This window comes from Chenopodium album, chromosome 24 (assembly GCF_948465745.1).
Source record: "Chenopodium album chromosome 24, dcCheAlbu1.1, whole genome shotgun sequence".
NCBI lineage: Eukaryota > Viridiplantae > Streptophyta > Magnoliopsida > Caryophyllales > Amaranthaceae > Chenopodium > Chenopodium album.
The window spans coordinates 20,466,844-20,538,932 of NC_137857.1; the positions used below are offsets into that span (position 1 = coordinate 20,466,844).

Below are 72,089 nucleotides of genomic sequence, written 5' to 3' on the forward strand. Positions count from 1 at the left end.
AAAGATTCACCTTTAATCAACTAACAATGTGCACTTGCAAGAAGATTAAAGAATATCAAACATACAAAGACTTTAATCACCATTAACAAAACCCCAACATCATAAGCATGAATCAATCAACAACTACACCATCCCCACACCCTTGGCTAGGTGACTACTCACAAATCATATTGAAAACAATATCAATCATCAAATCAATAAGCATCAACATGATCAATAAGCAATGAAGGAAAATATCAAAATAAGCAAATAAAACTAAATACAAAAGTAAAGAAAGAGAGTAAGAGATTGCTCATTAATTGAAGATGAAGATTTACAAAGATTCAATCAAGCTCCTTCTTCAATATCCAAGTTCATCAATGGAAATCCACACTTTCTCTCTCTACTAATGAAGTTTCTCTCACTAGATTAGGGTTAAATTGTTTCTAAGTAATGATAGATGATGCACTAAACTCCCTACGACCTATATATATAGGTCCCTTAAAAGATACAAAAAATACGAAATAAAAAGACTGCAGCTCAGCGGTGCGCGCCCGCGCACAAACACTGCGCGCCCGCGCAGAAGTTGTGTGTGCGCCCTCGCAGATCTGTGGGTACGGAGAATGAAACCCATGGATGCGCGCCTTCTCTCAGCAACACTGCGCGCCCGCGCTTGAGGAGTGCGCGCCCGCGCTTGAGGAGTGTGCACCCGCACACAAGGCGCACACATGGCGCACGCAACACTCTATTTTGATTCTGCTTCTGATGCTGTTCTGTGCGGGTTCTCCCAGAGCTGCGCGCCCGCACACATCAAGGTCGCGCGCCCGCACACTAAGCGCGCACAAGGCGCACAAATCTTCTGTTTGTGTTCTGTTTATGGAGCCATCCTGCGCGGGTTCTCACAGTGCTGCGCGCCCGCACACAGGGGAGTTTGTGGTGAATTGCTCTTCTTCCAATGTCTTGATTCCTACAAAACAAAAAATAAGAAAACAAGGAGAAAGGCAAACAAAGAAAAGAGGAAAAAAAAGGAGAGAAAAGGGGGCAAACAAGCTACAAATGGGTGGGAAAAACCCGTAAAGAGAACACTAAATTGTACTGCGCGCCCGCGCAGATGGCGCACACACGTTGCGCAAAACTTTCTGCCAGAATCTGGAAATTTGTCTTCGATCTGCGCGAGTTCTCCCAGGCCTGCGCGCCCGCACAGCCTTTATTGCGCGCCCGTGCAGATATCGCGCAGATGTTTCTGCCAGAATCTGGAAATTTGAGCTTCCCTGTGCGCGGGTTCTCCCAGGCCTGCACGCCCGCGCACAGGGTCTTCATCAAATCCTCTTGTGCATTGCTCCTCACTCACTTCCAAGTCTCCAAACCTCAACTTAGCTCCAAATATAACACCAAACGGCCTGCAAAAATAGTCCTTTATCATGCTAGATGCACCGTTTATCAAAGACTCAAATATAATCAAAACTCACAAATCCCAATAATCCAAAGTTGTAAATTGAAAAATGAAAGTAACATGAAGAGAAGAAAGCAGAAGAGGGTTAGAAACTCGGGTTGCCTCCCGGAAGCGCTTTCATATGAGCATTGGCTCGCTTTTTATCCTCCTCATTTCTCTTCTTTTCCTCCTCATGCATTTTCATGATGGCATCTAGCTTAGCCATCACGGGATCATTAGGAGGGGCCTCAATTTGAAGAGGTTGTTGAGGTGGAGGAAGTTGGGCTTGATGGAAACCCGGAGGCCTATTGGTTTGGGCATAGTTAGAAACATTTTGGCCCCTATTGCCTCCGGTGCCTTGGTTGGGAGTATTGCTTTGTCGATTGTTTCCCATGTTACCTTGATCACCAAAATTTTAATTTTGATGGTCATGGTATCAGGAGTTGGGTTGTTGGTTTTGGTAGCCATACCCCCTTTGGTTAGAGTAGCCTATTCCATTGAAATTGGAAGGGCCTCCCCCACCATGGTATTGGTTACCAAACCACCACCACTTTGGTTCCAACCACGGTTTCCACCTTGATTCCAATTCCCCATTTGATTGGAGTTTGGCCTCAAGTTCCCTACATTTTCCATTCTAGGAGCAAAATTCATAGCATTGACATCTTCTACATTATCATCATGTTCATAGGGAGGGGGTTGAACTTCACAAACATACACACAATGGGAGGTATCATGATCATAGGTTTCACAATTTGAGCAAAACATGCATCCTTGAGGCATTTTATTATAAGAAGAGGGGGAAGAAGTGGTCATACCATTGCCTCCCTTGGTTGAAGGGGAGGTATTACCATGAGGGTTGTACCTTTCTTTCATCAATTCATCCATTTGCTTTGCCATTTTGGAGATTTGGGTTGAAAGGTTGTTGATTGCGTTGGCTTGCTCCAATGCATAGACACCCTTTCTAGAAGTGGCATCCCTTTCTCCTTCATACCAATCATCGTAATGCTTTGCGGCCTCTTCTATGATGCATTCCACTTCATCCTCTCCTTTGTTCATGATAGGACCGCCGGCGGCGGCATCTAGGCTTGTTCTCCCTTGAGGTGAGAGACCTCCATAAAAAGTGTGGATGAGTTGATACTTGGGTATCCCATGATGTGGGCATTGACGTTGAAGCTCTTTGTACCGGTCCCATGCCGCACTTAGAGTCTCACCACTCTTTTGGCGAAAGCCTTGAATCAAAGACCGAGCCTCGGCGGTCTTCCTATAGTTGTAAAATCTCTTCAAGAAAGCCGTAGTTACTTGGTCCCAAGTTGTGAGAGAGTTAGGGGGCACCTCCTTCTCTAGCCATTCTAAACCTCTCCCAATTAAAGAAAATGAAAACATCTTGAGGCGGATGTACTCTTGAGTCACTCCGTTGGCTTTGATTGTGTCACAATATTTCTCAAATTCTTGTAAATGCTCATGAGGGCTCTCAAATTTCCCACCCGAGAATTGTTTCCTCTCTATCAAAGCAATCAAATTGGGCTTGATTTCGAAATTGTTGGCTTGAGTGGTAGGAGTTAGGATCCCACTTTGGGCTCTAAAGGCTTCGGGAGCCCCAAGACGACTCAAAGGTGTATTCTCTCCCATTTTAGAACCTTCTTCACTTTCGGACTTAAAGATTGAAAAGGGGTTGATTTCCGGACTTGATGGCGAATTAGGGCTATCTAAGTCTTCACTTGAGGGTGAAGATGGTGGAGTATCTTCCAATTCTCTTACTCCTTCTTTCGTTGGGGTGTGAGAATTTCTACTCCTCGCTCTCGCTTCTCTTCGAAGTAAGGACAAAGATCTTTCTAGCTCCGGATCAATGGGAATCAAAGACCTTGAGCGAGTTCGTCCTCTGTTCATACAACAAAGCTAAGGAGAACGTAAGCAATGACAAGTATCAAGTAGTAACAAATACTAATAAACAAGGAATGAGATAGTCTCAAATAAAGTAATGAAAAAGCAATGGAAGCCGTCTCCCCGGTAACGGCGCCAATTTGACAAGGGAATAAACGCGTCGTCAGAAGTCTATCCCTAGGTCAAATATAATTTATACACCTAAACAAACCTAATACAAGTATAAGGCAAGTATAGGGGTCGAACCACAAGGAGACATGCATAAACACCACATTCACTACTTAATGCTTAAGCTACCTCGGAACGAGAAGTGTGAAAAGCTAAGAAATTAAACTAGAGATTAAGAATGATTAAAAGTCAATATAACTAAACACCAAGGGAAGTAGGTAGATGTAGTTGCCAATTGATCATGCAATAACACGGAAGCAAAGCAATGGTAAACTAAGTATGCAAGAATATCGAATTAAAGCTCAATCTAACCGCCTTCCGGGGTTAATCAAATTCTCCTAACATAGCCTCCATGTTTCCACACTAGAACCATATATTAGAAGGTGCAATCAAAGAACTATCGATAACAATGAACCTTAACTAAGTCAACTTCCGTTTCTTGTTAGCAAAGATTCACCTTTAATCAACTAACAATGTGCACTTGCAAGAAGATTAAAGAATATCAAACATACAAAGACTTTAATCACCATTAACAAAACCCCAACATCATAAGCATGAATCAATCAACAACTACACCATCCCCACACCCTTGGCTAGGTGACTACTCACAAATCATATTGAAAACAATATCAATCATCAAATCAATAAGCATCAACATGATCAATAAGCAATGAAGGAAAATATCAAAATAAGCAAATAAAACTAAATACAAAAGTAAAGAAAGAGAGTAAGAGATTGCTCATTAATTGAAGATGAAGATTTACAAAGATTCAATCAAGCTCCTTCTTCAATATCCAAGTTCATCAATGGAAATCCACACTTTCTCTCTCTACTAATGAAGTTTCTCTCACTAGATTAGGGTTAAATTGTTTCTAAGTAATGATAGATGATGCACTAAACTCCCTACGACCTATATATATAGGTCCCTTAAAAGATACAAAAAATACGAAATAAAAAGACTGCAGCTCAGCGGTGCGCGCCCGCGCACAAACACTGCGCGCCCGCGCAGAAGTTGTGTGTGCGCCCTCGCAGATCTGTGGGTACGGAGAATGAAACCCATGGATGCGCGCCTTCTCTCAGCAACACTGCGCGCCCGCGCTTGAGGAGTGCGCGCCCGCGCTTGAGGAGTGTGCACCCGCACACAAGGCGCACACATGGCGCACGCAACACTCTATTTTGATTCTGCTTCTGATGCTGTTCTGTGCGGGTTCTCCCAGAGCTGCGCGCCCGCACACATCAAGGTCGCGCGCCCGCACACTAAGCGCGCACAAGGCGCACAAATCTTCTGTTTGTGTTCTGTTTATGGAGCCATCCTGCGCGGGTTCTCACAGTGCTGCGCGCCCGCACACAGGGGAGTTTGTGGTGAATTGCTCTTCTTCCAATGTCTTGATTCCTACAAAACAAAAAATAAGAAAACAAGGAGAAAGGCAAACAAAGAAAAGAGGAAAAAAAAGGAGAGAAAAGGGGGCAAACAAGCTACAAATGGGTGGGAAAAACCCGTAAAGAGAACACTAAATTGTACTGCGCGCCCGCGCAGATGGCGCACACACGTTGCGCAAAACTTTCTGCCAGAATCTGGAAATTTGTCTTCGATCTGCGCGAGTTCTCCCAGGCCTGCGCGCCCGCACAGCCTTTATTGCGCGCCCGTGCAGATATCGCGCAGATGTTTCTGCCAGAATCTGGAAATTTGAGCTTCCCTGTGCGCGGGTTCTCCCAGGCCTGCACGCCCGCGCACAGGGTCTTCATCAAATCCTCTTGTGCATTGCTCCTCACTCACTTCCAAGTCTCCAAACCTCAACTTAGCTCCAAATATAACACCAAACGGCCTGCAAAAATAGTCCTTTATCATGCTAGATGCACCGTTTATCAAAGACTCAAATATAATCAAAACTCACAAATCCCAATAATCCAAAGTTGTAAATTGAAAAATGAAAGTAACATGAAGAGAAGAAAGCAGAAGAGGGTTAGAAACTCGGGTTGCCTCCCGGAAGCGCTTTCATATGAGCATTGGCTCGCTTTTTATCCTCCTCATTTCTCTTCTTTTCCTCCTCATGCATTTTCATGATGGCATCTAGCTTAGCCATCACGGGATCATTAGGAGGGGCCTCAATTTGAAGAGGTTGTTGAGGTGGAGGAAGTTGGGCTTGATGGAAACCCGGAGGCCTATTGGTTTGGGCATAGTTAGAAACATTTTGGCCCCTATTGCCTCCGGTGCCTTGGTTGGGAGTATTGCTTTGTCGATTGTTTCCCATGTTACCTTGATCACCAAAATTTTAATTTTGATGGTCATGGTATCAGGAGTTGGGTTGTTGGTTTTGGTAGCCATACCCCCTTTGGTTAGAGTAGCCTATTCCATTGAAATTGGAAGGGCCTCCCCCACCATGGTATTGGTTACCAAACCACCACCACTTTGGTTCCAACCACGGTTTCCACCTTGATTCCAATTCCCCATTTGATTGGAGTTTGGCCTCAAGTTCCCTACATTTTCCATTCTAGGAGCAAAATTCATAGCATTGACATCTTCTACATTATCATCATGTTCATAGGGAGGGGGTTGAACTTCACAAACATACACACAATGGGAGGTATCATGATCATAGGTTTCACAATTTGAGCAAAACATGCATCCTTGAGGCATTTTATTATAAGAAGAGGGGGAAGAAGTGGTCATACCATTGCCTCCCTTGGTTGAAGGGGAGGTATTACCATGAGGGTTGTACCTTTCTTTCATCAATTCATCCATTTGCTTTGCCATTTTGGAGATTTGGGTTGAAAGGTTGTTGATTGCGTTGGCTTGCTCCAATGCATAGACACCCTTGCTAGAAGTGGCATCCCTTTCTCCTTCATACCAATCATCGTAATGCTTTGCGGCCTCTTCTATGATGCATTCCACTTCATCCTCTCCTTTGTTCATGATAGGACCGCCGGCGGCGGCATCTAGGCTTGTTCTCCCTTGAGGTGAGAGACCTCCATAAAAAGTGTGGATGAGTTGATACTTGGGTATCCCATGATGTGGGCATTGACGTTGAAGCTCTTTGTACCGGTCCCATGCCGCACTTAGAGTCTCACCACTCTTTTGGCGAAAGCCTTGAATCAAAGACCGAGCCTCGGCGGTCTTCCTATAGTTGTAAAATCTCTTCAAGAAAGCCGTAGTTACTTGGTCCCAAGTTGTGAGAGAGTTAGGGGGCACCTCCTTCTCTAGCCATTCTAAACCTCTCCCAATTAAAGAAAATGAAAACATCTTGAGGCGGATGTACTCTTGAGTCACTCCGTTGGCTTTGATTGTGTCACAATATTTCTCAAATTCTTGTAAATGCTCATGAGGGCTCTCAAATTTCCCACCCGAGAATTGTTTCCTCTCTATCAAAGCAATCAAATTGGGCTTGATTTCGAAATTGTTGGCTTGAGTGGTAGGAGTTAGGATCCCACTTTGGGCTCTAAAGGCTTCGGGAGCCCCAAGACGACTCAAAGGTGTATTCTCTCCCATTTTAGAACCTTCTTCACTTTCAGACTTAAAGATTGAAAAGGGGTTGATTTCCGGACTTGATGGCGAATTAGGGCTATCTAAGTCTTCACTTGAGGGTGAAGATGGTGGAGTATCTTCCAATTCTCTTACTCCTTCTTTCGTTGGGGTGTGAGAATTTCTACTCCTCGCTCTCGCTTCTCTTCGAAGTAAGGACAAAGATCTTTCTAGCTCCGGATCAATGGGAATCAAAGACCTTGAGCGAGTTCGTCCTCTGTTCATACAACAAAGCTAAGGAGAACGTAAGCAATGACAAGTATCAAGTAGTAACAAATACTAATAAACAAGGAATGAGATAGTCTCAAATAAAGTAATGAAAAAGCAATGGAAGCCGTCTCCCCGGTAACGGCGCCAATTTGACAAGGGAATAAACGCGTCGTCAGAAGTCTATCCCTAGGTCAAATATAATTTATACACCTAAACAAACCTAATACAAGTATAAGGCAAGTATAGGGGTCGAACCACAAGGAGACATGCATAAACACCACATTCACTACTTAATGCTTAAGCTACCTCGGAACGAGAAGTGTGAAAAGCTAAGAAATTAAACTAGAGATTAAGAATGATTAAAAGTCAATATAACTAAACACCAAGGGAAGTAGGTAGATGTAGTTGCCAATTGATCATGCAATAACACGGAAGCAAAGCAATGGTAAACTAAGTATGCAAGAATATCGAATTAAAGCTCAATCTAACCGCCTTCCGGGGTTAATCAAATTCTCCTAACATAGCCTCCATGTTTCCACACTAGAACCATATATTAGAAGGTGCAATCAAAGAACTATCGATAACAATGAACCTTAACTAAGTCAACTTCCGTTTCTTGTTAGCAAAGATTCACCTTTAATCAACTAACAATGTGCACTTGCAAGAAGATTAAAGAATATCAAACATACAAAGACTTTAATCACCATTAACAAAACCCCAACATCATAAGCATGAATCAATCAACAACTACACCATCCCCACACCCTTGGCTAGGTGACTACTCACAAATCATATTGAAAACAATATCAATCATCAAATCAATAAGCATCAACATGATCAATAAGCAATGAAGGAAAATATCAAAATAAGCAAATAAAACTAAATACAAAAGTAAAGAAAGAGAGTAAGAGATTGCTCATTAATTGAAGATGAAGATTTACAAATATTCAATCAAGCTCCTTCTTCAATATCCAAGTTCATCAATGGAAATCCACACTTTCTCTCTCTACTAATGAAGTTTCTCTCACTAGATTAGGGTTAAATTGTTTCTAAGTAATGATAGATGATGCACTAAACTCCCTACGACCTATATATATAGGTCCCTTAAAAGATACAAAAAATACGAAATAAAAAGACTGCAGCTCATCGGTGCGCGCCCGCGCACATACACTGCGCGCCCGCGCAGAAGTTGTGTCTGCGCCCTCGCAGATCTTGTGCGCCCGCAGATCTGTGGGTACGGAGAATGAAACCCATGGATGCGCGCCTTCTCTCAGCAACACTGCGCGCCCGCGCTTGAGGAGTGTGCGCCCGCACACAAGGCGCACACATGGCGCACGCAACACTCTGTTTTGATTCTGCTTCTGATGTTGTTCTGTGCGAGTTCTGCCAGAGCTGCGCGCCCGCACACATCAAGGTCGCGCGCCCGCACACTAAGCGCGCACAAGGCGCACAAATCTTCTATTTGTGTTCTGTTCATGGAGCCATCCTGCGCGGGTTCTCACAGTGCTGCGCGCCCGCACACAGGGGAGTTTTGGGTGAATTGCTCTTCTTCCAATGTCTTGATTCCTACAAAACAAAAACAAAGAAAACAAGGAGAAAGGCAAACAAAGAAAAGAGGAACAAAAAGGAGAGAAAAGGGGGCAAACAAGCTACAAATGGGTGGGAAAAACCCGTAAAGAGAACACTAAATTGTACTGCACGCCCGCGCAGATGGCGCACACACGTCGCGCAAAACTTTCTGCCAGAATCTGGAAATTTGTCTACGATCTGCGCGGGTTCTCCCAGGCCTGCGCGCCCGCACAGCCTTTATTTGCGCGCCCGCGCAGATGTCGCGCAGATGTCGCGCAAAAGTTTCTGCCAGAATTTGGAAATTTGAGCTTCCCTGTGCGCGGGTTCTCCCAGGCCTGCGCGCCCGCGCACAGGGTCTTCATCAAATCCTCTTGTGCATTGCTCCTCACTCACTTCCAAGTCTCCAAACCTCAACTTAGCTCCAAATATAACACCAAACGGCCTGCAAAAATAGTCCTTTATCATGCTAGATGCACCGTTTATCAAAGACTCAAATATATTCAAAACTCACAAATCTCAATAATCCAAAGTTGTAAATTGAAAAATGAAAGTAACATGAAGAGAAGAAAGTAGAAGAGGGTTAGAAACAAAGCTTTTTGAATCAAATGAAAGTCAAATGCATTCTGTTTTGGGTGTTTTTGTCCCTCGGGAGAGTTACAGCTCGAAGACTGGTCTGGAGCGGCCTGTACCTGCAAGACAAACGGAGACACCAGTTGGTAACTTGGAAGGATAGAAAAAGGTGCGGAAATTTAGGTGTGGATCTGCTAGGATTTCTAGCTCAGTTGTCACTATCAAAGGGACAATTTGTAATAAATGGAAAAACGTGCCCTCCAAAAGAGGGGAATCTCCCTATTTATAGGGTCCTTGGGAATGGTGCCCCTGATTAGGTCCCAGAACGCTTATCAGTGGTGGGCTGCGCCGCATTGCGGCTTTCTCGGGATTTGGGCCTGAAGGCCGCCATTTTCCCAAATATCTGGGATGACACGTGTTAAGAAGGGATAGGTCCACTTTGGACCATCCTTGGGCTGACACGTGTCGCCCTCTAGTTGGTCCACATGGCGGGGTAAAATTACCCTAAACATTTGCCCCTCACAAATGTGATGTGGCACGCCACGTGGCATCTGTGACACGTGTCACTCTTTGAATGGTGGCAATTTTACCGCCAAAATTTCACTGTTCACCTTTTGGGTAAATTACAGGAATACCCCTTCATTTACCCTCTTTATATAGCCGTTTACCCTCATATATTTGTACGTTTCAAAAAAATTTTCAGAGTTAAAATAGAGAGAATCTTGAAAGAGAGAGCAGAAGTCACCCGTATGAGTCACAGGCGGACCCGTCTACCTTCAGATCTCAAATCTAAAGGTACCATCTCTGACTCTCTCAGCTCATTTTTCATTTTACCGCTTGTATATATTCCTTGCAATAAATGGATTCATCACCAACACACACGGCACAACCTAGGGTAGAATCCAGCCTTTCACCAGGGATGGCTGAGTCTAGGACTGGTAGTGCCGTCTCAGGGTGTTGGGACCACCCTCTTGCTTGGATTCCGACCATTTGCGCATCTGTGCAGGACACAATGGCTCGGACGATGCAGACGGCACAAGACCCTAATTATAGAAGTGAAGGCTCAGGCGGCCAAACGCCTGAGGGAGAGACGTTTGGCTCTGAACACCAGACGGCTCCGGAGAGATCCCCTCTGCGTGGCCCCCCAACTCCTCCTGACTCGTTTTTGGACGAGTGCGACCAAGGCGGTGAGGAGGCCGCCTCAGCTTCTGTCTCCCAATCTGGGGAGGAGACGGGAAGCGGACTCGCCGTCTCTTCCTCAGAGAGTAGTGACGATCTTCCTCCGCTTGAGAATAGTGAGGAAGAAATGGAAGGATAAGGATGATCCTTTCAAGATCCACGTCTCCCTCAAAGATATAGACCTTATGGAAAGAGGTCTTGAAAACTTTTTGAAGATGCACCCAATGGGAGACGGGTGGAAAATAAGGGTGCCTCCCCAGACGGCACCATTTCCTGGGAAGACGATGAACGAAACGCCAACGGCTACTTCGGCTGTTTTGAGGCGACGTTCAAGGCAGGACTTCACTTCCCCCTTCACGAGGCGGTGAAGGCAATTTTGAGAGGCTACGGCCTCGGAGTCTGGCAACTTACCCCCAACTCTTGGGCAAATATTCTGGGGTATGTTGCCGCCTGTGAATTCCAAGGAATTCACCCCGGCTGGGAATCCTTTGCTAAGATGCATTATCTTAGTCTCAACCCAGGAGGGTACAAAGCGTGGTATACTCTAACCACGTTCCCTCAATACATGATGACCTTGGACAAGGTCTCAAAATTTGATGGCTGGAAGCACATATTCTATCTGATGACGGCTCCCACTAGGCGGGAGAACTTCGAGCTCCGCCAGTACAATAAGAAGCCCGACCTTTTGGGTCGGAAATGCTGTCTTCCCCGGATCCCGGATGAGGACTTTGACAAAATAATTGAGGCTGACTTCTTCGGCCTCACAGACGCCACATTGTCAACCGGGGAGACAACAAAAGTCCCCAAGAACTGGATCCCTAAGAGCGCCTGGCTCAGGGATGAATGCTTTCTAGCCGCCTGCGGGCTAGGGCACATGTTCATCAGACGTATGCGCCTGAATACTTTTCCGTCTGTAGTACTTTTGTGTCGAAAATGTTTTTGATGATGTACTAATTTATTCCCCTTTTTGTTTTTGCAGAAGAAGCTTTGAACATGTTGCCAGACGAGAAGACCCCTAAACGGTCCTCTGCACAGATCCGCCGAGACTTGGCGGAGGCCCAAGCGCGAGAGCTTAAGGCCAAGGTAAACGCCTGACCCTTTTTGTGAATTTACTTTCAAAGTTTTCTTTCTTCGACTGCTAACATTAACTTGCTTGTTTTTTCAAGGAGGGAAGGTGGATAAGACGTTTGAGAAGACCCTCAAACGGGCTAGGGAGGAGACCCCCGTCTCTAACCCCAGTAAGTCCTCCAAGAAGGCTGCCTCCACCGCAACTCCCAACGCCCCAGGCGGGAGACAAACGCGGATAGGGGGAAGGAATGAAAGAGTGAGCGGCTCTGTTGGCCTTGACTTGGCCAACCCCCTATCTGCAACCGGGGGGTTCACCACGCCTGCTAGCGGCTCTCGTCTGGCCGGCTCTGTAGGTAAGAACCCTTTTGAATCCCCGCTTGAGCTGGGATGGCCGTTGCGAGTGAAATCACACTCCCAGCAGACGTCATCCTCCGACGGTCGAAACCAGATAGGCGCTGCTTTAGTATCTCAATCTGACGCTGATTATGGTGCAGATCAATCTCCCCGCTAGCCAGACGTCCAGAAGCATGCCAAGGCCATGCTGGAGGCTGTCAGCAAACGGGATAAGGATGCTATCCCGGGGATTGAGACGTTCAATCTTGAACGCATTATGACCCTCCTGGCTGAGGTAAGGCACTTGAACAATTTTCAATAATTTTCTCCAAGTCTTTCTCCGCCTGCACTACTAACCTTGTTTACTTTTGCAGGCTCTTCTGCGGGTAGACGGGCTCAAGCGTCCTTACACCCGCAAGCGGGATGAGGTAAGACGGGCCAAGCAGTCCGCCTCAGACGCCAATAATGTTGCTTTATACTCGTGCATAATTGACCATCTTGAAACTAAAGCAACCCAAATGACACATGCGGCCAAGATTCAAGAGCTAGAGGCGAATCTGCAGGCGGCCAAGAAGAGGGTTGAGGATGCCGAGGCGGCTTAAAAACAGGCGGAGTTGGACCTCCCCAAACTCAGGGAGGACCTCAATAAGGCCCAGGAAGACCTCGAAAAGCTCCAAGGAGTCTCTTCAGAGAATGCTGATCTGAAGAGCAAAAATGCCAAGTTGGAGAAGAAGGCGGCCAAAGCTCAGGAGAGCTTCCGAGCGACTCTCCAGGCGGATCAAAACCGTCTGGTTGCTGAGATGGACGCCGACAACAAGGCCGCCTGGTCTGCCCTCTATCTCGACAAGGATTATGGCGTCTGGGCTCTGGCTCACAAGTATACTGATGATGTTATCTACTTGAGAGAGAAGGGTGAGCCAGAGCCTGAGTCCTTCATCGCCTGGGCTGAAACTGAGCATCCCGAGCCTGAGCCTGAAGCTCCCTAGACTGAAGCTCCTGAAGAAGGGGAGAAGGGCCAGGAGGGACCGTTTGCGGGGCAATGAATTCAGCGGTTGTGTGCCAATTTCTTTTTTTATTTATCTGCGGTAGTATGCCATTAGTTGCTTTTCCGGCCTGTGTGCCGAGTATATTTGTATCTTTACCGGTTGAGGACCTGTGTTCAACAAAAATTTCTCTTTTCCCGGACGGGGTCCGGATAACATTTGCCCCACCACAGCCGTTTGGTTGGGTGGAATATTAATGAATGTACCGACTGAGTCGATTTTGATCATTTTGCGCTTGTGTTTCCACTTTTCAATTTTGTCAATTTTTTCCTAACTTATCGAAAGCATGCGGCGAATTTCGCCTAACTTATCAAAAGTATGCGGCTGTCCTTGCCCCTGGACGGCTGTGTGGTTGGTTTCAAATGGAGTTGTTTTATTGACTTGGGAACGTCAGATGCTGCAAAGAGCATGATACGTTTGTAAGTCAATCAATAACAATAGTGATTGCCCCAAACCAAGTACACAGCCGTACATTAACAAGCGTTTCAGTTTCTAGCTTGACGGTGTTGTCCGTCTAAGTAGAGTTCATATAGCCATTGCACAACTCTTTTGCCCCAAACGAAGATGTGTACAATTTAAAAACGAAAAACGCTAAGTAAGAACTGCAGTCGGTCGCCGACTGATGTCCTTGGACATCCGGGTTCCGAAACTTGGTCGTTCCTTAGACTGTTCAGGTCAGAAGGCTATGGATGGCTGATTCAGCCGTCCAATTGTGGCCGCTTACATTGGTACGTAGAGTAAGCAAGTTGGCTTCTCTCTGTGACGATTGCACCCAAATGGGTGTCGCCGGACGCCTTTGTCCATGTTGGGACAGGCGAATTTATGGGAAAAGCAGCCATCCGGCCATTGGCCTCTAGTCTTGTTTGAGACCGGCTGTGTAGCCACTAAGCGGTTTTGTGCTTAGCTTAATTATCTGGCCATTGGCCTCTCGTCAATCAGACATTAATTCAATTTCCAAGTGTCAAACTCAGAAAAACAAACAAGTGACCCGTCTGAAATTCAGACGGGGCATAAAACAAACAAAACAAAAGTGAAAACAAAAAGCAATTTCTCATTAATGTACTTCTTGTTTACAAAAATTACAAAATATCAGAAGTAGTATTTATTCAAATTATCTACATTCCGAGTTCTAGGCAGGCGCCTGCCGTCTGGAGTTTCTAGGTGGTAGGTGCCGTCTCTTACTTCTTCATAAATCCGGTAGGGGCCTTCCCAATTAGGAGTTAGCTTTCCAAGCTCATTGGCCCTACCGGTTGCCTTCATTTTCCGTAACACTAGGTCGTCCACTTTCAAAGGACGCCTGTGTAATCTCTTTTTGTAGGCTCTTGTCATTCTTAGACGGTAAATCTCATGACGCAAGGCGGCATTGCCCCTGCGTTCTGGAAGTGAGTCCAATGCCAGGCGCATTGCCTCCCAGTTTGCCTCTTCATCATAAAGCATGACCCTGAGAGTCGGCTCATAGTGTTCAATGGGCAAGACGGCTTCAGCACCATAAACCATGAGAAATGGGGTTTCACTGGTTGCCCCCTTTGCTGTTGTCCGGATGGCCCATAGGACATGGATTAATTCCTCAGCCCATAAGCCACCGACTCTTTCAATTTTCTTCTTAATGCCGTCTGAGATCAGTTTGTTGAAGGCTTCAACTTGACCGTTTACCTGGGGACGGCCGACTGATGCAAAATAACTTGAGATCCCTTGATCTCCCAACCAAGTCTTTAGCTGAGGCGTCTCAAACTGAGGACCATTATCAAACACCATGGACAAAGGAACCCCATACCGGGTGATAACATTCTTCCAGATGAAAGAAATGACGTCTGATGTCTTGATATTCTTTACCGCCTCAGCCTCTACCTACTTGGTAAAGTAATCCACAGCCACCAAGATGTAACGCTTTCCGCCTGGTGCAGGAGTGTAAGGACCTAAAATACCCATGCCCCATTTTGCAAACGGGAATGGGCTGTGGATGGCCGTCAGATCAGTAGCCGGACGGTGATTAAGTTTGCCAAATTTCTTGCACTTGTCACATTTTCTCACCAATTCCTTGGCGTTTGCCTCTAGAGTGGGCCAAAAGTAATGTCGTTTGGCTCTGACGGCTAGAGATCTGCCGCCTATATGGGAGGCGCACAATCCCGAGTGCAAGTCTTCGAAAACTTCCTTCCCCTTTTCTGGGGTTACACACTTCAGAAGAGGCTTAAGAAACCCCGCCTTGAAGAGCTCTCCATTTCTCAACTCGAAGCTTGCGGCTCGCTTTTTCAGAACGGCTGCCTCTTGTGGCGAATCCAGGTAGAGCTTCGGTCTAGGACTCCAATGGGATCTTCATAGATGCTTCTTTTTTCAAGTACTTCCCAAAAGACTGATCGAGGCGTATCATGGCAGGCGGAGGATGCAAGCTTTGACAGTGCATCCGCCTGGTTGTTATCAGACCTGGGTACATGATTTAAATGAAACTCCTCAAGTGACCCAGCCTCCTCTTTGACCGCCTGAAGATATTTGATCATAGCCGGGTGAGTTGCCTCAAATATTCCCTCATATTGGCTAACGACCAACTGTGAATCAGAGTAGGCGTCAATTTTTGTTGCCCCTGCCGCCTTACACATGCGGATTCCGGCTAACAGGGCTTCATATTCCGCCTCATTGTTCCAAAATGAAGTCGGCAAACGCCTGACCTTTCACTGTCTATCTTGGTTCGTAAGTGATTTCAAGACTTTGCATTTCAATAGCCCATTTTAACATTCTGCCGGATGACTCCAGGGTGGACATTGGCCGCTTGAGTGGCTGGTCGGTGTAAATCACCACCGGATGAGCTAGGAAGTAGGGCTTCACTTTTTTGAAGGTCATATATAGAGCAAGACCAAATTTTTCCACCATGGGGTACCGGAGTTTAGCATTTTTAAGGACATGGCTAATGAAGTACACCGGGAGCTGAACGCCGTCTCGCTCAGCAAGGAGAACGGCACTAAGAGCATGATCTGAGACGGCTAAATACATGTACAACGTCTTCCTAGGTAGAGGACTAACCGGCCTAGGCAGAGAATCAGGTGCTCCTTTAGCTTCTGGAATGCTGTCTCAGCATCGTCTCCCCATTCAAACCTGGTCTTCTTCCTGATTGCTTGGAAGAAGTAAAGGCATTTTTCACCTAACCGGGTGAGGAACCTCCCCAAGGCCGCCAGGCAACCAGTTAGTCTCTGAACTTCCTTAACAGAATGGGGTGACTTCATGTTTAATTACCGCCTGTATCTTTTCGGGGTTAGCCTCTATCCCCCTTTAATCAATCAGGAATCCGAGAAACTTCCCAGACTCAACACCAAAGACGAATTTCTTGGGGTTTAACATGACCTTATGCCGCCTGAGGGTGGTGAATGTTTCTCGGAGATCAGCAAGGTGATTCGTCTGTTGCTTGGATTTGACTATCATGTCATCGATGTACGCCTCCACATTCCTCCCAATTTGATTAATGAAGACCGTGTTAATCATCCGTTGGAAGGTGGCAGGCGCATTCTTCAAGCCAAACGGCATCACAGTATAACTGAATAACCCCAAATCAATGACGAAGGCCGTCTTCTCTTGGTCTTTCATCCAGAGGGGTATCTGATAGAAGCCGGAGTAGGCACCCATAAAGCTCATCAAGGCGTGACCGGCTGTAGAGTCGACCAGGTTGTCGATCTTTGGAAGCGGGTAACTGTCCTTTGGGCACGCCTTGTTGAGGTCTGTGTAGTCAACACACATGCGCCAGGTCCCATTCGGTTTCTTGACAAGGACCACATTGGCCACCTAGTCGGGGAAATTACAAGGCCGAATGAACCTGGCGTCTCGCAGCTTTTTGACTTCGGCAGTTGCCGCCTGACTTCTTTCCTCGCCATGGTTTCTTTTCTTTTGCCGGATGGGCTTCTTTTTGGGATCCACGGCGAGTTTGTGGACAGCGAGATTCGGGCTGACGCCTGGCATCTCTCCCACTTCCAAGGCAAAGATGCCTTTGAATTCTTTCAGCAGAAGGTCCAAGCTTGCACCCAGAGTAACATAAGCAACCGTCCCAATTCACAGTACGCTGTCGTCCAGAACGAGATCAATATTTTCACTAGCCGGTTGGGGACGGAGCTCGTCCGACCGTTCCCCGGTCAGTGACTGCTATTTTTTCTCTTTCTTCACCTCCACCAGCAGAGGCTTTTTTCTTTTCTTACTAACGGCTGGTGGGGCAGGGTTGGCATCCTTGACATCGTCAAGGTCTATTGGTTCCTTCTCTTGGCCGTCTAAGGCCACAGTGTCTTTAACGGCTTAGAGGTAGCACTCCCGAGCCGTCTTCTGATCCCCGTTCAGGGAACCAACAGAGCCATCATCCTGCTCATACTTGATGAGCATGAGAGACGGGAAAATCACCGCCTTGGCTTCGTAGAGGGTTGGCCTACCAAGGATGATATTGTAGGCGGTCAACTCCTTCACGACCAAGAATCTGACGACAATATGTCGTCCCTGGCCTTTTTCTCCCAACCGGATGGGCAAGTCAATTTTGCCGGCTGGGTAGACCATATCACCCCCATAACCAACCAAGGGGTGGGTGACCATATGCATGCTGCTGACATTGTATTTCAGCTTCTGCAGGCACCGGAGGCTGATAATGTCCGACGAGATGCCGGCGTCTATAAGGATCCGTCCAACAAGTGTGTTGGCCACCTTACATTCAATGACGACCGGCTCATCATGCGGACGGCGGACGCTGCCCCTGTCCTTCTCAGTTGTGAGGACGTCTGGGAAGGTGGAACTGGCAGACGCCTGCTCAACATCATCATCCTTGTCCATCTTTCAAAGATGGCTCTTAGTGCCCCGGATGGTAGGGCCACCATAAGAAAATCCGCCTACTATAGTGTAGACCGGATCCTTGTCGGTATCCGAACTACTAGTAGGCTAGGGGGTAGCCTTGGAGGACTTACCCTTGTTCTTCTTCTTTGCCCCAGCTGGGGACTTGGAAATGTAGGACTTTAGAAGCCCTTTGTCCAGACGGTCCAACGTCCGCTTTAAGCTGAAGCAGTCGTTGGTGTCATGGCCAACCTCCTCATGGAACAGGCAAAATTTATTTTTGTTCCGTGACTGGACGGAACTCTTCATTGGATTCGGCTTCTCAATAGACAGCCGGTCCTTTACCTCCATGAGGATGGAGTTGCAGTCTTTGTTAAACTCGTACTTGGGGACGTACGTTTTAAACTCTCTCTTTTTCTTCTGGGACGGTTGGTCAGAATCACTAACCGCCCAGACTTCTTTTCTCCTTTTGCTCTCTTCTTTTTTGTTACCCGGCTGAGCAGACCGGCTTTCTTTTTGTTTGTCAGACTTTTTGGAGTCTGACTGGCTACCAGGCGTGCAGAGGTCGGTAGCCTGTATTTAGCTCTCCGCCTCCCTCAGGGCCGCCTGTAGCGTAAATGCCGCTTTTCTAACAAGGTCGAACTTAAAAGCCGACCCGTCCTTCAGACCCTTGAAAAAGTCTGTGAAAGCCACCTTGTCAGAAAGTCCCTAGATCTGTATTCTGACCAGGTTAAACCGCCTGACATATGAGCGTAGCCCTTCCCTCTCACCCTGCTTAACGGTGCTCAAATCAAGGCTCGTTTTCTTAGCAGGGATGTTCATTGAGAAGTTGGTGGCAAACAAGAAGGCTAGCTTCTTGAAGCAATCAATTGAGCCGGCTGGCAAGTTGCCAAACCACTGTTAGGCAATGCCCTTCAGTGTAGCCGGGAAACATCAACACTAGGTGGCATCGTACCAACCCTGTAAGCACATGAGGTTGGTGTATGCCATCAGGTGGTCTTCTGGGTTGGTGGTTATATTGGCTGCAAAGGCAGACGACTGTTCGCCTAGCCTCATTAGCCGTAGCTGCCAGTCCAGTGGCTGGACATTGGTATATGCCGCCTGACCTCCGAATGGGGGTGGCTGCATAAACTGGAGGCCATATTGCCCATACTACGCCTGGGGTGCGTATGGCATAGACCCTATCATGAGTTGAGGTTCGGTGTTGACGGATTTACCGCCTGTCCGACTCTCATGCAAGGACATAGAATTCCTTGCAGAAGCTTCCTTGAAGCTGTCTGGAAAGCTTGAGGTAGAAGCTGACTCAGACTTTTGCTATCTCCTCCGATTAATGACATGTCTAGCATCGAAGGTAGACGCATTTTGAGCCTCCGGCTGGGATCGCCGGGGCATCAGAATCTTAGACCAGTCAAGTTTTGCAGCTGCCTTCTCCTTTGGATGAGGAGTTAGCTGCCTGTCCTTGACCGGCTTCTTCTTCTTCCCATCATTGGGAGTCTTTTTAGCCGGCGGACTCTTGCTAGAGCCTGCCTAGTTTTTGTTGATCATGGCCTTGATTTCACCTTTGAAAGAGGTCATGAATTTCATGAGCTCATCTCGGGTGACTGGGGCTTGACCTTTAGCCTTCTGGGTTTCCCCTTCTAGCCTTCTAGGGCGGCGCCTGCTTGGGCCCGCCTGGTCTAGATTTTGCTCCAGTTGATCTCTGTAACGAATGGATTTAGAGATGAGGGAGCCATCCTTGGTTATGTAGGTCTCCACATCATTGTCTTCTTCTTCCTCCTCCTCAGTGAATACCTCTGGCTGAGGCTGAGGCGGAGGCTGAGGGATTTCAAAACCTTCCGGTTGAATAACCGGCTGCAAGTCCTCTTGGTTACCCGCCTGAGTAATCGGACGTAGAGAAGTAGAGTTGAGAATTGGTACAGAACTTTGAACCATCTTGAGGTACTCTCCCCACAGACGGCGCCAAATGTTTTGGGTGTTTTTGTCCCTCGGGAGAGTTACAGCTCGAAGACTGGTCCGGAACGACCTATACCTGCAAGACAATCGGAGACACCAATTGGTAGGTGCTCCGCCTCGGACGATCAAGTTAGTAACTTGGAAGGAGAGAAAAAGGTGCGGAAATTTAGGTGGGGATCTGCTAGGATTTCTAGCTCAGTTGTCTCTATCAAAGGGATAGTTTGTAATAAATGGAAAAAAGTGCCCTCCAAAAGAGGGGAATCTCCCTATTTATAGGGTCCTTGGGAATGGTGCCCCTGATTAGGTCCCAGAACCCTAATCAGTGGTGGGCTGCGCCGCATTGCGGCTTTCTCGGGATTTAGGCCTGAAGGCCGCCATTTTCCCAAATATCTGGGATGACACGTGTCAAGAAGGGATAGGTCCACTTTGGACCATCCTTGGGCTGACACGTGTCGCCCTCTGGTTGGTCCACATGGGGGGTAAAATTACCCTAAACACATTCTACAAAGCTAATTGAGTCAAATGAAAGTCAAACACATTCAAACAAAGCTTTTTAAATTAAACGAAAGTCAAGTGCATTCAACAATTCTTTATGACTCAAATGAAAGTCAAACACATTCAAACAAAGCTTTTTGAATCAAACAAAAGTCAAATGCATTCAACAAAGCTAATTGAGTCAAATGAAAGTCAAATACATTCAAACAATACTTTTTGAATTAAATGAAAGTCAAATGCATTCAACAAAAATAATTGAGTCAAATGAAAGTAGAACACATTTATACAAAGTTTTTTTAATCAAATAAAGTCAAATGCATTCAACAAAGTTAATTGTGTCAAATAAAAGTCAAACACATTCAAACAAAGCTAATAAGTCAAATGAAAGTCAAACACATTCAAACAATGCCTTTTGAATCAAATGAAAGTCAATTGCATTCAACAAAGATAATTGAGTCAATTGAAAGTAGAACGCATTCATACAAAGCTTTTTAAATCAAATAAAGTCAAATGCTTTCAACAAAGTTAATTGAGTCACATGAAAGTCAAACACATTCAAACAAAGCTTTTTGAATCAAATGAAAGTCAAACGCATTTAATAAAGATAATTGAGTCAAATGAAAGTCAAACACATTCATACAAAGCTTTTTGAATCAAATGAAAGTCAATTGCATTCAACAAAGATAATTGAGTCAAATGAAAGTAGAACACATTCATACAAAGCATTTTGAATAAAATAAAGTCAAATGCATTCCACAAAGTTAATTGAGTCAAATGAAAGTCAAACACATTCAAACAAAGCTTTTTGAATCAAATGAAAGTCAAATGCATTAAATAAAGATAATTGAGTCAAATGAGAGTCAAACACATTCATACAAAACTTTTTGAATCAAATGAAAGTCAAATGCTTTCAACAAAGATAATTGACTTGAATGAAAGTCAAATACATTCAAACAAAGCTTTTTCAATCAAATGAAAGTCAAACACATTGAAACAAAGCTTTTTGAATTAAATAAAAGTGAAATGCAATTAACAAAGCTAATTGAGTCAAATGAAAGTCAAACATTAACATACAAAGCTAATTGAGTCAAATGAAAGTAAAATGCATTCTACAAAGCTAATTGAGTCAAATGAAAGTCAAACACATTCAACCAATAGTTTTTGAATCAAATTAAAGTCAAATGCATTCAACAAAGCTAATTGAGTCAAATTAAAGTCAAATGCATTCAACAAAACTTTTTGAGTCAAATGAAAGTCAAAACATTCAAACAAGCTTTTTAAATTTAACGAAAGTTAAGTGCATTCAATAATGCTGTATGACTCAAGTGAAAGTCAAACACATTCAAACAAAGCTATTTGAATCAAATGAAAGTCAAATGCATTCAACAAAGCTAATTGAGTCAAATGAAAGTCAAACACATTCAAAAAATAATTTTTTAATCAAATGAAAGTCAAATGCATTCAACAAGGCTAATTGAGTCAAATGAAAGTTAAACACATTCAAACAGATTTTTGAATCAAATGAAAGTCAAACACATTCAAACAATGCTTTTTGAATTAAATGAAAGTGAAATGAAATTAACAAAGCTAATTGAGTCAAATGAAAGTCAAACACATACATACAAAGCTAATTGAGTCAAATGAAAGTTAAATGCATTCTACAAAGCTAATTGATTCAAATGAAAGTCAAACACATTCAAACAATGCTTTTTGAATTAAATTAAAGTCAAATGCATTGAATAAAGCTAATTGAATTAAATGAAAGTCAAACACATTCAAACAAAGATTTTTGAATTAAATGAATGTCAAATGCATTCAACAAAGCTAATTGAGTCAAACGAAAGCTAAACACGTTCAAACAAAGCTTTTTGAATCAAATGAAAGTCATATGCATTCAACAAAGATTGTTGACTCAAATGAAAGTCAAACACATTCAAACAAAACTTTTTGAATCAAATGAAAGTCAAATGCATTCAATAAAGATAATAGAGTCAAATTAAAGTTAAACACATTCATACAAAGCTTTTTAAATCAAATGAAAGTCAAATGCGTTCAACAAATATAATTGAGTCAAATGAAAGTCAAACACATTCAAACAAAGCTTTTTGAATCTAATGAAAGTCAAATGCATTCAACAAAGCTAATTGAGTCAAATGAAAGTAAAATGAAAGTTGAAAGTTAGAGAGAGAAAGTCTCAAGAACTAGACAGAGAAAGCGAAAATCCGATTGAAACCCACGATTTTGATCTTCGATTTTGAGCTCGATTTTAATGGCGAAGAGGAAGATGGGTAAGGCAAGCAAGAATTCTGGATCAAAATCAAAGAAGAAGTAGAAAGCAAAGTAGAATTAAGGACCCAGAGTAAGGAATTTTACGAAGAGGAAGGAACAGAGTATAGCTACTGAGGATGTTTCGGTTGAAAGTTGGCTCGATGAAGTAATGGAGAACACCATGCAAGTGAAGGAGGTAACGGAGGAGGAACGTGGAGAGCATCAGCAGGAGTTTAACAACTGGCTTCAGGTAATTCATTCTTCTTCATCCGCCATTGATGATGAGCTTGGTAATGTTGCATGCTGTGATAGTGTATTGAATATGAACAATCCAACTCCTATTTTGATGCTTGGCAACTCTAATTGTACTATGAATGCTTTTTCCCCAATTTCCGAGATCCCCGAATTGCGTTCCCCTGTTTTTCCTTCTCCAAATTCTACTGATGCAGCTCGATTGAATTGGAGAGAGAGCTTGTTTAGTGGGACTAGGGATGAGGGAGTGGACCTTTCTGGGGGTGTGTTGAATAGTGATAGGTGTGATAGGGGTCAAGGTAATAAGATTCAGATTACTCTTGAGGATGTGCAACCTGAGATTGATTTTTGGAATTCTGCTATTGTTTGCCATATAATTGGTACTAAACCGCCACTATCTGTTGTTAATGGATTTGCTAGAAGAATGTGGGGAAGATTTGGGGTTGACAAGGTCTCTTTAATGGTGAATGGTGTTTTCTTGGTTCGATTTAAGACTATAGAGGCAAGGGATAGAGTTTTGGGAGCAGGGCCTGTATGGTTTGATAATAAACCTATCATAATGAAACAATGGGTGGCTGGGATGGACCTTGCTGCTGAGCCTGTGGACATGGTGCCTATCTGGATTACATTGCCTGGGTTGAAGTTGAAGTATTGGGGGCAAAAAGCTTTAATGAAATTGGCTTCTTTGATAGGGACTCCTATCAAGACTGATAAGGCAACAGCCACTAAAGAAAGACTAGAGTATGCTAGGATAATGATAGAAGTGAAGTTTAATGCTGAATTGCCAGATTCTATTGAATTTTTAGATGAATTTGGTAACACAATAAAACAAGTTGTGAAGTATGAATGGAGACCTGTGATCTGTAAGATGTGTGGTGGGGTTGGACTTGGGGACCCTCAATGCCCTAATCATAAGGTGCAGGAGAGGAATCAGCTGAGGTTTCAAACTGGGAGAGGTTAGAGGAGACAGAATCCACAGAAAGTCTGGAAACCAGTTCAGAAACCAGTTCAGAAATCTGGTGCTCAGGAAGCTAATACTGGGATTGATAATCTGAATGTTGATCAACAGGGAAGTGATAGTGGTCAGCAGCTTCAGCTTCTCAGGCCAAGGGTGGTGTTGATCAGGAGTAGTGGTAATAGATTCAGTATCTTAGAGGAGGGGGAATGCTCTCATCCTCTCAATGGATAAGCTTGGTTTTTGGAATGTAAGAGGTCTAAATAAGGCTAGCAAGCTCTGTGATGTCTTATGGTTCATTAGACATCATGGAACTAGCTTATTTGGACTTCTTGAAACTAAGGTTAAGTCTGGGAAGTTTGGTGTTGTGTTTAACAGACTGGGGTGTGATTGGTCTGTATGTGCTAATTACTCTCACCATAAGGGTGGTAGGATCTGGAATATCTAGTTGTCTCAGGTGTTTGATGTGACTATTGTAAGATGTGAAGTGCAGTTAATTCATCTACAAGTTGTGCTAATTACTCTCACCATAAGGCTGCTAATAGGCTTCCAGATATGCAGGCTACCTTCTTCCTAGAGGGGTTAATGGATCACTGTCCTTGCGTCATTAACTTGTTTGAGTCTGGAACTCCAGTCAAGAAACCTTTTAGATTTGTGAACATTTGGGTGGATTCTCCTAAGTTTCTGTCAGCTGTGAAAGAAGCTTGGGAAGTGAATATTAATGACACTTTAATGTTTCAATGTGTAAAGAAAATGAAAGAGGTGAAAAAGGTGCTGAAAAAGCTTCAAATGGTGAATTTTTCTTGTATTGAAACTGAGGATGCAGTAGCTGAGAAGACTTTGTTGGATATTCAAGCTAAGCTTCAAAATGATCCTGAGAATGATTGCTTGATTACCTTGGTGAGGGAAGTCAGAATGAGATATGCTAAAAGCCACCTTGATAAATATAATTTTTTAAAGCAAAAAGCTAAAGTTCATTGGCTCAAAGTTGGAGATATGAATTCTGCTTTTTTCCATGCCATCATTAGGAAGAGAAGGCTTCATAATAACATTTATTCTATTGTGAATAATGTGGGGGAGGTAACAGATGATCCTAAGCATGTTTGTGATGCTTTCTTGGAGTACTATCAGGGATTACTTGGAACTGAAGCTCCAATCAAGGGTAATATTCACCCAGCAGTCATGGCTGAGGGTAATTTGATTTCTGATGAACAAGGGTTGGCTTTGTGCAGAGCTTTTTCTGAGAATGATGTTAAGGTTTCTCTTTGGAGCATTGATGATGATAAGGCTCCTGGGCCTGATGGGTTTTCTAGCAAGTTCTTTAAAGTTGCTTGGAATATTATTGGGAGTGACATTACTAAGGCTGTGTTGGATTTCTTTAACTCTAGTCAATTGCTGAAACAGGTTAACTCAACTACTTTGACTTTGATCCCTAAGGTTGAGCATGCTAATAAGGTTTCTTAGTTCAGACCCATTGCTTGCTGCAATGTGTTGTACAAAATCATTTCTAAGTTGATTTGCTTTACATTGAAGGAAGTGTTGCCTGGGTTAATTGATGACTGTCAAGGAGCCTTTATTGCTGGTAGATCTATTCTTGATAATATCTTGATTTGCCAAGATATGCTGAAAGCTTACAATAACAAGAGGAAGCCTCCTAGATGTACAATTAAAGTGGATCTTAGGAAAGCTTATGATTCTGTAAGCTGGGATTTTATTCAGGAAATTGTTTCGGGGTTTTTTGTGATTCCCTCGGATACTGGTCACGCTCTGCTGACAAAGACTCGGACACCTGCAAAATAACGAATATTCCGGTGTTCGGAATATTCGCCTCCGACGCTCAAGTTAGTGAACGGAAACGGAAAAAGGCTAGAGAGAGAAAGTAGAGAGAAGTTGGAGCTCTTTAATGCTCTATATTTATGTTATGTCACAATCCACCCTCCCATCATAAATGATTGGGGTATTTATAGGGGTGGGAACATGTATCCCTCTAGGGTTTATGCCCTAGAATTTCGTGACGTGATTGGCTGCGCAATCAGAGGTCGCCACGTGTCGTGGGGGCGCCGTTTTACGGCCTTCAAGGTTTTCTCGGGATTTGGGCCTGAGGTCATCAGGGCTCTTTTCTCATTCTGATTGCAGCATTGGGGCATTTAGAGATGGCTGACAGGTGTCACCATGACAAGTGGACACGTGTCACATTCTCATAGGGCCACGTGTCGCCTGTTTATTGGGCCACGTGTCACTATGAGATTGGGCCACGTACCTGGGGTATTTTTACCCTAAACATTTGCCCCTCAGAGGGGGTGGCTCGTACACTTACTGGCCGCCTCCTCTGATCTTGCACTCTGGACGTCCTGGTACTCTGGGTTGGGTTTGCTTCCCATCTGCCCTGGACGTCCATATACTTTTGATTCAAGGCTCTTTTTGCTTCGTGGACGTCCATATATTTTGCCCTAGACGTTCTCGTAGTCTGGAATGAGCTTGGCTTTTTGCTTATCCGGACGTCCAAATTTTATACTGGACGCTCTCGTACTCTGAGAGGCTTAACCTCTGAATTCATGTGGTCGTCCACTTGTTTCAAGCTGGACGTCCTCATACCCTGGGAGGAGTTGATCTCCTAACTGCCCAGAATGGCCACATCAATGAGACTGGACGTTCTGATACTCTGGGAGGAGTTGATCTCCTAACCACCCAGAACGACCACAGCAATGAGACTGGACGTTCTGATACTCTGGGAGGAGTTGATCTCCTAACTGCCCAGAACGGCCACATCAACGAGACTGGACGTTCTGATACTCTGGGAGGAGCTTATCTCCTAACCACCCAGAACGGCCACATATCTTCTTTGGGGTAATCTGGGCTTCCATGATTTCAGACGTACTTCCTGGCTTTCTTATCATGCTTCGTACGTCTGAGAACTGGGCGGACGTTTTTCCTCTTAGATTTTCTCAAGTTTTGGAGACTAAGTGTTGAAGGTGTAAAATTCTTGAATTTTCCACTTATTTCAATTCCCTTTAACGTGCCGTTAATTGTTCGTCTGGTCTTTTTCACAAGTTAACAGAACCCTAACGTCGTCCTGGCCCTTTCTTCGAGTAATTTCTCAAGAAATTACCGTTTGAATGTTTAGGCGGGAAAGACGGTTTTACCATTTTGCCCTCATGAATTCACTCTATAAATATGGGAGGTGAATTCTCATTTTCACACTTTATCCAATTGTGAATTCTAGAGAGAAGTCAGAGCGTTCTAGTGAGAGAAAGTTATTTTTTCGTTAACCTTCAAGAGCGCCGCCGTGAGTTTGAGTTTTCCGGGCATTTTTGAGTTTTCCGGTCAATCTTCAAGAACTTCACCACCACCTTCAGAACTTTCAGAACGTACAGAGGTAGGCCGTCTACATTTTCTCTTTTACTTGTTTTCTTTTTCTTTTACTTTAATTCTGGATCCATACTCGGCTTCGTCCGACTCTTCTCATGAGGCCGGCCGTTCGCCTGGGACTGAGGAATCTAGAGTGGACGGAGAAGAGTTGTCTCTTCCTTGGAGTGAGTCTATGTCTGATGCGTACATACTCACCCCCACTTATTCTTCTCTGTCCCAACAGGCAATGGCAAGAACCATGCGTACGCATGAGCTTCACGCGGCCAGGAACCCAGACGGAAGTCTGGTTCATCCTAGGGTCCCTTATGACCCTAGTGACCCAAGTACAATGGTGGAGACTGACTCCACCACCCAAACAACGACTGCCTCCACTGGCTCTCATCACTTGGCCGTGGAGGTCACTTCTTCCTTCGAGGAACGCCTGCGAGCTGAAGGCGCCTCGTCCGCACCTGCTCCGGAACTTAGGTTCCCTCAATTTGCCAGTTCAGTCATGGATGGGGCCGAACTGGTAGCCTGCAAAGACAACCCTTCCAATCCTGGGAAAGACGCTTCTGGTTCGTCCGTCCCCTCTTCTTCTCAACTTCGGCCTCAACTGGGTGGGGCGGACAGACCCTTAACCGGAATCTCAATCCGCGAACCGTCCGCCCTGCCTATTCGCAACGCCCCTCCTTCGGGAAATGGGGCGGACGCTGCCAAGGATAAAGGCAAGCGTCCAATGGTCGAGGAGGACGTTCCTTCTTCAATGGGCGTTCCAAGCTCAAGGGGCCGAAGCTCGGCCGAGGCAGCAGATTTGGACAGAGTGTTGTCTTCGGAGTTTGGGAGTGCCCCTTCTCAGCAAGTGGAAGAAGAAGAAGTTGAGAAAGAGGCCGTGGGTGAGACGGCCGAAGGCGAGGCGGCGGCCGAAGAAACTGTCGCCAACATTGATAACTTCAGGGACCCGTACGCGTGTACAGTTGGGGAGACAACCCTGAAGTTTTTAAAGAAGGATTTTGAGAAGTATAAGGAGTCCCTCCATTTAGGGGAGGGATTCGAAATTCAAGTCCCCAGGAAGGCCATTGCTGTGGCTACCTAGGATGAGGAGAAGCCGCGCAAACGAGCGTTTTGCGTCTATAGGGCAGCCTTGGACGTGGGGCTTCGCTTCCCTCTTCACCCGTTCGTCCGGACTCTCCTGGACGAGTATGACATCGGCCTCATCCAACTGACGCCAAACAGTTGGTTGAACATTTTTGGGTATTTGGTGACGTGCATCGCCAAAAAATTCACGCCAGACTTTGCGGTCTTCTGTGAGATGCACTGACTGACTCGGCTGGAGAAAGACGTGGATGGCTGGCTCATCTTGAGTTCAACCAGGGATTATATGGTCGTGGTCGACCGTGTCAGCAAATGGAGGGACTGGAAGCACCGTTTTTACCGCATCAAAACTCAAGATGCGGAGTTCAACCTTCGCATGAACAGGTGCCGTCCAGAGCCTATTCAACTCGGACGCGGAGACCACAAGCCTGACAAGCCGCCCATCCACCCAAACCACGAACACCAGCTTGAGTACTTCAAGGTCAACCGAGTCAAGCGGGGCAACAAAACTGAACGGGTCCCTAGCCATTGGGTTCCTCTTGCCAATTGGCTTAGGGACCCTGTCTTTATGTCTGCGTACGGCCTGTACCAGAACATGCCCCAAGGTGGACATTTAGAAATATAGACCCTTTTTCATACACATGTAGAGTTTTTTAGAAAAATTTTCTAACACTTTGCTTTTTGTCTTTGCAGCGGAGGCGTACGCTATGCTTGACTCGGCCCAGAAAGCTGAAGTGGAGATGTCCGAGGTGGACTTGGCCAGGTACAAAGCTCGTTTCAAGATGTACGAGCAGATCAAAGAGGTAAACACTTAGATTATTTTTCGAATTTTTCATTCCTTGATGTGGTCGTTCTGCTATATTGGGAGGAACCCACTTCCTGAGTTTGCACGGACACCTTACGTCCGTTCATGCATGCTGGAAGGGAGCTTCTTTCCCAAATCGCACGGACGCCATCTTTGGTTTTGACTTCAAAAATTTTCCTAACTTTGTATTTTTGCAGACCTCCTCCTCTACCCCGAAGGGCAGGCGGAAGCAGCCGGCCACGTCCACTCCTGATGCGAACGCATCCAAGAGGAGAAAGACGGTTGCTTCCAAGCCGTCTTCTCAAGCAGCGGCAACGGCAAAGTCGCAGACTGCTACAACGCAGTCTAATGGAGAACAACCCCGGCTGACACAAAGCGGGGCCTCCAAGCCCATGGAACCTGTTGCTGATTAGGTCTATGAAGAGTCCGTCCCTTCGGACGGTGGGGATAGGTTAACCCCAGAACAAATGACCGGTCGCTGGATCGGGACGATGCTGGTCAACCCGCCGTCCAGCGACGCTGTAGGGAGCCGTCCGGAGGAGGGGGAAGCTCCTTTACCGCCTCCTCCCACCAATCTTTCTCCTCCAACCTTCTCCACTGGTTAGCCATCTTTTTTCTCACTTTTTATAAGTCTTTGTTTACTTGTAAAATTTAGCTAACTTTTCTTACACGGTCGTTCGCAGATATATCAGAGGAGATGCAGTTGAAGGTACCTGGCCAGTCACTGACTGGCGCGGACAGGAAGGCCATGCGCGAGGCCATGGTTCGCGCGGTCCCCCAAGCGCAACGTGATAAGCTGCGGGCGATCAACGAAGGCTTCCTCGGCCCCATGCTAAACTGCAGCGCCGAGGTATACTTCTATCTCCTTATGTTTTTGCTTTCCAACACTTAGCCAATTTTTTCATATTTTTGACTAATTTTCTTCCTTCTGTCCGCAGCTTTTCCTCCGTTTGAACGCCTTCCTAGATTGGAAGGACAAGGAGAACGAACGGTTGAAGAATGCTTGGGTTGAAGTCAGGAAAGCCGAGGATGCTGTAACTGGGACGGCCGCCGTCCAAAGGGTACACTTTGAGACCCAAATAACCGCGCTGTCCGACAAAGCGGCGCGGCAAACAGAGGACCTGGTCAAACTGGGCAAGGCACTCGAACAGGAGTCCTTGGCCAGGGAGGCCATGAGGGTTGAAAGGGACGAGGCCGTCCTGGAAAAGGAGAAGTGGAAGCTGGGCTTCGAAGCGTCCGAAGCCTTGAAAAGTGAGCTGAAGTTGGCCCAAGCCAACCTTAAGTCTGCTCTAGATGAAGCGGACGCGCTGAAGGTCGAGGTGGAGACCTTAAAGAAGTCCATAACGGACTATGAGGAGCAACTTAAAACTCCTCGGCCGATCAGCGTTGAAGAAGTCATCCGCATCGAGCAAAATGCTGAAGACAGGCTTAAGGCATACTTCTTTGATGCCTTCAACTTGATGGTGGACGAAGGTGAAGCCGCCTATTACGAGGAACGCTTCAAGAAGCGGCTTCAGTACGTCTGCCTTAAAGAAGAGGCAAGGAAGGCCGGCATGCCTCCTCCTGAACTAGTAGTTACTTCCCCCGAGTCCGGAGGGGAAGGGGATGAGGAGGAGGAGGAGGCGGACGAAAAGGATGCCCCGGCCAAGGACGCGAAGACAGCGGAGGAGCCTGCCACAGATAATACGGCTAAGTAGAGCTCAGGTCCTCCAGCAGCCGTCTGCTCAGCTTTCCTTTACTTTTCAGCTTACTGTGTACTTGGTTTATTTTGTACTTCTCTTTTTTTTTCTTCTTCTGAGGCCGCCTGTTCGAGCGGTTATGTAAACATTTCGGCCGCCTTTGTGCGGTCTTATTAATGAAAATTTTGTCCGCCTTTTTGGCGGCTTTTACTTCTGTTTCATACTTAGCAGTTTTTTGCAAATTTTCTGCTTTTTGCAAGTTTTCCGTACGTCTCAGTATTATGCCTTCTCGTACGTTCCTAGGGGTATGCCCCTTTATTCGGTGTTCGTCTAGTCTATTTTCTAAGTGGTTTGATTAACTTGGTAGTTTTTATGCCTTAAAAGGGTATGACGGCTAGCAAGTTAATCAAATCATAGTAATGATTGCCCTTGGGCTAGGTGAAGCACCGAATTAATTTAATTGGCCGTTCGGCTATCATTGTACGAGTAGTCCGTTGAATCTATCGCTCGGACGTACCCTAGAAATCCTAAGTATTATCTCAACTCAGAGATTCCTTGATTGGTCGGGCTAAATGCCTAGGTATGCCCTTGCCCTATTTGTAAAGGACACTTGTTTTCTACACAAGTTCGGGATACCTTGCCTCAATCGTCCGCCTAGAATTGGGCGGACGCATTGATCTCTGAATTAAATCAGTTTTTTTTTTTTTTTTTTTTTTTTTTTTTTTTTTTTTTTTGTGTGGCCGAGTTGCTATATTGGGAGCAACCTTGCTTCCTTTTTAACTCGGCCATTCAAAAAGAATGATAAGCCGTGTTACTATATTGGAAGCAACCTTGCTTCCTTATTAACTCGGCCATTCAAAAAGAATGGTAGGCCGTGTTACTATATTGGAAGCAACTCAGTAAATCATTTCATTCGGCCTTTAATCATAAAAACAACAAATAATTCAACAATGCCTGACTTCATTAATTTTTGTCAAAAGTACATTGTTGTGGCCGTACGGCTTTAATTACAAGGCTCGGTCAGTAGACCTAGCTGTATAAACAGCTTTTTGGCTAAGTACTTAAAGAAACAAAACTCAAACATGATACTTCTTCAGGTTATCAGTGTTCCATGTCCGTGGGATCTGACGGCCATCAATTGCCTCAAGGCGATATGTGCCGTCTCGGACTTCTTCCCTGATTCTGTACGGTCCCTCCCAGTTTGGAGTCAACTTGCCGTCCTCATTGGCACGGCCAACAGCTTCCATTTTTCTCAACACTAGATCCCCCATTTTGAGCGGCCGCTTAGACACTCGGTGGTTATATGCCCTTGTCATCCTTAAGCGATAAATTTCATGCCTAAGCGCCGCATTGCCCCTAGCTTCTGGAAGGAAATCTAGGGCGGTCTTCATGGCCTCCCAATTGGCCGATTCATCATAAAGCATTACCCGCAAAGTGGGCTCGTACATTTCAATTGGGAGTACAGCCTCAGCTCCATAGACCAAAAAGAATGGAGTCTCCCCTGTAGAACTCTTTGTTGTTGTCCGTATGGACCATAGCACATTGACCAGCTCGTCTGCCCATAGGCCGCCTGCCTTTTCAAGCTTGCGCTTGATCCCATTTGAAATCAACTTGTTATAGGCCTCAACTTGACCATTGGCTTGTGGTCGGCCGACTGAGGCAAAGCAATGGGTAATGCCTTGGTCTCCCAACCATTCTTTGAGTTGACGCGTCTCAAACTGGGGTCCATTGTCGAACACCATTGACTGAGGCACCCCATACCGAGTGATTATGCTTTTCCAAATGAAGGCTGACACGTCCATCCATTTAATGCCCCGGACGGCCTCAGCTTCAACCCATTTAGTGAAGTAGTCTACTGCCACTAATACGTACCGTCTCTGGCCGGATGCAGGAATATACGGTCCCAAAATGTCCATGCCCCATTTGGCAAAGGGAAGCGGACTACTGATGGCTGATAGACTATTTGCTGGACGATGAATAAGGGTTGAAAATCTCTAGCACTTGTCACATTTTTTCACCATTTTCATGGCATCCGACTTCAGGCTCGGCCAGTAATATCCCAACTGTGTCGCCTTTTCAGCTAAGGCTCGGCCTCCAATATGCGAACCACAATGCCCCTGATGAAGGTCATCCAACACATCATACCCTCTTTCAGGAGTTGTACATTTAAGGTAAGGCTTCACAAAGGCTCTTTTGAATAGCTCCCCATCTTTCATCTCAAACCAGGCCGCCTTCCTCTTCACTAGCCAACTCTCTTTCGGATCGTCCGGAAGTATTCCATCCCTTAAGTAGGAAGTAATTCCGTCCATCCAGGTTGAACTTCTATCTATTATCTGAACGGGCTCGGCATCAATGCTCCTTTTTTCCTTTACTTCCCAAAACACTGATCTTGGAGTATCACATGACGCCGAGGAAGCCAATTTGGAGAGGGCGTCCGCTTGATGATTCTCTGAACGGGGAACTTGCTTGAGAGAAAAAAGCTCTAGGCCTTTGGCCTCATTTTTAACTAGCTGCATGTACTTCATCATGGCCGGCTCCCTAGCCTCAAAGCCACCATTGACCTGATGGACTATTAGCCGGGAGTCCGAGCATACTTCAATTTTGGTTGCCCCGGCCGCTTTACACATCCTTAGGCCGGCCAACAATGCTTCGTACTCAGCTTCATTGTTTGAAGCTTGGAACTGAAACCTCAAGGCGTACTCATACTTGTCTCCCTCAGGAGATTCACATATAATACCAGCGCCACACCCGGTCGCTGTTGCACTACCATCCACAAACACTTTCCAAATTTGGTCCCCGGCCGGCTGAAGATCAGGCCGTGTCATTTCAGCCAAAAAATCTGCAAAGGCTTGCCCCTTGATTGCCTTCCTTGGTTCAAACACAAGGTCAAAACCTCTGAGCTCTAAGGCCCACTTGAGCATGCGGCCACTTGCCTCCAAAGTTGAGAACGGCTTCTTCAAGGGTTGGTCTGTATAGACCACAATTGAATGTGCTAAAAAGTATGGCCGCAGCTTCTTTGATGCCATGTACAAGGCCAGGCCAAATTTTTCAATTGGGGGGTACTTCAGCTCAGCATTGTGAAGTACATGACTGATAAAATACACCGGGACCTGATGGCCGTCCCTTTCAGCAAGAAGGACGGCACTTAGAGAGTGTTCGGAGATGGCAAGATAGATATATAGCTTCTCATTCTTGAGCGGACTGACGAGGCGAGGCAATGTATGCAAGTGATTTTTCAACTGTACGAATGCTTCCTTGGCCTCCTCTGTCCACTCGAACAGGGCCTTCTTCTTAATGGTTTGAAAAAAGTAACGGCACTTATCCCCTGATCTTGACAAAAATCTTCCAAGGGCTGCTAAACAGCCGGTCAGTCTTTGTACTTCCTTGATTGTTCTTGGAGACTTCATGTCAAGGACAGCTTGAATTTTTTCAGGGTTGGCCTCGATTCCACGTTGATCAATCAAAAATCCGAGAAACTTGCCGGACTCAACACCAAATACACACTTCTTTGGATTTAACATCATCTTATGCCGCCTGAGTTCGGCGAACGTTTCTCGTAGATCCTTGGGATGGTCGGCCGGCTCTTTTGACTTGACAATCATGTCATCAATATATGCCTCCATGTTCCGGCCGAGCTGGTCTCTAAAGACTGTATTAACAAGCCTCTGAAATGTAGCAGGAGCATTCTTGAGGCCGAATGGCATAACCTTGTAACAGTACAACCCCTGCTCGGTCACAAACGCTGTTTTCTCTTGATCTTCTTCCCACAATGGAATTTGATGGAATCCGGAGTATGCGTCCATGAAGCTCATAAGGGCGTGTCCGTCCGTAGAGTCAACCAAACGGTCGATCTTAGGCAAGGGGAAGCTATCCTTAGGACACGCCTTGTTCAAGTCCGTGTAATCCACGCACATCCTCCAAGTCCCATTCGGCTTTTTCACAAGAACTACATTGGCCACCCAATCTGGGTAAAAGCATTGCCGAATGAAACCGGCGTCCAGCAACTTTTTTACCTCTGCTGCGGCCGCCTGATTCCTCTCTTCTCCGTGATTTCTCTTCTTCTGGCGGACAGGTTTTATCAAAGGATTCACGGCCAACTTGTGCACGGCCAGGTCAGGACTTATTCCTGGCATTTCACCAACTTCAAATGCAAACACATCTTTGAATTCTCTTAACAGCTGTACTAACTCATCCCCAAGCAATTCCAAGGCTATAGTGCCGACACTAACTGTCCGTTCTGGGTGGTTGGAGTCAAGCACTATATCCTGGTGGCTGCTGGCCGGCTGGGGCCTCAACTCATCTGGCCGGCCGACAGTTATTAGTTGCTAGGCTTCCTCTGCCCTGGTCGCCTTACGCTTGTGGCCGACCTGGTATGCTGGGAGTGAGGTTCCTTCTTCCTTAATCTCGAACAACTTTGGGCCGCGTGCTGTTGGCTTCACGGCCAGCTGATTACATTCCTTGGCCATTTTCTGACTTCCTTGAATTGTTCCAATTTTTCCGTCCGACCTTTCAAACTTCAACAACATCAAATGGGGCACTATGACCGCCTTGGCTGCATTGAGAGTAGGGCGGCCAAGGATTACATTGTACCTAGTCAACTCTTTTACCACAAGGAAACGGACGACCATGTCTCTTCCTTCCCCCTTCTGCCCGAAACGGATGGGAAGGTCAATCCGTCCGACTGGATGAATGATATTCCCCCCAAATCCTACTAAGGGATGAGTTATATCTTGGAGAGCATCTTCTGGGAAGCTTAAATTCCTCAAGGCAGAGAGACTTATGATATCGGCCGAACTGCCCGTATCAATCAATATCCGTCTCACCTTCAAATTTGCTATTTTCATTACAAAGACCATGGGATCATTGTGCAAAGCTCTGACCTCACCACGGTCAGCCTCACTTATGATCACTTCAGGAAATGGCTCGGCTTTAACAACGTCCGTTTGCATCACATTTGACAGGTTTCGAGCGTCCTGCTTGATTCCTCTCATGGTAGGGCCGCCTGAAGCAAAGCCTCCTAATATGACGGCCACAAAACCTGAATCAGTGCTATTCCCATCATCTTCCTTGTCATTCTTCTTTTCACTTTGTTGCTTTTTCTCGGACGTGTTGTCTGTCCGCTTGAAGGTGAATTTGGACTTGGTCACATAGGGTTTCAGCAGACCCTTGTCGGCCAACTTATCCAACAGTCTCTTCAAGTTGATACACTCGTTCGTGTCATGACCCACATCCTTGTGGTAATGACAATACTTGTTTTTGTTTCTGTACTGGGCCGAGCCTCTCAAAGGCCGAGGCTTCTCAAACTCAAACTTGTCTTTTATCTCCATCAAAATAGAGTAACCATCCTTGTTGAACTCATACTGAGGCTCGTATGTCTTGCTTTTTACCCAGATTTCTTTTCTTTTGTTCCCTTCTTTCTTTCGACCGGCCGAGTTTTGCTGAGAAGATTGTTTCTTCTCAGCCCCCTTGGCCGGCTGTTCTGATTTGGTGAGCGAACAAAAATCCGCGGCCTCAATATAGGCTTCGGCTTCCCGCAATACACCTGCGTATGACCGAATCTTTTTTCTTACCAAATCAAACTTAAAACCATTATGCCTTAATCCCCGGAGAAATTCAGAGTAAGCCATTTCGTCCGGAAGATTATGAATTTGGGCTTTTTCTTGGTTAAACCTTTGGACGTACGAACGTAGTCCTTCATTCTTTCCTTGGACAATTGTAGCCAAGTTGAGACTTGTCTTTCTTGGTGGGATGTTGTATGAGAAGTTTCCCACAAACAACAAACTGAGGGTGGTAAAGCAATTGATGCATCCGGCTGGGAGGCTGTTAAACCAGTCCTGGGCCACCCCTTTGAGAGTGGCCGGGAAGCATCTACACCATGTAGCATCATCTACACTTTGCAAGTACATCAAGTTCCTGTACGAGGTAACATGCTCTTCAGGGTTGCCCGTACCATCATAGGCACCCACTAGTACACTCTTCACTTTTGCTGGTTGAGGGGATGCTAGTATATCTTGCGAAAACGGAGGCGGCTTATCTCCCAAATTCAACAAACGCATCTGCCAATTGATAGGCTGAGGCTGAGCGGACGTTCCAGCCAGGTAAGGAGTCTGGCCGAACATCTGACCATACGGCCCATATTGCCCAAAAACTTGGGGAGTTGGTTGTATCAACTCATTGAGTACTTGAGGGGGCTGATACTGCAATGGCTGAATTGGACGGGGAGTAATAGTATGACTCTTGCTGGAAGCAGCCGTGTTGGTATATTGGGAGAAAGATTGGTTGGAGACTTCCTCCGGCATGGTTGGGGTAGAGGCCGTGTCAGAGTATGCGGCCCTCTCCCTTTGCCTGTGCCGAATGTAATCCCTTGCGTCTTTGAAACGCTGTGACGGCTCAGTCTCACCTCTTTTTGGCTGTCTGCCCCTCCCCCCAGCCGACTGTGTTTTTGCCAGCAGGCTAGAGAAGTTGGTCCGTGGGACTCGGGGAGACCTTCTGTGCGGACGACGGAATGGGGTGTTACCAGCATCAGTTGCATTGGTCTTGTTGTTGGCTTTCTTGGAAGTGCCTCCTCTCCCCTTTTGCTGGGTAGCCGCCAACTCCTTGCGGAGCTTAGTCAGCTTGGCCATTAGGGTAGCTGGGGTGACAGGAAGTTGTTCGGCCTCTTCAAATGAGGCAGTTAAAGGATTGCTTGAGTGTATGGTAGTATGTATGTCCTCTACATATCCATCCTCGCCTGGACGAGGTCCAGAATTAGGTGTCTGACCATCTATTGCCATAACGGACGAGTATCCCCACAGACGGCGCCAAATGTTTCGGGGTTTTTTGTGATTCCCTCGGATACTGGTCACGCTCTACTGACAAAGACTCGGACACCTGCAAAATAACGAATATTCCGGTGTTCGGAATATTCGCCTCCGACGCTCAAGTTAGTGAACGGAAACGGAAAAAGGCTAGAGAGAGAAAGTAGAGAGAAGTTGGAGCTCTTTAATGCTTTATATTTATGTTATGTCACAATCCACCCTCCCATCATAAATGATTCGGGTATTTATAAGGGTGGGAACATGTACCCCTCTAGGGTTTATGCCCTAGAATTTCGTGACGTGATTGGCTGCGCAATCAGAGGTCGCCACGTGTCGTGGGGGCGCCGTTTTACGGCCTTCAAGGTTTTCTCGGGATTTGGGCCTGAGGTCATCAGGGCTCTTTTCTCATTCTGATTGCAGCATTGGGGCATTTAGAGATGGCTGACAGGTGTCACCATGACAAGTGGACACGTGTCACATTCTCATAGGGCCACGTGTCGCCTGTTTATTGGGCCACGTGTCACTATGAGATTGGGCCACGTACCTGGGGTATTTTTACCCTAAACAGAAATGATGAGTGCTTTAAAGTTCCCTAATCAGTTCATTGCTTGGGTTATGCAGTGTGTTACTACTCCTACCTTTACCTTGCTTCTTAATGGTGGTTCCTATTGCTTTTTCAAGGGCAGGAAAGCAATTAGGCAAGGTGATCCTATGTCCCCTCTTTTGTTTGTTATTGTGATGGAATACCTGTCAAGGCTTTTGAAGAAAGAAGGGAAGAAAAAGAGTTTTAAATTTCACCAGAGATGCAAGGATCTTTCCTTGACTCATTTAATCTTTGCTGATGATTTAATGGTGTTTTCTTATGGGAACATTAATTCTGTCCAGCTCTTGATCAAGGCTCTTAGGACTTTTGAAGCTAGATCTGGTTTACAGGCTAATCTTGAGAAAACTGCAATTTATTTTGGCAATGTTCAGCAAGCTGATCAAGCATGTATTCTGAATCAGTCTGGGTTTGTTAAGGGTGTGATGCCTTTTAGATACTTAGGTATCTCTTTGAATGCTAAGTATTTAAAGATTGTGGATTATGACAGTCTGATTGACAAGATGCTGACTAGGTTGCATTGCTGGAGTAGCAGGAACTTATCCTATGCAGCTAGGGTCACCCTCATTAATGTAGTTCTTATGTGTCTGCATACTTATTGGGCTCAGTGTGTTTTACTTCCCAAAACTGTCATTAATAGAATTAATTAACTCTACAAAGCTTTTTTATGGTGTGGGAATGCTGTTCTGTCTAAGGCTCCTCTAATTTCCTGGGATTGGATTTGTAGACCTAAGAAAGCTGGTGGGCTGGGGATTAGAGATTGCAGGAAATGGAATAAGGCTGCTCTGGGTGCTTATGTTTGGAAAATTGCCAATAAAACTGATTCATTTTGGGTCAAATGGGTGCATTCAGTGTACATTAAAGGTGATGATTGGTGGGATTATGCTCCTAGGAAAGATGCAGGATGGGCTTGGAAACTGTTATGTAAAGTAAAAAAAAAGATGAAACAAGGTTTCTCTGCTAAGGGGTGGTTGAGTTACAAGTACAAGATTAGTGATGGTTATTCTTGGCTTCAAGGTGAAATGGACAAGGTTCAATGGTACAAATGAGTTTGGAACCCTTTCAATATCCCAAAGCATACATTTATAGTCTGGCTGGCTGTTATGGGAAGGCTCAAAACAAGAGATAAACTTTTTCAATATGGATTTAGTGATAGTAGTGATTGTCTGTTGTGTGGTGAGAATGTGGAGTCTTGTTCCCATCTCTTCTTTTCCTGCAGTTTTAGCAGGAAAGTGTTGACTGCTGTTTCTAACTGGATTGGATTTGATACAAATCATGTGGATATTGCTCAATGTTGGAAAGTTTGGAAAGCTAAGGGTAGAAATCGTGTGCAGAAGAATCTGATTATGGCTAGCTTAACTGCTGTTATTTACAGTATCTGGCTTGCTAGGAATCACACTTTTTGGCATAAGGCTGTGCTCAGACCTGAGTTTGTTTCTAAGATAATCAGAAGGGAGGTGGTGACTAGGTGTCAACAGCTGATTAACCATACTTGAACTGCTACTGACTGCAAATGGCTGCATCATCTTAAGATTAGTGCTTAGAAGTCTGTTTCTTTTTGTTTTCTTCTGATGTGGTTTTTTTAGCTGCTTGTTTTTTGGTAGGGTGTTTTCTTTTGTTGCAGGTCTTGGTTTCCCTGAGCCCTTCCTAGAAGGTACCGGGGTTTCCTTGTATCTGTCTTGGATTCTGGTTTTTCCTGGTACCCTTCATAGAAGGTGATCAGGATTTTCATGAATCCTGGTGGGTGGGTGCCTTTTTTTAAGGCTTGTGTAGTTTGGAGGTTCCCTGTTTTGACGGGTTGTACTCTTGTACATTTGTACATTTGTTTATAATACTATACTTACTTTCCAAAAAAAAAAAAAAAAAAAAAAAAAAAAAAAAAAAGGAAAGTCAAACACATTCAAACAAAGCTTTTAAAATTAAATGAAAGTAAAGTGCATTCAACAATGCTTTTTGACTCAAATGAAAGTCAAAGACATTGAAACAAAGCGTTTTGAATCAAATAAATGTCAAGTGCATTCAACAAAGCTAATTGAGACAAATGAAACTCAAACACATTCAAACAAAGCTTTTTGAATCAAATGAAAGTCAAATGCATTCAACAAAGCTAATTCAGTAAAATGAAAGTCAAACACATTCAAACAAAGCTTTTTGAATAAAATGAAAGTCAAACACATTCAAACAAACCTTTTTGAATTAAATGAAAGTGAAATGCAATTAACAAAGCTAATTGAGTCAAATGAAAGGCAAACACATTCATACAAAGCTAGTTGAGTCAAATAAAGTCAATTGCATTCTATAAAGCTAATTTAGTCAAATGAAAGTCAAACACATCAAACAATGCTTTTTGAATCAAATGAAAGTCAAATGCATTCAACAAAGCTAATTGAGTCAAATGAAAGTAAAACACATTCAAACAAAGCGTTTTGAATCAAATGAAAGTAAAATGCATTCAACAAAGCTAATTGAGTCAAATGAAAGTCAAACACATTCAAACAATGCTTTTTAAATCAAATGAAAGTCAAATGCATTCACCAAAAGATATTTGCGACACATGAAAGTCAAACACATTCATACAAACTTTTTGAATCAAATGAATGTCAAACACATTCAACAAAGCTTTTTAAATTAAATGAAAGTGAAATACAACTCACAATGCTAATTGAGTCAAATGAAAGTTAAACACATTCATAAAAAGATTATTGAGTCAAATGAAAGTCAAATGCAATCTATAAAGCTAATTGAGTCAAATGAAAGTCAAACACATTCAAACAAAGATTTTTGAGTCAAATGAAAGTATAATGCATTCACCAATACTAATTGAGTCAAATGAAAATCAAACACATTCAAACAAAGCATTTTGAATTAATTGAAAGTCAAATGACTTCAACTAAGATAATTGAGTCAAATGAAAGTCAAACACATTCAAACAAAGGTTTTTGAATCAATTGAAAGTTAAATGCATTCAACAAAGCTTTTTGACTCAAATGAAAGTCAAACACATTCAAACAAAGCTTTTTGAATCAAATAAAGTGAAATGCATTCAACAAAGTTAATTGAGTCAAATGAAAGTCAAACACATTCAAACAAAGATTTTTGAATCAAATGAAAGTCAAATGCATTAACTAAGGATAATTGAGTCAAATGAAAGTCAAATACATTCAAACAAAGCTTTTTGAATCAAATGAAAGTCAAACGCATTCAAACAAACCTTTTTGAATCAAATGAAAGTTAAATGCATTCAACAAAGATTTTTGACTCAAATGAAAGTTAAACACATTCAAACAAAGCTTTTTAAATCAACTGAAACTGAAATGCATTCAATAAAGCTAATTGAATTAAATGAAAGTCAAACACATACATACAAAGCTATTTGAATCAATTGAAAAGCAAATGCGTTCAAAAAAGATAATTGAGTCAAATGAAATTCAAACACATTCAAACAAAGCTTTTTGAATCAAATGAAAGTCAAATGCATTCTACAAAGCTAATTGAGTTAAATGAAAGTCAAATATATTCAAACAAAGCTTTTTAAATTAAACGAAAGTCAAGTGCATTCAGCTATTATTTATGACTCAAATGAAAGTCAAACACATTCAAACAAAGCTTTTTAAATAAAATGAAAGTAAATAAATTCAATAAAGCTAAATGAGTCAAATGAAAGTCAAATACATTCAAACAATACTTTTTAAATCAAATGAAAGTCAAATGCATTCAACAAAGATAATTGAGTCAAATGAAAGTAAAACACATTAATACAAAGTTTTTTGAATCAAATACAGTTAAATGCATTCAACAAAGTTAATTGAGTCAAATGAAAGTCAAACACATTCAAACAAGCTAATTGAGTCAAATGAAAGTCAAACACATTCATACAAAGCTTTTTGAATCAAATAAAGTCAAATGCATTCAACAACGTTAATTGACTCAATTGAAAGTCAAACACATTCAAACAAAGCTTTTTGAATCAAATGAAAGTCAAATGCATTAAATTAAGATAATTGAGTCAAATGAAAGTCAAACACATTCATACAAAGCTTTTTGAATCAAATGAAAGTAAAATGCATTCAAAAAAGCTAATTGAGTAAAATGAAAGTCAAACGCATTCAAACAAAACTTTTTGAATCAAATGAAAGTCAAACGCATTCAAACAAAGCTTTTTGAATCAAATGAAATTCAAATGCGTTCAACAAAGATTTTTGACTCAAATGAAAGTCAAACACATTCAAACAAAGCTTTTTAAATGTAATGAAAGGGAAATACATTCAATAAAGTTAATTGAATTAAATGAAAGTCAAACACATACATACAAAGCTATTTGAATCAATTGAAAGTGAAATGCGTTCAACAAATATAATTGAGACAAATGAAATTCAAACACATTCAAACAAAGCTTTTTGAATCAAATGAAACCCAAATGCATTCTACAAAGCTAATTGAGTCAAATGAAAGTCAAACACATTCAAACAAAGCTTTTTAAATTAAACGAAAGTCAAGTGTATTCAACAATTCTTAATGACTCAGATGAAAATCAAACACATTCAAACAAAGCTTTTTGAATCAAATGAAAGTCAAATGCATTCAACAAAGCTAATTGAGTCAAATGAAAGTTAAATACATTAAAACAATACTTTTTGAATCAAATGAAAGTCAAATGCATTCAACAAAGATAATTGAGTGAAACGAAACTAGAACACATTCATACGAAGTTTTTTTAATCAAATAATTTCAAATTCAACAAAGTTAAATGAGTCAAATGAAAGTCAAACACATTCAAACAAAGCTAATTAAGTCAAATGAAACTAAAACACATTCAAACAATTCTTTTTGAATCAAATGAAAGTCAAATGCATTCAGCAAAGATAATTGAGTCAAACAAAAGTGGAACACATTCATACAAAGCTTTTTGAATCAAATGAAAGTCAAATGCATTTAACAAAGCTTTTAACTCAAATGAAAGTCAAACACATTCAAACAAAGCATTTTGAATCAAATGAAAGTCAAATACATTCAACAAAGCTTTTAAATCAAATGAAAGTCAAACACATTCAAACAAAGCTTTTTGAATCAAATGAAAGTTAAATGCATTAAACAAAAATAATTGAGTCAAATGAAAGTCAAACACATTCAAACAAAGCTTTTTGAATCAAATGAAAGTCAAATGCATTTAACAAAGCTTTTTCACTCAGATGAAAGTCAAACACATTCAAACAAAGCTTTTTGAATCAAATGAAATACAAATGCATTCAACATAGATAATTGAGTCAAATGAAAGTCAAACACATTCAAACAAAGCTTTTTGAATCCAATGAAAGTCAAACGCATTTAAAAAAAATAATTGAGTAAAATGAAAATTAAACACATTCAAACAAAGCTTTTTGAATAAAATGAAAGTCAAATGCATTTAACAAAGCTTTTTGAATCAAATGAAAGTTTAACACATTCAAACAAAGCTTTTTGAATCAAATGAGAGTCAAATGCATTCAATAAAGATAATTGAGTCTAAAGAAAGTCAAATACATTCATACAAAGCTTTTTGAATCAAATTAAAGTCAAATGCATTCAACAAAGATAATTAAGTCAAATGAAAGTCAAACACATTCAAACAATGCTTTTTGAATCAAATAAAAGGCAAATGCATTCAACAAAGCTATTTGAGTTAAATGAAAGTCAAACACATTCAAACAAATCTTTTTGAATCAAATGAAAGTAAGATGCATTTAACAAAGCTAATTGAGTCAAATAAAAGTGAAACACATTCAAACAAAGCTTTTTGAATTAAATGAAAGTGAAATGCAATGAACAAAGCTAATTCAGTCTAATGAAAGTCAAACACATTAAAACAAAGATTTTAGAGTCAAATGAAAGTCAAATGCATTCAACAAAGTTTTTTGACTCAAATGAAAGTTAAACACATTTAAACAAAGATTTTCATATCAAATGAAAGTTATATGCAATCAATAAAGATAATTAAGTCAAATGAAAGTGACAAACATTCATACAAAAATTTTGAATCAAATGAAAATCAAATGCATTCAACAAAGCTAATTGTATCAAATGAAAGTCAAACACATTTATACAAAGCATTTTGAATCAAATGAAATTCAAATGCATTCAACAAAGTTAATTGAGTTAAATGAAAGTCAAACACATTCAAACAAAGCTTTTTGAATCAAATGAAAGTCAAAAGAATTCAAGAAAGCTTTTTAACTCAAATGAAAGTCAAACACATTAAAACAAAGCTTTTTGAATCAAGTGAAAGTCAAGTGCTTTGAAGAAAAATAATTTAGTTAAATGAAATTCAAACACATTCATACAAATCTTTTTTAATCAAATGAAAGTCAAATGCATAAATGCATTCAACAAAGATAATTGAGTCAATTGAAAGTCAAACACATTCAAACTAAGCTTTTTTTTAATCAAATGAAAGTCAAATGCATTCAACAAAGCTAATTGAGTCAAATGAAAGTCAAACACATTCAAACAAAGCTTTTTGAATCAAATGAAAGTAAAATGCATTCAACCATGCTAAATGAGTCAAATGAAAGTTAAACACATTCAAACTATGCTTTTGAAATAAAATTAAAGTCAAATGCAATTCACATAGCTAATTGAGTCAAATGAAAGTCAAACACATTCATAAAAAGCTAATTGAGTAAAATAATAGTCAAATGCATTTTACAAAGGTAATTGAGTCAAATGAAAGGCACACATTCAAACAAAGCTTTTTGAGTTAAATGAAATTCAAATGCATTTAACAAAGCTAATTGAGTGAAATGAAAGTCAAACACATTCAAACACAGCATTTTGAATCAATTAAAAGTCAAATGCTTTCAACAAAGATAATTGAGTCAAATGAAAAACAAACACATTTAACAAAGGTTTTTGAATCTATTGAAAGTCAAATGCATTTAACAAAGCTTTTTGACTCAAATGAAAGTCAAACACATTCAAACAAAGCTTTTTGAATCAAATGAAAGTCAAATGCATTCAACAAAGTTAATTGAGTCAAATGAAAGTCAAACACATTCAAACAAAGCTTTTTGAATCATGTAAAAGTTAAATGCATTCAATAAAGATAATTGAGTCAAATGAAAATCAAACACATTCATACAAAGCTTTTTGAATCAAATGAAAGTCAAACGCATTTGATGAGCGTCATTTATGGCGCTAAAAAGAATAAGATTTAGGTTCTTTTTCTATATTTTATTTCTTTATTTTCCTATATTTTTCTTAGTTTTATTTGGTTTTCCATTTTAATAACTCATTTTGAGTCTGGTTTAGTTTTTATGTGTTTTTTCATTATTTTAGTCCTTAATTCGTAGTTTTAGTTTTATTTCCTTTATATTCTATTTTACTTTATTTATTTTTATTTTATTTATTTTTATTTTATTATGTCCCGATCCTTTCCTCGTGTTTTTTTTTTGGTTGTAGGTGTTTTCGGGTCCTTGGTCGATCGAGTTCAACGTCCGAGAATTAAGTCAAGTTGCTGCCTTTGAGCCAACCCCTGCTGCCAGCCTAACCTACACCACAACTGCAACAACAATCTCACCATTTCCCCTACTCCAACTCTCCTTCTTCCCCTACTCCCAACCATGCACAACTCACGCAGCAACAAACAATTGCAGCAACATCAAACCAGCCACCTTCAACCACTCAACCACCAACAACCTCTGCAGCCCACCTACATCACCAAATCCGCCACTCCCAACCTACCACCTTCGCACCACCAATAACCGCAACCGCCACATGTCAGAACCGCCAGCACAGCCCAGCCACGCCTCTTTATTTCTCCAATTCCCCCTTCTCTTCCGCAGCCAACAGTTCAGCCCATCAGTGCCGCAACAACCACCCACAACAAATTGCAGCAGCTCCACCACCTCCGCAAAACGCAGCCACAAATCAGCCCCGATTTAATTAAGCACCACCCTTCATCAACTCCCAAACTAAGCAACCCCAATCGAACTCAATCAAATCCCAATTCAATTGGATTTCCCCGAGGACGTGGGTGTGAGAGGAGCGGACGCGGGCTCGATGTCACAAATCAGGCAGTATGTAGCCGCGGTTGTCCCAAGGTCTTCCCGCGTGCGCAGTGGCTTTGGAGAGGGCGCGGTTTAGACCACCGCGGTCGCGGACATCTGGGTGTCTAAAAATTTATCACGATTTTCTCACGTGATAATTAACAAAGATCGAACGGTGAAGCTTGATGAAGACGATGATGATTGACGGTAGTGATTGATTGATGCCTTGATGGAGCTTGATGAAGGTTGTGATGGTGCGTGACTGGGGTGGAGCAAAACAGGGGATTAATTCCCTTCATAAGAGCAGCCAAAAAAATCGAAGCTGATTCTTTTTATTTCATTTTTGTTTTCTTTTTCTTTTATGTTTTATTTTTTTACTTTTCCTTTTCCTTTTATTTTTATTTCTCTTTTCTTGTTTCTCTTTTTATTTTATTTTCCTTTATTATTTTTATTTTCCTTTTCTTAATGTATTTTTATTTTATTTCCCTTCTTTTATTATTTTTCTTAGCTTAGTTTAAATACCCATTTTTGGGGATAATTAGGGGCCAACCTATTATTCTATTTTTCTGATTTTAGCTTAGCTTAGTTTTCTCTCTGTTAGGTTAAGAGCTTCTCTCTCTGGATAAGGCAATTTTAGGAGTAGTTTTAGAGAGAGAAAGTGAGAGATTTCAATGGTGATTGAGAGATTAAAGATGCAAGTGTGACAATTGTGTTTGAGATTTTCTCTATTATCAATGAGCATTTCTAAACTCTATCTCATTTAATTGCTTTGTTTAATTTGATGTTTGTTTGGTTTGATTTTGTTATTTGATGTTTGATTAGAGTAATTGTTCTTGATATTTCTGTTGATTCTTGTTCTCTATAGTTGATAGTAGATTTGATCATGTTTCTTGAGTAATTTACTTGCTAGGGTTTGGGTAAACATGTGTGATTGATGGATTGAGATTGATTTGGGAATTTGAGTAGTTCTTGTGTTGTGATTAATAGAGGTTTACATGTTGCATAAGTTTGATTGGAGTAGCTAACCATGATTGCTAGCATTGATTGCATGATTGAATTGATTGACATGACCACTTGATATCGATTTGATCATAATTAGTTGAGTATTTGATTATGTTTCTTCATATTGTTTAGCACTAGAGAAATCTATGTTAGAGAGTGTGAGGATGATTAGTTGAATGCCCCTATTGCTCCTACTATTTGTCTTTGCTTTGCTTGGATTGCTTGACTCCCTAATTTGCTTGGTTATCATGAATGCATGTTGATCCCTATTCCCTAGTGTTTCATTTGTTTGGCTCTTGATTTAGAAAGTAGAATAGCGTTAACTTTCACCTTGGACTTCGACCTAGCTTAGGCGTTAATTAGAAATACTTGAACATAACCGTTCCTAGTGGTTCGACCCTTGACTTGCCTCTATACTTGTATTTAGGTAGTTGAGTGATTATAAATTTGTTTGACCGTAGGGAGGATTAGTTCAACGACATAGTTTTCCCCACGTCAAAATGGCGCCGTTGTCGGGGAACGGTGTCTATGTTGAGTGTTTTTAATTGCTTGAGTCTAGGTCTTTGTGTATACTTTTCTTTTATTTCTTTTTGTTTGCTTTATAAAAATGGCATGTCTCTCATTTCCTCAATTTGACAATGAGCGCTTTTGTGAATATTTTAATAGACTAGAGGGATTTCTTGATTGTAATTGTTGTAGCCTTTGGGAAGCTTGTGAGATTTGTTATTTTGGTTTGAATGAGCAAACTAGGGAAGAAGTTTATAATATGGGTAATCATGATCCTAATAATGATGCTTGGGATTTCTATGTTTGGTTTGCTAAAGATGTTTATAATAGGGGTAATCATGATCCTAATAATGATATGCAATGTGTTGATTCTTCTAATATTAGCATGATTTCCCATGATTTGTCACATGATCCCATTAGTGAACCTAGAACACATGATTTCAACTCTATTTCCCCTTTTGTTCATAATGATGAAGTACATGCTCAAGTTGATGCTAATGGTGTGTTTCAATATTCTTCATTATTTACTATGCCTTCTTGTGATGTGCTTCATTCCCTTAATGATGAATCTCATGTTCTTGATTTTGCCCCCACTCCCCAATGTGATGTATGTGCTCATGATCTTAATGTTGATTCTTCCAATCTTGGTTGTATTTCTGATCGAGGTAAGATAGTGTCGTTAGTCTACTAACCCTAATCAAATTAGAAATTTATAAAACCTAAACTACCCTAATACAAGTATGGGGTAAGTAAAGGGTCGAACCCAAAAGGACTAAGTGTATCAATTTGTGCTAATTAGAATACTAGGAAAGCTTGTGAGGTAAAGAGAGGTTCAACTAAAACTAGGGAAAGGGGAATCCAATTACATCAATGCATTCAACAATATCATACAATTAGATGAAAATGACCTCGATTAGGAGCAATCAACACATTTAACTCACTCTCGCACAATTAAGCATGTTAATTATCCTACTAAACTAATTCACTCTCGTGCAACTAGCCTAGCAAAGGTATGGAAGAATTTAGGGCTCTCAACCATCTCACTCTCGCGCAATTGATTGAAAATACAATTAAGAACATAGAATCAATTAGCTAGAAAGATTCTAATCCATAAAAGAATCATCCATACACAATAATCAAGAAACAATTTCATACTAATCACAATCAAGTATTAAATTAATTAACATAACCTTCATCCATTTCCCTAGAACAAAACCTAGGCTAACATGATGAACAAAACACATAGAATACAAGGTAAAGTAATAATAAAAACAAGATTAAACAAATAAACTAATTAATCTACTCAAAATAACAAATAAATAAGCAAATACAATAATAAATGAAAGCAATAAAGGTGAGAGAAAGGTAGAAAGACTCATTGAATTAATGAGAAGAAAAATCCACAAAATGCTTCTTCAAAATCCCAAAAACTCCATGAAAACTCAATTTAATTAACTATGTTGCTTCTGTATTGTTATTTTTCCTTTTTTTTTTAACTTCCATATAATTAACACAAGCTGTTATCTAGCAGGGAGGAGTACCTAATTCTTCTTCAAGATCTGATTCACATAATGTGCAGCCTGCTCCTTTTGTGCAACAGACAGGACAAAAGGGCTTACTACTCAGATTTTGAAGGTGATCAAACAATATACTCATTTCAGGGAGAAGATTACCCACCATCAAGCCAACAAAGCCAAGAACCTCCAACAATAACATCACAGCAACTTCAGGTAGCATATTTAAAATATTTGATATATAATATTTCATTTAACTTAGCATAATCTAACTACTAACTTAAACTAGCAGAACCTTGCAAACCAGAAGAGAAGGCAATCATGTTAGAGGAAATAAGGTAACCCCTATCCCTATTTGTTATTTTGTTACATTCATTGCCTTACATATAAAATAAGGAAAATAACAACAATTACAACAACATTATACCACACTTGAAATCTGCATCCTAACTTCGCCGCCCGTTTTAACTTCAGTAGAGTGTAGTCAGCAACAACCTTCCTTGAGTACTTGTTTGCTTCATACAATTCTTTCCTCATTGATAACAACTCTTGTTTGAGATGCTGCTTCTCCTCCATTAATCCTAAAATTACATCAGTCTGCCAGGTTGTAGGAGGGTCTGTGTCTACCCACCTAAAATATTTGCATCCCCTTCTATCTGTCTCTGCATCATAGTTTGGACAGGCAAAAAACCGCCATCCCGGGTTGTCTTTAGTCCATGCCCTAGTGCTTGACACCATCATCCCACAGTGACACCTTCTTGGAGTTGCACTCATCCTCGACATTTTTCTGCAAAACAAATAAATCAAACCACCAGAAATTAAATTACTACTAAGCTATACAATTATAAATTAAACCATTCTATTCACATACTGATACAAAACTATCTTGCAGGGTGCTAGCTTAAAAGCTATGGAATTCTCGCAGCAATGAAGGGATTACCTTTGTTTTTGTTGTTTTTTTTGGAAAAACTTAAAAGAATTTTGTTGGATTAATTAAACTGGCTTTTTTTGTTGCAAAGACAACCATTTAAATAGCTCACAAACTGCTTGTAACGGCTATTTTCAATTACTCAACTGCTATGAAGTTTCCCAATGCACTGCAATCATGTCAGTGAAATTTTTTTTTAAAAAAAAACTCCAAATTTACCTTTTAGGAAGGAAACGGGTTGCTGTAGGTAAGCTTGGCCGGAAAAGTAGCCTTAGTCCCCTCTTTCAAACATTTGAAAGGTGAGTCCCCTATACTTACATTTATGCAAAGTTCAGTCCCTTGTATTATGCTTTACTCAGTTAGAAAGACTCATTGAATTAATGAGAAGAAAAATCCACAAAATGCTTCTTCAAAATCCCAAAAACTCCATGAAAAATCCAAGCTTTCTCCCTCTAAACTACTCCTAAACTAGAGAGAGAAAATCTTAATCTAAACTAGGGTAGAATTAAAATGTTGATTAAAAGTTAAGAGAAAATAAACCCAAGGGGTATTTATAATACAAGGCTAAAAATAAAAAAAAAGAAATTAAAAAGAAAATAAAACTAAACTAAAACAAATAAAATAACTAAACTAAAAACCAAAAAAAAAAAAACTAAAGATAAAATAAATAAAAGGAAAAAGAAAATAAAAAGGGGAAAAAAACAAAGATAAAACCACGAAAAAAAAAATAATCATACTCACAAACTTCACCCTCTTCATTTCGTGGCTATCTGCTCACTGATCTTCACCATCACCACGCATCATCATCATCATCAATGGCTATGATCGACCAGCATCTTTGAACTCCAATCACCACCGTTCGATCTCACTAAATGTCATGCGCGAGGCTCGTGAGGTGGTTCGATCGAACCGAGGGTGGGTTTGACCGAACTATGGGTTGGTTCGGTCGAACCATGGGTGTGTTCGACCACTCCTCTAAAAATCAGAAAAACTAGAATGATTCTGATTGTTTTTGCATAATTAATTCGACCGAACTCTTAATGGTTTGCCCGTGCAGGTTGTTGCTGGTTGATGATAGTGGGATGCAGAGGTTAATGAGTTGCGGGTTGGCTGGGATTGGTGGCGAAATGATATCGGTGGCTATTGGAGGTGGTGCGAGTTGGTGTTGGTGAGTTTAGGGGCTGCTAATTGCGGCTGCTGCGGTGGTTGTCTGGTGGTGGTTCAGTGGCGGTGATTTGAGGTGTTGGGTGGTGTCGATTTGCTGCTATTGTTGTTGGTGTTGTGGGTGAATCAGAGGAGCAGGGGAGGTTGGTGGCTGGTGGTTTGCGTGAGCAGGGAGTTGCGTGGGCTGGTGCTGTTGTGGTGTGCGTGAAGGGCAGGGGAGGTTGGTGGTGTTGGGCTGGTTGTGTGAGGTGGAGATGGAGGTAGTTGTTTGATGGAGTTGTTGGTGTTGCGGGGTGGTGTAGGCTGGAGGTACGTGGCTGGGCAGCAGGGGAAGTGAGGGATGGTGTGGTTACGTTGTTGGGGTTTGCAGGTTGTGGGAGTGTGTGGTGGAGGATAGGCAATGCTGTGGTGAAGGATAAGGCTGACAGCAGGGGCTTGACTCAAATTTGTGCCTCGAATCCCGGACTTTGAACTCGAACACGACTTTAAAACCCGAAACACCAAACTCGTCCTACAACGAAAACACGAGGGTATTATCAAAAGACAAAATAAAATAAAATAAAATAAACTTAAAAATAAAATCAAAAGAAATTAAATAAAATAAAGTAAAACAAATATGAAAATAAAATAAAATAAAATAAGAAAATAAAAGAAACTAGGAACTTATTAAATAACAAGAACTAAAAACATAAAATAAAAACAAAGAAAATAAGATAAATTAAATAAATTAAGAAAATAAACTAAAAACTATTAAAAACTACTAAAATACTCGAAATAAAGATAAAAGACGAGAATAAGTAAATAAAGGAAATAAAGGACAAAAAGGGTTAAATTATTGGAAAAATAAGCCGAGAAACGACTCGATAAACACCCTAAAAGTGACATAAAAGTCACTTATCAAACTCTCCCAAGCTAAACTTTTGCTCGTCCTCGAGCAAATTAACATTAAACACGGGAGAAGGAGAATGATTTATTCAAGCAAAGCTAGAACACTAAAGGAGACAAGAATGTACACTAACTCACTTTCATTGGAATCACGGTCACTTTTAGCAACTAATGACAAGCCCTTTAAACCCCTAGATCGCCCTAGAGGACGAATGTGCTCTCGTGAGGGTGTCCTAAGAGTTTAACCCACAACTCTAAAAAAAAAACCAAGGCACGGCAATAAAAAAAAAAAAAAAAAAAAAAAACATAAAAAGAGAAATAAAAACACAAGTTCATATTTGGGCAAGAGATAGGAACAAGCACCAATGAATGCAAACCTTTCTAAATAGACAAATGTATGCACGTTCCAAGATGTCAATGGTTTATTGAAACATAACATATGCTAAGCATAGAGAACTAATGAGGACTCAATCCACCCTAGCCCCAACCAATCGGGCCGCGTTCTCTCCACTAGCTTCAAATCAACCCTTAAGCCAGCTTCTCATGATTCCACGAAGGAATCGGAAAAAGATAAAGAAATGAAAAACTTTGAGAAGGTAATCCCGACATTTCAACTATGCATACTCTTTCCATAGGTTTGAAATCTATCTCCCTCCACCTTTCTTTGACCTAACCCCACTAAAGTCTAAGGGTCTTTTATTGGGTTGTAACGTAAGGCTAAGGGTTAAGGCGGGGTAAAAATTTGAAAATTTTTGGTGATATTTCCTAAGTGAAGCAAAAGAGTGGCCTACTCTCAAAAACAAACTCAAGAATTCACAAAATATCAAACAAAAATACCAATAATGCCATCTCCCCCAAGGTTACTCAACACTAACACACAATATATACAAAAAAATGAAGGAACGCTCCCCCCCAAGCTTGAACGAAGCATTGTCCTCAATGCTTAAACAAGGGTAGAAAACGAAACCAAACTAAAATATATTTGTGTTTTTTGTTTTTTTTTTGTTTTTTTTTTTTTGGTATCCTTGCCTTTTTTAAATCATGGACGGCTTTTTCTTGAAACTTCATTTGATTTTCTTGAATTGCATTTTTCTTTTCAAACTTTTTTTGCATTCTTTCAAGCTCAATTTTCAAGACCTTACTTAAACCAATTCTCTTCATGATTAACACTCTCAAAACTCAAACCTCACATGCCAATGCTTCACCAACTAAAAGGGTTGGTAATCATAGGCCATTAGGTTTCTAACGCGGTTTAAACAAGAGCGGGAAATATTAGGCTCAAATTGGTTAATAAGTAGGTTGATGCAAAATAGAAAACCAAATTTGTAACAAAATAAAAAGAAGATAAATAAAAATGAGAAAATGTGTCCTTTTCCTCCCCTAGAGTGGCTCGGTCACGATCTTGGGAGCTAGAGGACAACACAAGGATTAAGTTATGCATAGTTAAGGATCCTAAATGCCACTCGCAAAGGTGATGGAGGCTTGAACAATTGACGCTCACACGGGATATGAAAATAAGCAAATACCAACCAAGGGTTTCAAATCCACTATAGAGAGCAACTCCATCTTACCACATTCCCGTGAACTAAAGCTTCATGGACCCCTAAAAGTTCTTAACCCGACTACCTTAGCATATAGTATCCTAGAGTCAACCAATGACACTCTCAAACCGTGCATACATTTACCACTTAGGAAGAAAAACATTCAAGAATACAAGTCCAAAACAAAATGTCCAAAAAAAGAACAAACAAAACACATTTTTCAAAAATTACCTTGTAAGTAAACCAAAATCTTTTTGAACTTTTCAAAATATAAGAAAAGACATGGAAATGCATATACAAAGGTGCATGGCATATATGAATCAATATTCTACCCAAACATGATATGATACCCTCCCCCAAGCTTGAATGAGACAATGTACTCAAACATAAACCAAAAAATCCATGGGAGGGGAAAAGAAAGAAATCAACCCAACAAACCAACACATGTCCAACAAGTCACCAACCATTAGAGAAAGAGGTAGGAAAGATATTACCGGATATTGGTGGGTGTAAATACCCGCAAATGAACCAATTTAACCTTTCAAAGCCGATTTCCTTTTGAATTGAACCTCGAATTCCATATGCTAGCAAAAATAGGCATTAAACTTCCTTGATTCTTGATCCAAACCAATGCATAAGAGTATATCAAGTCATGTACCTATCAAAAGGCACACAAACATTTCCATGAGAGAAAATCTAATCTAAAAAGAAAGGAAAATGAAAGCAATAAAAACCTCGGGTTACTTCCCGAGAAAGGCTTGTTTAACGTCCAAGCGAGACCGCTCTAGTAAATAATATTGCAACGAACGCAAGAGCTTATCAAATGCACTATTACACATTTCATAGGATAATAAGTAGGCAAATGACAGACGGAGGACGTGCAAAAAGATTATTGCACGTAAGTGAGGAGGGAGATGCCAAAAGAAAGAAGAAAAATCAAAAGAAAAATCAAGAAAATAAGAAGAAAAAGAAGAAGAAAAATAAGGCAAACTCTCCTCAAAATATTTTTGGGTGGCATAATCACCCATTTCCTCAATAACGGGGGGATGAAAAGGAAGAGTCTCATCAAACAAGAGAGGGTCCTCAATAGGCTTAAAGACAAAGGAGGGGAGGAACAAAGGATAGTAGGGGATGTGGTCAAATTTCCTTGAGAAAGGGACATGAGGAAGGGGAGGAGAAACAATGGTCTCACAAAGCCTCACATCACCAATGAGGGCATGAAAATCAATCATAGAATCCTCAAAAGAACACTCATGACTCACATCTCCCTCAAACAAAAACTCTCCAAGAGAAACAACCTCATCGTCCTCTCTATCACAACGATGAACAACAACTCCCTCAAGATCCTTAAAGCCTAAAGTCTCTAAACCATGCAAGAAAGGATATAGGTTTCTCTCAAACTCATCCCTTTCCCATGAAGCATTGCCAGTGAACTCTCTTAAAAGGCTATAATGCTTTGTTACTCCTTCAATGAACATACTAGCCATAACCTCAAAAGAATCCAAAAACTCATGGATAGAAGGGTCACAAACCTGCAAGCTAGACTCATCAAGATGGGGAAGGGGGTTGGAATCCTCAAAATCGACATTTTCTTCATTCACAACTCTTCCACCACCACTCAAGGGACTCTCCATCTCTCTTGGTAGCTCAAACTCATCATCATCATCCTCATGAACTCCCTCATTCAAAATGGAAGATGGCTCACTCACATCCTCACCAAGGGAAGCTTTCAAAGGGGGTGAATAAGGGGAAGGATGGCACTCAAGCTCAAAAGGGGAATGAAAAGGATCAAAATCCTCAAAAATCCTCTCATCACAAGAAAATCTCTCCTCACCTTCGCACCCATGGCCCACATCATCCTCAAAAACACTCTCACACTCCAAATGAGGTGCCTCACATCTATTTACATTAACCATAGCACTCATCACTTGGGCAAGCCTCGCTTCTCTCAATTTTTGTTCCTCTTGAAGCTCTTGGTGTTGTTGGGTGAGATATTGCATTTGAGAAAATTTGGGGAGTAATATTATCGGGTTGAGGTTCATGATCAATATCAAATTGCATATTATCAAAATTAGCACAAACCTCATCACAATGAGCATAAGAGGGGAAGGGGTCAACATGCATATTTGGTTCATCACAAGGCACATTAGAAGTATCAAGAGAATTCATGCAAAAATTAGAAGAATCTTGATATTGAGAATCAAAACAAGAAACATTACATTCTCTATCATAAGAATCTCTAGTAAGCCAAGTGAAGAAATTCCAAGCATCATGCATAGACAAATGACGGAATATACCATTGTGCATTTTCTCAACCATACCCCAAGTATACTTATTCATGCCCCAATAAGCTATACCACAAGCATCATTAAGAGAACATCCATGGAAACTAAGAAAACCATCTAATCTATCAAAGTAAGCATAAAAGGGTTCATCATCAAATTGAGGAAAGGATAAACATGCCATTTTTATACAAAGAAAAAAAAGAAAACCAAACAAAAATCAAATAATATACAAGAACCTAGATAATCTAATCAACACAAACTAATGAAAGCCTTAGTCCCCAGCAACGGCGCCAAAATTTGATTGAGGTAAGATAGTGTCGTTAGTCTACTAACCCTAATCAAATTAGAAATTTATAAAACCTAAACTACCCTAATACAAGTATAGGGGTAAGTAAATGGTCGAACCCAAAAGGACTAAGTGTATCAATTTGTGCTAATTAGAATACTAGGAAAGCTTGTGAGGTAAAGAGAGGTTCAACTAAACACTACTAAGAGCAAATAACTAAAACTAGGGAAAGGGGAATCCAATTACATCAATGCATTCAACAATATCATACAATTAGATGGAAATGACCTCGATTAGGAGCAATCAACACATTTAACTCACTCTCGCACAATTAAGCATGTTAATTATCCTACTAAACTAATTCACTCTCGTGCAACTAGCCTAGCAAAGGTATGGAAGAATTTAGGGCTCTCAACCATCTCACTCTCGCGCAATTGATTGAAAATACAATTAAGAACATAGAATCAATTAGCTAGAAAGATTCTAATCCATAAAAGCATCATCCATACACAATAATCAAGAAACAATTTCATACTAATCACAATCAACCATTAAATTAATTAACATAACCTTCATCCATTTCCCTAGAACAAAACCTAAGCTAACATGATGAATAAAAACATAGAAAACATGGTAAAGTAATAATAAAAACAAGATTAAACAAATAAACTAATTAATCTACTCAAAATAACAAATAAATAAGCAAATACAATAATAAATGAAAGCAATAAAGGTGAGAGAAAGTTAGAAAGACTCATTGAATTAATGAGAAGAAAAATCCACAAAATGCTTCTTCAAAATCCCAAAAACTCCATGAAAAATCCAAGATTTCTCCCTCTAAACTACTCCTAAACTAGAGAGAGAGAATCCTAATCTAACCCTAAGAGAGAGAAAATAAAGGAACTAAAACTACTCTAATCTAAACTAGGGTAGAATTAAAATGTTGATTGAAAGTTAAGAGAAAATAACCCCAAGGGGGTATTTATAATACAAGGCTAAAAATAAAAAAAAGAAATTAAAAAGAAAATAAAACTAAACTAAAACAAATAAAATAACTAAACTAAAAACCAAAAAAAAACAAAACTAAAGATAAAATAAATAAAAGGAAAAAGAAAATAAAAGGGGAAACAAAGATAAAACCACGATAAAAAAAATAATCAGACTCCCAAACTTCACCCTCTTCATTTCGTGGCTATCTGCTCACTGATCTACACCATCACCACGCATCATCATCATCATCATCAATGGCTATGATCGACCAGCATCTTTGAACTCCAATCACCACCGTTCGATCTCACTAAATGTCATGCGCGAGGCTCGTGAGGTGGTTCGATCGAACCGAGGGTGGGTTTGACTGAACTATGGGTTGGTTCGGTCGAACCATGGGTGTGTTCAACCACTCCTCTTAAAATCAGAAAAACTAGAATGATTCTGATTGTTTTTGCATAATTAATTCGACCGAACTCTTAATGGTTTGCCCGAACCCAATTGGAATTGCATTTTGCTCGTGCAAATTGGTGATTGGATTAATATTTGCCAGTTGTTTCTGGTTGTTGATGGTGGGATACAGAGGTTAATGGAGTTGCGGGTTGGCTGGGATTGGTGGCGAAATGATATCAGTGGCTATTGGAGGTGGTGCGAGTTGGTGTTGGTGAGTTTGGGGGCTGCTAATTGCGGCTGCTGCGGTGGTTGTTTGGTGGTGGTTCAGTGGCGGTGATTGGAGGTGTTGGGTGGTGTCGATTTGCTGCTATTGTTGTTGGTGTTGTGGGTGAATCAGAGGAGCAGGGGAGGTTGGTGGCTGGTGGTTTGCGTGGGTAGGGAGTTGCGTGGGCTGGTGCTCTTATGGAGTGCGTGAAGGGCAGGGGAGGTTGGTGGTGTTAGGCTGGTTGTGTGAGGTGGAGATGGAGGTTGTTGTTTGATGGAGTTGTTGGTGTTGCGGGGTGGTGTAGGCTGAAGGTACGTGGCTGGGCAGCAGGGGAAGTGAGGGATGGTGTGGTTGCGTTGTTGGGGTTTGCAGGTTGTGGGAGTATGTGGTGGAGGATAGGCAATGCTGTGGTGAAGGATAAGGCTGACAGCAGGGGCTTGACTCAAATTTGTGCCTCGAATCCCGGACTTTGAACTTGAACACGACTTTAAAACCCGACACACCAAACTCATCCTACAACGAAAACACGAGAGTATTATCAAAAGACAAAATAAAATAAAATAAAATAAAATAAAATAAACTTAAAATAAAATCAAAAGAAATGAAATAAAATAAAGTAAAACAAATATGAAAATAAAATAAAATATGAAAAGAAAAGAAACTAGGAACTTATTAAATAACAAGAACTAAAAACTTAAAATAAAAACAAAGAAAATAAGATAAATTAAATAAATTAAGAAAATAAACTAAAAACTATTAAAAACTACTAAAATACTCGAAATAAAGATAAAAGACGAGAATAAGTAAATAAAAGAAATAAAGGAGAAATAGGGTTAAATTATTGGAAAAATAAGCCGAGAAACGACTCGATAACACCCTAAAAGTGACGTAAAAGTCACTTATCAATTTCTTCTCCTCTTGTTGAGCCTCAACCTTCTACATCTTTTGAATCTCTTGTTGATACATTTGAGTCTCAAATTAGGCACATTGAGCTTGATGATGATCTTAGGACTAGTAAGGAGATGATTCTTCAATCTATGAGAGGTCAATTAGAGATAATGAAAAAGAATGAGGAGCGTCTTGAGGAGGGAAAGAGAAGAAAAGATGAGTTAGAAAGCCAATTGTCATCCTTGATGCTTGTTTATGAAAAATCTCAATTTGATGTGTGTGTTGAGGATGATGATGATGATCATTTTGAACAACCAAGAGTGTGTGAGGATCCTATTGTTGAGCATAGGAGTGAAGGAAAGGGAGTTGAGAGTGATGATGATTATGATGATTTTGTGAGTCTAAACTCCTCTTCCTTGGTTGATTATGATGAGTCTCAAGTGTATGAATGTGACTCTTCTATACATTAGTGTTTGGACTTGTTTGAGGTTATGTCCAATGTGTTTATTGAGAGTCAAATGAAAACCCATAGCCTTCTAAGTGAGTTCATTGATGATGCTTCATGGGAGAGAGATGATTTTGAGTTATATTTGCATCCATTCATGCATGGTTTTGAGGACTTAGGTTTTGAGTTTGTGGAAGGAAAGGTTGTTTATTGTGGTGCAAAGAAGGATGAGGTTGAGTCCTTTGGAGTTTTTGAGCTTGAGGGAGATGTCGATTGTGAGAGGACTTCATTTGAGGACTCTATGATTGATTTTCATGCACTCATTGGCGATGTGAGACCTTGTGTTGAGGGAGTCGTGAACCCTTTGCCTAATTCTCATACCCCTTTTTCTCAAAGGTTTGACCACATCCCCTATTGCCCTTTTTTTCTCCCTTCCTTTGTTGATAAGCCTATTGGGGACTCCCTTGTCTATGATGATCTTAATTTCCCTCATTCGTTTATTGTTGAGGAAAAGGGTGATGTTGCCACCCAAAAATATTTTAGTGAGGAGGTTTTGCCTTTTTCTTTTTCTTTCCATTCTTTTATTCCCCCTTCTTCTTCTTCTTCTTCTTATTTTCTTGTTTTCCCTTTTGATCCTTCTTCTTCTTTCTTTTGGCACCTCCCTTCTCACTTGCGTGCAATGATCTTGTTGCACGTTTTTCTTCCGTCATTTGCCTACCTTCTATCATACGAAATGTGTAGTAGTGCATTTGACAAGCTCTTGCGATCGTTGCAATATTATTTTACTACAGCGGTCAAGCTTGGACCTTAAGCAAGCCTTTCTCGGGAAGTAACCCGTGTTTTACAATAGAAATTCTCTCATGGAAATTTTTGTGTGCCTTTTGCTAGGTACATGACTTGATATACTTCGGTGCTTCGATTTGGATCAAGAATCAAGGAAGAATGACTCTTATTTTTGCGAGCATATGGAGACAAGGTTCAATTCTTGAGAAATTAGCTTTGAAAGGTTATATTTGGTCATTTGCGGGTATTTACTCCCACCTAATATCCAGTAATATCCTTCTTTGCTCTTTCTCTAGTTGATGATGACTTGTTGGACATATGTTGGTTTGTTGGATTGATCTCCTTGTTTTCCCCTCCCATCGATTATATGATATATGTTTGAGTGTAATGTCTCATTCAAGCTTGGGGGAGGGTATCCTATCATGTTTGGTGGGATGTTGATTCATGTATGCTATGCACCTTTGTATATGCTTTTCCATGTTCTTTTATTTTGAAGAACTCCTAAAAGATTTTTGTTTCTATAAAGGCAAATTTGCAATGTGTTTTGTTTTGTTCTTGCTTGGGACATAATAAAATTTGGACTTGTATAATTGAATGCTTTTCTTCCTAATTGGTAGTGGTGTGCACGGTTTGAGATTACGTTTGGTTGATTCTAGGATAAAGCATGCTAAGGTAGTTGTCTAGAACTAGGGGGATCATGAAGCCGGAATCTACTTGTTTGTGGCATGTTTGGTAGTTGCTCCCTATCTTCGATTTGACAACCTTACTGAGTTTTTGCTACAACCATGTGAGATTTATATTTGTTCAAGGTTTCATCATATTCTTGCATGAGTGGCATGGGTCCTTGACTTAGCAAGCCTAATCTATAAAGCTTGATGTATGATTCTTAAACCCGAGACCGAGCTATCTAGGGAGGACAAAGGCACCTTTTTCGGGGTGGGTTTTTTTTTTTTTATTTTTTTTAGTTTTTTATTTTTTTTTATTTTTAGATTAATTTGATTCATTTTTGTTTTTGGGTTCCATTTGCCTTCTTGCAACCATTTGAGCCTATTTCCTTCTTTTCAAGCCACAACTTTAGATCTTTGGCCTTTTGTTTCATTTTCTTTCTTTTCTTGTTTTTGTGAAGCAAATTGATCATATTTGATGGAGTTTGTGGTGGTGAAGTTGGATGTTTGGTTTTTATGAGTGCAAGATTGTGTTAAGTTTTCTTTGTGAATAATGGCAAGTGTTTGAGTAAAAGCCGTCCTTAATCATAAAAGGCATGGACTAATGAATTGCATTATAGAAAAAGCCGTCCAAATTTAGCGAAAGGCGAGGACATTGCAAGTTTAAGTAAAAAAAAAAGAAAAAAAAAATTCAAAAAAGTGAAAATTCAAAAATATTTTGATGTATTCTTTTCTCCTTCTAAGCATTGAGGACAATGCTTCATTTAAGCTTTGGGGAGAAGAGTTTACGCTTTTTTTATATATTTCTTGTGAGTATAGCTTCAAATAAGCTTGGGGGTGTTGCTTTTAATTTGTTTGGTGATTTCTTGATCGTGTTGTTAAGGATTGATCACCCTTTTGCTTCACTTTTTAGGAAAACCGCCAAATTTTAAATTTTAGCCTACCTTTACCCCTTTATGCCTTACGTTACAACCATGGGGAAAGACCTTTCGACCTAGAAAGTTGAGTCACTATTCAAGGGAGGGAATCTTGGGTCATTGCCTAAGGAAAGGGGATGCGAAGTCAAGATGTCGAATAGCCCAAAAATTTGATCTTTTTCCTGTTCCTTCGCGGAATCTATGAGATGCTCGCTAAGGGGAGATATGAGATTAGTAGGGGGAACGCGGTAAGACCGTTTGGGATGAAAGTGGAGTGTGATAACTAGTTCCTATGCTTAGCATATTTATGTTTCAATCAACCTTAGGTATCTTATAGCGTGCACTCCCTTACTTGTTTAGAAAGATTTGCATTCACTTGTTCTTGTACATTTGCAAAAGTCCTTTCATGAACATTGGTTTGCTTTTCTTGTATTTGTCTTCTTTTTCATGCTTTGCCTTGTTTGCATTATTATGAGAGTTATGGATAAACTCTAAGGATTACCCTTACGAAAGCATCACTCGTCCTCTAGGGCGATCTAGGGGTTTAAATGGCTTGTCTTTCTTTATTTTCCTATATTTTTCTTAGTTTTATTTGGTTTTCTATTTTAATAACTCATTTTGAGTCTTGTTTAGTTTTTATGTGATTTTTCATTATTTTAGTCCTTAATTCGTAGTTTTAGTTTTATTTCCTTTATATTCTTGACGTGGGAAAATTAGGTCGTTTGACTAATCCTCCTAAGCCAAACAAAATTTATATACACTCAACAAACCTAAATACAAGTATAGAGGTAAGTCAAGGGTCGAACCCAAGGGAACGGTAATGTCTAAGTGCTTCCAATTATGTGGCTAAGCTAGGTCGAAGACAAAGGGTACAAGAGGACACTAACAACTACTAAGACAAAGAAACCAAACAAGTAAAATGCTAGGGATTAGGATTCACTTATAATAGCAATGAACAATGCAAATTGGTTTAGGAAGTTGACTAAGTCAAGCAATGCGAGGGAAGATCAATTATGCAACCAAAAGAGCATATCAAGCTATTCTCCCAGAGGTCTAACTAACGTCAACTACGATAAACTCTAGCTAGAAAACATCACAAGACACCTCAATCGTGTAAATGCAAGCCACAAATCAATGGTCCGTATCAATGTGAACTTACAATGCAATCTAGTGTGAATAACTAGGGTGATCAAGCCTAAATCAAACACAGACATGCACATAATCAATTAACCAATTTAATCACATCATCAACTCCATCAAAATCCCCAATCTACATCAATCCATTACATAATACAAGCTTCACCAAATCCCTAACCAAACAACTACTCTAGCAGCATTATCAATTTAACAAACAACTAAGAAATCAACAATCTACAATCAAAGAATCAACAATCAAAGAAGAACAATAACTCTAATCAAACATCAACCATCAAATCATTAAAATCTAATCAAAATCAAACAATCAAAACATGAATACTAAACAAAACAATAAATGAGATAGAGTTTAGAAATGCTCATTGATAATAGAGTAGATCTCCAATACAATTGTCACCATTGGATCTTCAATCTCTCAATCACCATTGAAATTCTTCACTTTCTCTCTCTAAAATCTACTCCTAAAACTAACCCCTAAATCTAGAGAGAAAAGCTCTCAACTAAGCTAAGAATATGATCTAATTCTATTATTAAACTTCTTACCTACAAAAATAGAAGGAAATAACTATATATACAAAGGAGAAGGTCGCTTTTGACGCCCAAGAATAGACCCACGCAGGTGCGGGCGCTCGGAGGAGAGAGAGAGAAGTGCGCACGGGACACACCCAAAAAGGTGCGCCCGCACACACCCCATGTGCAGCCGAACACGACATATGTGCGGCCGCACACTCCCCGTGTGCGCCCACACAAAACTGCAGCCTCCTTTCTTCTTCTTCGTCCTAGCTCATGTGGTGCACACATCCTAGATGATGGTGATGGAGGACAAGGTAGGCAGAAAGTTTCTTGAATTTCTTGAAAGATATAAGCCATGAGAAAGGCATATACAAGGCCTTGAAGCATGCTCCATGGATCCCCCTTTGACTTGAAACTTCTTGCACAAGCTTTAGGCATGAAAATCAATGAAAGACCATGGAGAGGAAGCTCGGGAATCCTTGGACAATCAATCACAACCTACAAATAAAGGATAAAAAGCAAGTAAAAGGGAAAAATAACAAGTAAACTAGAAAATGCACAAAATAGAGAAACTAACCATGAAAAGCATAAAAAGAAGAAATTAAGAATAAAACTAAGGAAAACTACAGAAAAGAGTAGTAAAATGAAATGAAATTCATCCAAAAAGAGATCAAATGAGTGCCATAAATGTCACTCATCAATTCTATTTTACTTTATTTATTTTTATTTTATTTATTTTTATTTTATTATGTCCCGATCTTTTCCTCGTGTTTTTTTTGGTTGTAGGTGTTTTCGGGTCCTTGGTCGATCGAGTTCAACGTCCGAGAATTAAGTCAAGTTGCTGCCTTTGAGCCAACCCCTGCTGCCAGCCTAACCTACACCACCCATTTTCTTAACCTACACCACAACTGCAATAACAACCTCACCATCTCCCCTACTCCAACTCTCCTTCTTCCCCTACTCCCAACCATGCACAACTCACGCAGCAACAAACAATTGCAGCAACATCAAACCAACCACCTTCATACACTCAACCACCAACAACCTCTGCAGCCCACCTACATCACCAAATCCGCCACTCCCAACCTACCACCTTCGCACCACCAATAACCGCAACCGCCACCTGTCAGAACCGCCAGCACAGCCCAGCCACGAACCTCTTTATTTCTCCAATTCCCCCTTCTCTGCCGCAACCAACAGTTCAGCCCATCAGTGCCGTAACAACCACCCACAACCAATTGCAGCAGCTCCACCACCTCCGCAAAACACAGCCACAAATCAGCCCCGATTTAATTAAGCACCACCCTTCATCAACTCCCAAACTAAGCAACCCCAATCGAACTCAATCAAATCCCAATTCAATTGGATTTCCCCGAGGACGCGGGTGTGAGAGGAGCGGACGCGGGCTCGATGTCACAAATAAGGCAGTATGTAGCCGCGGTTGTCCCGAGGTCTTCCCGCGGACGCGGTGGCTCTGGAGAGGGCGCGGTATAGACCACCGCGGTCGCGGACATCTAGGTGTCTAAAAATCTATCACGATTTTCTCCGGTGATAATTAACAAAGATCGAACGGTGAAGCTTGATGAAGACGATGATGATGGATGGTAGTGATTGATTGATGCCTTGATGGAGCTTGATGAAGGTTGTGATGGTGCGTGACTGGGGTGGAGCAAAACAGGGGATTAATTCCCTTCATAAGAGCAGCCAAAAAAAATCGAAGCTGATTCTTTTTATTTCATTTTTGTTTTCTTTTTCTTTTATCTTTAATTTTTTTATTTTTCCTTTTCCTTTTATTTTTATTTCTCTTTTCTTGTTTCTCTTTTTATTTTATTTTCCTTTATTATTTTTATTTTCCTTTTCTTTATGTATTTTTATTTTATTCCCCTTCTTTTATTATTTTTCTTAGCTTAATTTAAATACCCATTTTTGGGGATAATTAGGGGCCAACCTATTATTCTATTTTTCTGATTTTAGCTTAGCTTAGTTTTCTCTCTCTTAGGTTGAGAGCTTCTCTCTCTAGATTAGGCTATTTTAGGAGTAGTTTTAGAGAGAGAAAGTGAGAGATTTCAATGGTGATTAAGAGATTGAAGATGCAAGTGTGACAATTGTGTTTGAGATTTTCTCTATTATCAATGAGCATTTCTAAACTCTATCTCATTTAATTGCTTTACTTAATTTGATGTTTGTTTGGTTTGATTTTGTTATTTGATGTTTGATTAGAGTAATTGTTCTTGATATTTTTGTTGATTCTTGTTTTCTATAGTTGATAGTAGAGTTGATCATGTTTCTTGAGTAGTTTACTTGCTAGGGTTTGGGTAAACATGTGTGATTGATGGATTGAGATTGATTTGGGAATTTGACTAGTTCTTGTGTTGTGATTAAATTGATTCATAGAGGTTTGCATGTTGCATAAGTTTGATTGGAGTAGCTAACCATGATTTCTAGCATTGATTGCATGATTGAATTGATTGACATGACCACTTGATATCGATTTGATCATAGTTAGTTGAGTTTTTGATTATGTTTCTTCATATTGTTTAGCACTAGAGAAATCTATGTTAGAGAGTGTGAGGATGATTAGTTGAATGCCCCTATTGCTCCTACTATTTGGCTTTGCATTGCTTGGATTGCTTGACTCCCTAATTAGCTTTGTTATCATGAATGCATGTTGATCCCCATTCCCTAGTGTTTTATTTGTTTGGCTCTTGATTTAGAAAGTAGAATAGCGTTAACTTTCACCTTGGACTTCGACCTAGCTTAGGCGTTAATTAGAAATACTTGAACATAACCGTTCCTAGTGGTTCTACCCTTGACTAACCTCTATACTTGTATTTAGGTAGTTGAGTGATTATAAATTTGTTTGACCGTAGGGAGGATTAGTTCAACGACATAGTTTTCCCCACGTTCATACAAAGCTTTTTGAATCAAATGAAAGTCAAACGCATTCAACAAAGATAATTGAGTCAAATGAAAGTTAAACACATTTAAACAAAGCTTTTTGAATCAAATGAAAGTAAAATGCATTCAACAAAGCTAAATGAGTCAAATGAAAGTCAAACACATTCTAATAATCCAATAAAGTAACATGCATTCAACAAAGCTAATTGAGTCAAATGAAAGTCAAACACATTCAAACAAAGATTTTTGAATTAAATGAAAATGAAATGCAATTAACAAAGCTAATTGAGTCAAATGAAAGTCAAACACATTCATACAAAGATTTTTGAATCAAATGAAAGTCAAATGCATTCAACAAAGATAATTGAGTCAAATGAAAGTCAAACACATTCAAACAAAGCTTTTTGAATCAAATGAACGTCAAATGCATTCAACAAAACTTTTTTACTCAAATGAAAGTCAAACACATTCAAACAAAGCTTTTTGAATCAAATGAAAGTCAAATGCATTCAAACAAAGCTAATTGAGTCGAATGAAAGTCAAACACATTCAAACAAAGCTTTTTGAATCAAATGAAACTCAAACACATTCAAACAAAGCTTTTTGAATTAAATGAAAGTGAAATGCAATTACCAAAGCTAATTGAGTCAAATGAAAGTCAAACACATTCATACAAAGCTAATTGAGTCAAATGAAAGTAAAATGCATTCTACAAAGCTAATTGAGTCAAATGAAAGTAAAACACAGTCAAACAAAGCTTTTTAAGTTAAATGAAAGTCAAATGCATTCAACAAAGCTTTTTGAATCAAATGAAAGTCAAACACATTGAAACAAAGCTTTTTAAATCAAATGAAAGTCAAATGCATTCAATAAAGATAATTGAGTGAAATGAAAGTCAAACACATTCATACAAAGCTTTTTGAATCAAATTAAAGTAAAATGCATTCAACAAAGCTAATTGAGTCTAATGAAAGTCAAACCCATTTAAACAAATCTTTTTGAATCATGTGAAAGTCAAATGCATTCATTAAAGATAATTGAGTCAAATAAAAATCAAATACATTCATACAAAGCTTTTTGAATCAAATGAAGTTTAAACGCATTCAACAAAGATAAATGAGTCAAATGAAAGTCAAAAACATTCAAACAAAGCTTTTTGAATCATATGAAAGTCAAATGCATTCAACAAAGCTAATTGAGTAAAATGAAAGTGAAACACATTCAAACAAAGGTTTTTGAATCAAATGAAAGTCAAACACATTTAATCTATGCTTTTGAAATTAAATGAAAGTCAAATGCATTCAACAAAGATAATTGAGTCAAATGAAAGTCAAGCACGTTCATTCAAAGCTTTTTGAATCAAATGAATGTCAAACACATTCAACAAAGCTTTTTTAATTAAATGAAAGTGAAAAGCAATTCACAAAGCTAATTGAGTCAAATGCATTCTACAAAGGTAATTGAGTCAAATGAAAGGCACACATTCAAACAAAGCTTTTTGAGTCAAATAAAATTCAAATGCATTCAACAAAGCTAATTGAGTGAAATGAAAGTCAAACACATTCAAACAAAGCATTTTGAATCAATTAAAAGTCAAATGCATTCAACAAAGATAATTGAGTCAAATGAAAAACAAACACATTTAAACAAAGGTTTTTGATTCAATTGAAAGTCAAATACATTCAACAAAGCTTTTTGACTCAAATAAAAGTCAAACACATTCAAACAAAGCTTTTTGAATCAAATGAAAGTCAAATGCATTCAACAAAGTTATATTAGTCAAATGAAACTCAAGCACATTCAAACAAAGCTTTTTGAATCAAATGAAAGTCAAATGCATTCAATAAAGATAATTGAGTCAATTGAAAATCAAACACATTCATACAAAGCTTTTTGAATCAAATGAAAGTAAATGCATTCAACAAAGATAATTGAGTCAAATGAAAGTCAAAAACATTCAAACAAAGCTTTTTGAATCATATGAAAGTCAAATGCATTCAACAAAGCTAATTGAGTAAAATGAAAGTAAAACACATTCAAACAAAGGTTTTTGAATGAAATGAAAATCAAACACATTTAATCTATGCTTTTGAAATTAAATGAAAGTCAAATGCATTCAACAAAGATAATTGAGTCAAATGAAAGTCAAGCACGTTCATTCAAAGCTTTTTGAATCAAATGAATGTCAAACACATTCAACAAAGCTTTTTTAATTAAATGAAAGTGAAAAGCAATTCACAAAGCTAATTGAGTCAAATGCATTCTACAAAGGTAATTGAGTCAAATGAAAGGCACACATTCAAGCAAAGCTTTTTGAGTTAAATGAAATTCAAATGCATTCAACAAAGCTAATTGAGTGAAATGAAAGTCAAACACATTCAAACAAAGCATTTTGAATCAATTAAAAGTCAAATGCATTCAACAAAGATAATTGAGTCAAATGAAAAACAAACACATTTAAACAAAGGTTTTTGGTTCAATTGAAAGTCAAATACATTCAACAAAGCTTTTTGACGCAAATAAAAGTCAAACACATTCAAACAAAGCTTTTTGAATCAAATAAAAGTCAAATGAATTCAACAAAGTTAATTTAGTCAAATGAAACTCAAGCACATTCAAACAAAGCTTTTTGAATCAAATAAAAGTCAAATGCATTCAATAAAGATAATTGAGTCAATTGAAAATCAAACACCTTCATACAAAGCTTTTTGAATCAAATGAAAGTAAATGCATTCAACAAAACTAATTGAGTAAAATGCACATTCAAACAAAGCTTTTTGAATTAAATGAAAGTGAAATGCTATTCACAAAGCTAATTGAGTCAAATGAAAGTCAAACACATTCATACAAAGCTAGTTGAGTCAAATGAAAGTCAATTGCATTCTATAAATCTAATTGAGTCAAATGAAAGTCAAACACATTCAAACAATGCTTTTTGAATGAAATGAAAGTCAAATGCATTTAACAAAGCTAATTGAGTCAAATGAAAGTCAAACACATTTAAACAAAGCGTTTTGAATCAAATGAAAGTAAAATGCATTCAACAAAGCTAATTGAGTCAAACAAAAGTCAAACACATTCAAACAATGCTTTTTGAATCAAATGAAAGTCAAATGCATTCACCAAAAGATATTTGAGTCAAATGAAAGTCAAACACATTCATACAAACTTTTTGAATCTAATGAACGTCAAACAGATTCAACAAAGCTTTTTAAATTAAATGAAAGTGAAATGCAATTCACAATGCTAATTGAGTCAAATGAACGTCAAAGACATTCATAAAAAGCTAATTGAGTCAAATGTAAGTCATATGCATTCTACAAAGCTAATTGAGTCTAATGAAAGTCAAACACATTCAAACAAAGCTTTTTGAATCAAATGAAATTCAAACGCATTCAACAAAGATAATTGAGTCAAATGAAAGTCAAACACATTCAAACAAAGCTTTTTGAATCATATGAAAGTCAAATGCATTCAACAAAGCTAATTGAGTAAAATGAAAGTCAAACACATTCAAACAAAGGTTTTTGAATCAAATGAAAGTCAAACACATTCAATTTATGCTTTTAAAATTAAATGAAAGTCAAATGCATTCAACAAGGCTTTTTGACTCAAATGAAAGTAAAAAACATTCAAACAAAGCTTTTTGAATCAAATAAAGTCAATTGCATTCAACAAAGTTAATTGAGTCAAATGAAAGTCAAACACATTCAAACAAAGCTGTTTGAATCAAATGAAAGTCAAATTCATTAAAGAAAGATAATTGAGTCAAATGAAAGTCAAACACATTCAAACAAAGCTTTTTAAATCAAATGAAACTCAAACACATTCAAACAAAGCTTTTTGAATCAATTGAAAGTCAAATGCATTCAACAAAGATTTTTGACTCAAATGAAAGTCAAACACATTCAAAAAAAGCTTTTTGAATCAAATGACAGTGAAATGCATTCAATAAAGCTAATTGAATTAAATGAAAGTCAAACATATATATACAAAGCTATTTGAATCAATTGACAGTCAAATGCGTTCAACAAAGATTATTGAGTCAAATGAAATTCAAACACATTCAAACAAAGCTTTTTGAATCAAATGAAAGTCAAATGCATTCTACAAAGCTAAATGAGTTAAATTAAAGTCAAACACATTCAAACAAAGCTTTTTAAATTAAACGAAAGTCAAGTGCATTCAACAATTCTTTATGACTCAAATGAAAGTCAAACACGTTCAAACAACGCTTTTTGAATCAAATGAAATTCAAATGCATTCAACAAAGCTAAATGAGTCAAATGAAAGTCAAATACATTCAAACAATACTTTTTGAATCAAATGAAAGTCAAATGCATTCAATAAAGATAATTGAGTCAAACGAAAGTAAAACACATTCATACAAAGTTTTTTGAATCTAATAAATTTAAATGCATTTAACAAAGTTAATTGAGTCAAATGAAAGTCAAACACATTTAAACAAATCTAATTGAGTCAAATGAAAGTCAAACACATTCAAACAATGCTTTTTGAATCAAATGAAAGTCAATTGCATTCAACATAGATAATTGAGTCAAATGAAAGTAGAACACATTCATACAAAGCTTTTTGAATCAAATAAAGTCAAATGCATTCAACAAAGTTAATTGAGTCAAATGAAAGTCAAACATATTCATACAAAGCTTTTTGAATAAAATGAAATTAAAATGCATTCAACAAAGCTAATTGAGTAAAATGAAAGTCAAACACATTTAAACAAAACTTTTTGAATCAAATGAAAGTTAAACGCATTCAAACAAAGCTTTTTAAATCTAATGAAAGTCAAATGCATTCAACAAAGATTTTTGACTCAAATGAAAGTCAAACACATTCAAACAAAGCTTTTTAAATCAAATGAAAGTGAAATGCATTCAATAAAGTTAATTGAATTAAATGAAAGTCAAACACATACATACAAAGCTATTTGAATGAATTGAAAGTCAAATGCGTTCAACAAAGATAATTGATTCAAATGAAATTCAAACACTTTCAAACAAAGCTTTTTGAATCAAATGAAAGCCAAATGCATTCTACAAAGTTGATTGAGTCAAATGAAAGTCAAACACATTCAAACAAAGCTTTGTAAATCAACCGTGATTCCTACGACTTTGGGGTTTAAAGGGCTTGTTGTAGCTAAAAGCAACCGTATTTCCTACGACAGTGAGTCTTAGTGTAAATTCTTAGCTTGAGTCTTTCTTTTTCATTTTCAATAAATTTTTCATCCTTGATCTTTCTTGCTTTGTTTTGCTCGAGGACGAGCAAAAGTTAGCTTGGGGGAATTGGATGAGTGACATTTATGGCACTCATTTGATCTCTTTTTGGATGAATTTCATTTCATTTTATTACTCTTTTCTTTAGTTTTCCTTAGTTTTATTCTTATTTTCTTCATTTTATGCATTTCTTAGTTAGTTTCTCTATTTTATGCATTTTCTAGTTTACTTGCTATTTTTCCCTTTTACTTGCCTTTTATCCTTTGTTTGTAGGTTGTGATTGATTGTTCGAGAATTCCCGATCTTCCTCTCCATGATCTTTCATTGTTTTTCATGCATAATGCTTGTGCAAAGAGTTTCATGTCAAAGGGGGATCCAAGGAGCATGCTTCAAGGCCTTGTATATGCTCTTTTCATGGCTTATATCCTTCAAGAATTTCAAGAAAGTTGCTGCCTACCTTGTCCTCCATCACCGTCATCTAGGATGTGTGCACCACATGAGCTAGGACGAAGAAGAAGAATGGGGGCTGCCAGGTTTGTGCGGGCGCACTCGGGGAGTGTGCGGACGCACATATATCGAGTGCGGCCGCACACCTGGTGCGTGCGGGCGCACCTTTCTTGGTGTGTTCCTGTGCGCGCCACTCTCTCTCCTCCGAGCGCCCGCACCGGCGTGGGTCTATTTTTGGACGTCAATCCTAACTTCCCCTTTGTATTTTTAGTTATTTCTTTCCATTTTTAGAGAGAGAATTGGATCTTCATTAGTAAGAATTAGATTAGATTAGATCTTAGAGAGAGAAAAAACACTAGTTCTTAGCTTTTTAGAGAGAGA

At 40.2% G+C, this 72,089-nt stretch overlaps 2 protein-coding genes and 2 non-coding genes across 4 annotated transcripts; all 4 read left to right on the forward strand.

The window, feature by feature from the left end:
• Window positions 1-2,555: 2,555 nt before the first annotated feature.
• LOC145612831 (small nucleolar RNA R71) lies at window positions 2,556-2,661 on the forward strand. The gene has a single exon (XR_014106747.1). It is a non-coding gene; the product is annotated as a small nucleolar RNA R71 (small nucleolar RNA).
• Window positions 2,662-6,462: 3,801 nt separating this feature from the next.
• LOC145612832 (small nucleolar RNA R71) lies at window positions 6,463-6,568 on the forward strand. Its single transcript, XR_014106748.1, has one exon. It is a non-coding gene; the product is annotated as a small nucleolar RNA R71 (small nucleolar RNA).
• A 16,057-nt stretch (window positions 6,569-22,625) lies between these two features.
• On the forward strand, window positions 22,626-23,785 carry LOC145610634 (uncharacterized). Its single transcript, XM_081665941.1, has 2 exons — window positions 22,626-23,664; window positions 23,778-23,785. Exons 1-2 carry the CDS (start codon window positions 22,626-22,628, stop codon window positions 23,783-23,785), a joined length of 1,047 nt encoding a protein of 348 aa, XP_081522067.1.
• A 104-nt stretch (window positions 23,786-23,889) lies between these two features.
• On the forward strand, window positions 23,890-39,704 carry LOC145610635 (uncharacterized). Its single transcript, XM_081665942.1, has 7 exons — window positions 23,890-24,056; window positions 24,152-25,118; window positions 25,197-25,361; window positions 38,006-38,592; window positions 38,713-39,024; window positions 39,205-39,453; window positions 39,572-39,704. Exons 1-7 carry the CDS (start codon window positions 23,890-23,892, stop codon window positions 39,702-39,704), a joined length of 2,580 nt encoding a protein of 859 aa, XP_081522068.1.
• The last annotated feature ends 32,385 nt before the right edge of the window (window positions 39,705-72,089 follow it).

Bases quoted from the DNA above. Each gene is read 5' to 3' on its own strand.
- LOC145610635 (XM_081665942.1), top strand. From the start codon at position 23,890: ATGGATAAGCTTGGTTTTTGGAATGTAAGAGGTCTAAATAAGGCTAGC. The intron at 25,119-25,196 runs GTTTCTTAGTTC...TTTACATTGAAG, and splicing joins AGGTTGAGCATGCTAATAAG to GAAGTGTTGCCTGGGTTAAT. The intron at 39,025-39,204 runs GTACAAATGAGT...CTTTTCCTGCAG, and splicing joins GAAATGGACAAGGTTCAATG to TTTTAGCAGGAAAGTGTTGA.
- LOC145610634 (XM_081665941.1), top strand. From the start codon at position 22,626: ATGGAGAACACCATGCAAGTGAAGGAGGTAACGGAGGAGGAACGTGGA.